The following is a 72,089-nucleotide window of genomic DNA, read 5'->3' on the forward strand; positions in this document are numbered from 1 at the left end:
TGGACTCAATTCCCCATTAAAAAGATTTAGGCTATCAGACTGGATACATAAACAAAACCCAGCATGTTGCTGCATAGAGGAAACTCATCTCAGAGACAAAGACAGACACTATCTCAGAGTAACAGTTGGGAATAAAACTTCCAAGCAAATGGCCCCAAGAAGCAAGCTGGAGTGGCCATTCTAATATCAAATAAAGTAGATTTTCAACCAAAAGTTATCAAAAAAGATAAGGATGGACACTTTTTACTCATTACAAGAGAAATTTGTCAGGAGGGACTCTCAATCCTTAATATATATGCTCCAAATTAAAAAAGCACCCATATTCATAAAAGAAAACCTACTAAAGCTCAAAAAAAATACATAGCACTCACAAAATAATAGTGGGAGATCTCAATACCCCACTCTCACCAATGGACAAACCATGGAAACAGAAACTGAACAAGGACAATAAAAAACTAGCAGAGGTTATGAACCAACTAGAATAAATAGATATCTACAGATCATATCATCCTAAAACAAAAGAATACACCTACTTCTCAGCACCTCATGGCACGTTCTCAAAAATTGACCACATAATTGGTCACAAAACGAGCCTCAATAGATAAAAGAAGATTGAATACTCCTATGCATAGTTTCAGATCACCATGGTCTAAGGCTGTTCTTTAATAACAACAAACACAACAAAAAACCTATATACACATCGAAACTAAATAATGGTCTATTAAACGATAGCAGAGTCAAAGAAGAAATAAAGAAAGAAATTAAGGATTTTCTAGAACTCAATGAAAATGAAAACACAGCATAAACAAACTTATGGGATGCAATGAAAGCAGTACTGATAGGAAAACTCATTGCTCTGAGTGCTTCATAAAAAGAAACTGGAGAGAGCATACACTAGCAACTTGAAGGCACAGTTGGAAGCTCTACAACAAAAGGAAGGAGATACACCCAAGACTAGGAGATGGCAAGAAATAATCAAACTTACGGCAGAAATAGACCAAATAGAAACAAAAAGAACCATTCAAAGAATCAACAAAACCAAGAGCTGGTTCTTTGAGAAAATCAACAAGATTGATAAACCCTTAGCCAGACTAACTAGAGAGCAAAGAGAGAGTATCCACATTACCAAAATCAGGAAGGAAACTGGAGACATAATAACTGAAACTGAGGAAATTCAAGAAATCATCAGATCCTACTATAAAAGCCTACACTCAACAAAGCTGGAAAATCTCGAAGAAATGGATGAGTTCCTAGAGAGATACCATATACTAAACTTAAATCAGGACCAGGTAAACCATCCAAATAATCCCATAACACCTAAAGAAATAGAAGCACAGTCATCAAGAGCCTCCCAACAAAAAAAAAAAAAAAAAAAAAAAAAAAAAAAAAAAAAAAAAAAAGCCTAGGGCCAGATGGGTTCAGTACAGAATTATATCAGACATTTATTGAGGACCTAATACCAATATTCTCCAAACTACTCCACAAAATAGAATCAAATGGAACACTACCTAACTCATTTTTTGAGGCTACAATAACCCTTGTGCCTAAACCACACTAAGACCCTACAAGGAAAGAGAACTTCAGACCAATCTCACTTATGAACATTGATTCAAAGATACTCAACAAAATCCTTGCAAACCGAATCCAAGAGCACATCGGAATGATCATTCACCATGATCAAAGGCTTCATCCCTGGGATGGAGGGATGGTTTAATATAGAGAAATCATTAATTTAATCCACATATAAACAAACTCAAAGAAAAAGAAACACATGGTAATGTCATTAGATGCTGAGAAAACATTTGACAAAATCCAACACCCCTTCTTCATGTTAAAAGTCTTGGAAAGAACAGGAATCCAAGTACCATACTAAAACATAATAAAAGCAATATACAGCAAACCAACAGCCAACATCAAACTTAACGGTGGGAAACTTGAAGTAATCCCACTAAAATCAGGGACTTTTCAAGGCTGTCTACTCTCCCCCTACCTATTCAACATAGTACTAGAATTCCAGGCCAGAGAAATTAGGCAACAAAGGTAAATCAAAGGGATACAAATTGGAAAGGAAGAGTTTAAAACATCACTATTTACAGATGATATAATAGTGTATTTAAATGACCCAAAAATTTTCACCAGAGAACTCCTACAGCTGATAAATATGTTCAACAATGTGGTTGGATATAAAATTAACTCAAACAAATCAGTAGCCTTCCTATATTAAAAGGATAAACAGGTGGAGAAAGAAATTAGGGAAAAGTTACCCTTCACAATAGTCACAAAAATATGAAATACCCTGGTGTGACTCTAACTAAGGAACTGAAGGACCTTTATGAGAGGAACTTCAAACCTCTAATGAAGGAAATTGAGGAAGATCTTAGAAAATGGAAAGATCTCCCATGTTCATGGATTAGAAGGATCAACATCGTAAAAATGACCATCTTACTAAAAGCAATCTACATATTCAGTGCAATCCCCATCAAAATATCCATGCAATTCTTCATAGAATTGGAAAGAACAATGTGCAATTATTTTTGAATAATAAAAGACCTAGAATAGCGTAATCCATTCTCAACAACAAGAAAACATCTGCCCGAATCACTATCCCTGTCCTCAAGCTATATTACAAGGCAACTGTGCTAAAAACTGCATGGTACTGGTACCAAAATAGGCACGTGGATCAATGGAATAAAATACAAGATCCAGAAATGAGCCCTCACATATATGGTCTCCTGATTTTTGAAAAAGAAGCTGTAAACATTCAATGGAAAAAGGACAGCTTATTCAACAAATGGTATTGGTCCAACTGGCACTCAGGATGAAGAAGAATGAAAATAGACCCTTTCTTATCTCCTTCTACAAAGCTCAAGTGCAAGTGGATAAAATATCTTCACATTAAACCAGGTACACTGAAACTATTAGATGAGAAAGAAAGAAAAACCTTAGAACACATAGGCATAGGGTAAATGTCCTAAACAGAACACCAATAGTTTGTGCTCTAATGTCTAAGATTGACAAGTGGGACTTAATGAGATTGCAAAGTTTCTGTAAGGCTAAGGACTCTGTCAAGAAAACAAAATGGCAGTCAACAGAGTGGGAAAAGTACTTTACCAACCACACATCAGAGAGAGGCTTAATATCCAAGGTATACAAAGAACTTAAGAAGCTAGACATCAGAAAACCAAACAACCCTATTGAAAATGGGGTACAAAGCTAAACAAAAAGTTCTCAACTGAGGAATATTGAATGGCTTAGAAGCATCTAAGGAAGTGATCAACATTGTTAGCCATCTGGGAAATGCAAATCAAAACAACCCTGGGATTCCATCTCACATGAGTAAGATTGGTCAAGATCAAAAATTCAGATGACAGCAGATTCTGTCAAGGATATGGAGAAAGAGGAAGTCTTCTCCACTGTTGGTGGGGTTGTAAACTGGTACAACCACTTTGGAAATCAGTCTGGAGATTCCTCAGAAAATTGGTCATACTACTACCTGAATACGCACTCATTCCACTTCTGGGCATATACCCCAGAGAAGCTCCAACATACAACAAAGACACATGCACCACAATGTTCATAGAAGCTCTATTTATAATAGCCAGAAGCTGGAAAGAACCCAGATTTCCTTCAGTAGATTAATGGATACAAACATTGTGGTACATTTACACAATGGAGTACTACTCAGCTATCAGAAATAATGACTTCACGAAATTCTTAAGAAAATGGATGCATCTAGAGAATAACATCCTGAGTTAGATAACCCAGTCACAAAAGCACAGACATAATATGCAGTCACTGATAATTGGATACTAACCCCAGAAAGCTCTGAACACCGCAGAAACGACTTACAGACTATATGAAGTTCAAGAAAAAGAAAAAAGAAAAAGAAAAAAAAAACATTATGCTTAATCCTTACACACCTAGAAAACTTTGACTAATTCTAGGTTACGTTCTGTTTTACATGTATTTTATGCTCATTGTAGCAAGTAAGATCTTAATTCACACTATCAAACCTTAAAAAAAAAAAAAACAAGCACTGACAAAAATGTATTAGTATAATTTTATGCAAAAATGCTTAAAATTTGTACATTTATCTTTGTTTTTTAAAATAAAGTTGTTAAAAAAGAATATTTACATATCTCTTTATAAGTCAAAGTAATATTTTAAAATCAAAACCCCTTATTTTCTTATTCATGAATACTTATGTCATTGATAATGTAGTTCCTGACAATTACCCAATTTTTTATAAACCAAATCTTCTGTCTTGATTTTTATAATATACCAAAATTATTGCTGTTCTATATGACTAAGATATATAATGAGACTTTCCAATGCTTAGACTGTGCTCAGTTACTTATAGTTCTAGTATATGTGCCAGATTTACTTTTCTTACTCGTCTAGTTATAGATACATAATAAATATTGAATCACTTTCAAAGAAATTTGGACCCATAAGAAATTTGATCTGGATGCTCTAGTCTATTTTTTCACAGCTAAAAATGTCCCATTCTCTATTCCTGGACAAGCATTTGTATTAATATGACATACAAATCAATCATGCACAAGATGTATGGCAGTCCTATAATAACTTGATTCTTTCTATTTCTATCTCATCTTTCCAAAGCTCTTTGGGGTTTTTGTTTTTCTAATAATGGATTTCTTTATGTTATCTCTAATCAAGGGAGATTTCATCCTTTATTTTTTATGAATTTTTTCTTGTTTTTTTTTATTAGATACTCTACATTTACATTTGAGAAATTATCCCTTTACCCTCTTCTGCTCCCATCAGCCCTCCTCCTCCATTTGCCTTCACAAAGGTGCCCTCCCTTCTGATTGCCCTCTCCATCCCTTTGCCATGGTATTACCCTACACTGGGAAAATGTGTCCTCTCTGGAACAAAAGTCTCTTCTCACATTGATGCCAAACACTGCTATCTTCAGCTACATATGCAACTGGATCAATATAGGTCTCTCAAAGTGCGTACAAATGTTAGTGTTTTACTCCATTGGAGTTTTGGTGGGTTTGGTTGGGTGATAATATTGTTATCAACCCGTGAGGTTGCAACCCCTTTCAGCTTATTAGGTTCTTTCTTTAGCAACCTCATTCATCCTTTCTTAAACAATATTATGGTCCAAAGCTGCTCTTCTCAGTCTAGAACAGTGGTTCTCAACCTTCCATTGCAAGGGCCCATTAATTCAGTTGATCCGGTTGTGGTAATCCCACATCCACAAAATTGTTATAATTGTAATGTGATAACTGTAACCTTACTACTGTTTCAGATCACAGTGTAATATCTGAGTTTTCTGATGGTATTAGGTGACCTCATGAAAAGTTCATTCAAACTCTAAAACTCTCATCAAGGGGCAAAGGGAAGAGGAGAGAAAGAGAATGGGGTGAGAGTTTGGTGGATGGGAAACTGGGAAGAGGGGTGTTGTTTGAAATGTAAAGGAATAAAATTATTGGATAAATAAATAAAAATAAAAAGAGAAAAAGAGACTCTAAAGCTCCAGAAGCTCCTATCCCAGAAGCTCTGCTCTAGAGAAATAAGCATGTTCTGGGCCTTTGAGGCAGAGACTCTAGATAAAACAGACACCACCAGTACTTGAGAGAGAATTTATACTCACTCAGTGGTTTATTAAAACATAAGTGACAAATACATCTCTGATTGGGGCTAGTTAACAGAAAATATAACTGCATTATTCTCTTCACCTGGTTGATTAAAACAGTTTTGAATATCCCACAATTTTTGTATCCATTCATCTATTGAAGAACATCTGGGTTCTTTCCAGCTTCTGACTATTATAAAGTACTGACAAAAATATATTTATATAGTTTTATGCCAAGATACCTTTACAATCTGTATATGTATCTTTGTTTTTTAAATAACATTGTAAGAAAAAAGGTTTTGAAATAGTGCTTTCTTAGTTGGGCTCAAGTTTTGGATTTATACTAATCAGAAACACACATACATAATTTATTGTGTGTACAAGTACATATATACTCATATATACATATATATATATATACACACACATATACATATAGATAGAGAGACAGACAGACAGACTCATTGCATGCACACACACAAACACACAAGTTGTAGATTGATTGCCTTGGTGCTGTTTGTATTTTGATACTAACCCTGCCCCCCATGAGTAGCGGATTATGTACTCAAATGATTCCCTGTGAACCTGCTTTCCAATTCCACTGAAAATTAAGACTAGAGTCTGTGATTATTTAGTAGAAGTGACAGGCATGGCTGGGAGATTTAGAAGAGGGAGAGAGGAAGGAAAGAGAAGATGAGACGGAGGATGGAGGGAGAAGAAGATGGAGGAAGAAGAGTTGGAAGATGGAACATGGCCTGGAGAAGCTCCAAGTAGCTAGGGATTGCGTAGCTGTGAAATAAAGTAGTGTAGGGTACCTTTGTCTGATCTAGGCATGAAGCCTGTAAATAATATTAACTGAGTTAGGTGTTCTTTGAATGGGCACATTGGGATGTACATTTACCCATACAAATGTAGCCAGTATGAATATAAGTCTGTAGTGATTTCCTTTCATGGGCCTAGAGGGAGCTAGCTGTGGAAATGGGTGAGATCGCTGCTGTTGGCACCCAACTGGAACAAGCATGGACTTTATTTAAAATTACAGGCTACACAGACACATTGATCGATCGATTGAGAGACAGACAGACAGACACATAAATTACAGAGACAGAAAGCCCAGACTCTCTGTCTGTACTGTGCTATTATTTCTCTTTTTTTTCCCTTAAAGTCTTGTCTTACTTTATATTCTCTTGCTGTGAGGAGACATCAACCCAGAGAAGTTTAGAAAACAAAGCATTCAATTGGGGTATGGCTACAGTTTCAGAGGGTTTCTTCCATGGTCATCATGGTGGAAATAAAGGTGGCAAGCATGTAGGTATGCTGGAGTACTTTTAGACCTTATCTACAGGATGGGGGCAGAAAAGGTGTTACTGGACCTAGCACTGGCTTTGGAAACCTCAAACCCAATCAAATGGTTCATTCCCTTAAAGCCATGCCTTATAATTCTCCCGAAACTTTCATAAATGAGAAAAAGACATTTAACTGTGTATGCTATGAGGAGCCTCTCACTCAAACAGCTACAGTAGCATATATTTACAGTGGTGATTGGGTTAATTTTCCTGGATTCTAAGCATATGGTCAGTACCTAGGAAAGAACCATTCATTATCAATTACTTTGAAATTCAGGTCAGTGTTTACGCCTGAACTTTTCTGACATTGCATCTGTGAGCATTAGTGCTATGAATCTATAGCATAACCAATGAACTTTATCCTTACTTCACATAAGTTCAGAGAAATGTGAATATTCTGCCATTGGCAATTTTGTATAACTACAGTGGTGCACGTTCTCTGAAATGGCATATTAAACAGCAGGGCATCTATTGACTTACATAAGTAATCTAAAAATGTGTTTGATCTCACCATAAACAAATTGCTTTGCTCTTAACAGCATTTGGGGAAGCATATCAAAAATACAGTTAACTGTGTAAAACAAAGTGGTATTTTAATTTCGGTACTGAAAGAACAGTTGAAATAGTGTATTTTAAAAGGTGTTGTTTGCCTCACCCTGAGGTTTTATAACTAAATATTATTTGATGGATTTGCATTTAAGATTTGTATTTTATTTTATGCCTACAAGTGCTTCCCTGCATGTTTTTCTGTGCATCACAGACTGGAATCTGTGGAGGCAAGAAGAGGGTATTTTGCCCCTCTAACAAAAATTACAGTGTTTCTGCATTGTTACATGGATGTCAAAAGATGAATCCTGGTCCGATTTAAAGAAAGCAAGTAATAATAACCATTGAGCCATCTCTTCAACCCCAGTAGCTGTGAATATAGATGCATGCGTACAGTAAGCTTTGCTCTTAATATCTATGTAGAAAATGTGTAATTCTAAATTCAGAAACTGGTGACATTGAGCACTTAACTCATTTTTTTAATAAATTGAACAACATTATTTAAAAAAAAACAAAGATAAATGTACAGATTTTAAGCATTTTTGCATAAAAGTATATGAATACATTTTGTCAGTACTTGATTTTTTTAAAGGTTTAATAGTGTACATTAAAATCTTGCTAGTTACAATGAGCATAAATTACATGTAAAGCAAGATGTAACCTGGAAATAGTCAAAGTTTTCTTGGTGTGTAAAGATTAAGTATAATGGTTTTTCATTTTCTCTCTTTTTCTTTTTTGGCCTTTTTTTGGCATTTAACTTTCTTTAAGTTGGATGGCGCCTACAAATAAAATCCAGCATAGCATTAATCAATCAACAGAACTCGTAAATAAACACAGTAAGATATACAAGGAGGTACATCAAACAGTCTTTGTCTTTTCTCCTGTCCTAGACTGGGGGCAGGAGGGGTAGATCCAAAGTTACCCCTAAGTAACTAAGTCTAAGAAGTTGAACATATTTTGTCCAAATAACTAAGCCACCATAATAATTGCTGAATGAGCACACTACTATAGGACCTTGTTGGAATAAAGGCCCTGTGAAATGGAGACAAAGCTAAAACATTGCCTTACTGAGCCAGACAATGTTGACATACATGGGATCTATGCAAGACCTCTAACCACCGCCATGAAGTCACTGCAAAAGAAACACCACCATGACTTGGTAGTAAAAACGAAAGCTCACTTGAGAATCATGTTTGCACATGTAAAAGATGACTAGGAGAGCAAAATCATTTTTTTTAAAGGAAGCTATATTCCACTATTTAAATTTGGGATGCATCTCTGAATCATAGGAAATTAGAGGTGGCAAGGTTGATTGCTCAGCTGGAGAATGCTCTGGATGCACAGCCTGACAACCCTGAGTTTGGTCTGTAGCATCTATGTAGAAATGAGGAAGGAGAACTTCAATCATCTTTCTCTAACCTATACTCCTATGCCACAAGCCACAATGTGTGGGTGTGCACATGCATGTGTACACACAGACATGTACACACTAAATAAAGTTTCAAACTATGTAATTACATTTGCATTGTAGCAAATGCTAATAAAATTATAGCTTTTTCTAGATTGTTAAAGTGATGCCTTCTTAATGCCTTCTTAATATTTAAAAGCCTAGCTACTTTCTGGTAATCTTGATTTTTTTAGAAGCTATGCAACTACAAAAATAATGTCAAATTATTGCTGTTTGCTACTTGTGAAAAACACATTTGAATTACATAGTGGCTGGATGGAAAATAAATCAAAAATTGAAGGTTACTTTGTAAAAAGAGAAAAGAAAAAATTAATTTCACCTACACATTTTTGACATGATGTGGATAATCTTTGAATCTGTTTTAAATATCTCATTTTTGAAAAATACTATTTATGAAATATGTAAAACCATACCCCCCAAAAAACTAAATGGAATGTGGACTAAGTTATATCACTGGTGAGACTGACTGTAGAATTGTCTTTAAGTAATTTTAATTCAGGTGATTCTACACTAAATTTGTATTGTTGATAGGTTTTTCTGGTTTCCTATTCTGCTGCAGTGACACAATACTGCCCAGACATAATTTGTGGGAAGAAGGACTTTATTTGACTTACAAGTTACAGCCCATCAACCAAGAAAGACACATTAGGAACAGAAGCAAGGATAAGGAAGAAATGCAGTTGCTGGATTGCTGACAGGCTCCAGGTCAGATACTGTATCCAACAGCTCAGAATCACCTGCCCACCCAGGGATGGCATCCTCTACATACCTTCCTAGACAAACACTCAGTGAAGAAAATCCCTCCGAGATGGTCACATAACAGTCTGATGTAGGCAAACCTTCAGTTGAGTTTCTTTCTTCTCAGGTGGGTCAAGTTGACAATAGCACTAGTTGTGACATCGGGCAGTTTGGTAACTAGAAAAAAGACAACAAAGCCAAAAACAAAAAGCACAAACTAATCATCACCTCAGAATAGGGAAGCTATACCTTGATGTCTCAAAACTAGTTACATACTTAAAGCTGAAAATCTATGTTGAACTACCTTTCATTTGCACTGAAATATAGGATGGCAAATGGCTCAAAAACTGCAATAGAAAAAGATATATATGCTGCTGAAAGCTTCCAAGTCATTAGAGGCCACAACTTGTCACTGATTTTAGGTAGTATTGTTTAATTGATGTAGGATATATATATATATATATATATATATATATATATATATATATATATATATATATATATATATGGTTTTACATAACATATGTTCATTGAATGTGAGATTGTTTCTTAAACTTACCCAAAGCTTTAGGTACTTTTGACACTCTTCTTAGCATTTAAACTATCACCTCATCCATTTTAATGGGCAACGGTGGATATTCTTACCTGTCCACACATGTATTGGAACTTCAAAATCAATTTTTCTCCCACTAGGAAGCCACTTGATAGGTCTTCCAAGTAAGAAAGTAAAGTAAACTCTCCTTTCATTTTGCCCCTTCTTTGTGAATCTAAATATCATTGTAGAACAGGAAGAAATTGCTTCAAGAAATACTTTGTTGAGAAGGATGATCACTATATATGTGGCTCAGTTTCATGCTCAGTTCAGATCTCACACTCTACACAAAATCTCATCATAATGTGGACTCTGCATTATCTTTATGCTTCATTTTCATCAAGAAAGGCATTCTTCTCCATCTTTTCATGATAGCCCCCCATTTATCCTAGCCATTCCATCTGTCCTTTGAAGTACTCTTGGATTCCATTCTGCTGAACTATCTTTTTGTACATAGCTGCAAAGGTAATGCTGAAGAATCATATCACCAGGGTATATTTTAATATTCTAAAATCTATGATAAATACCTATAAACCCCTGTCTTGAGCCCATAACTAAATAAAGATGTATCATCTTTACATCCAAATAACAGCTCTCCTTTCTGCTATGAAATAAATTGTGTTATTTTCCCAATGTTAATGAAGCAAGAAGAAAGGATCGTTGCTATGTTTAAAAGCAGCTCTCATGTAATGTCTAGAGAGAGACTAATTAGACTAGTTCTTCTTGGTAAGAGAATGTTGATAATAAATTGGATAAAAATATTCCAGTTCGAATAGGAGGAAGGAAATGTAACTGAAAGTGCTACTAGATCAAATAACACTGTAATAATTGCTAGATGAGTGTGGGGGACCTTAAGGTGTCATAGACATATAACATCAACTCCGATTCTTAAGATGGGTGACAGCATTGGTAATTCTACTGATTATTAAAGCAGAAATCATGAGTAGAAAACTGTATTTTGGGAATAAGTATTATTTCTATTTTTGAACTGCCAGATTTGCAACACAAAAAACATAGATATTTATTTGAGGAGACAGTTACAGACACAGAAGCATTACTGATGAGTGTGACATACATGAGAGACAAGAACATAGGTAGAAACCCTTACGGTGTCTGGAAATACTGCCTGTGTTGAACTACTCAGTCATGGGTACTGGATGGAAGAGGCAGAACTGGAAAGGCATAATTATGGAGATGAGGATCAAAAATAGAATGCTTCTTTGTCTCTATACTTAAAAGTATCCCCAAGACGTATTGATGATTTCATGAAAACTCTTGTTGGACTAAGGGGATAAAAATCATATCAAAGATAACCATGTAATAGAAAATTTAAAGTATATATGCAAATTTTTCAGTATTTTATATTGTGAAGGCAAAGAACTACACAGTCCCATTTGTGAAAACACTTAGGTTCCTGCTAGAAGGCACCCCAAGAAAAAAATAAAGTGTACCAAGTTCTACACTCATAGTTTAAAAACATTACCAACATATCCAAAGACTTATGAGCAAACAAATGTAAATAGATATAATCATCCCCAAATCACAAAACATAATCATAAGAATATTACATTTATTAAATATCTACCTTTTGGTAGTAGCTGAGAGGGGACATCCTGCCTCCACCTGGTATGGCCAGCAGACACCAGTGCAAGGAGCAATCTAAGATGGAGACATGGGGAAGATTGGGAAGGCAGACTAGTGAATGAGCAGTAGTGAAAGATGGAACTGGAGACATGATGGCGGTGACGTGTGTTAGAGAGAGCTGAGATCCACAGTGGAACAAATCATTGTCCAGTGGGTTTGGTGTGGTGCTGTGCAACAACCTGGGGCTGAAGCTGGTGGAGATTCAGCCCTGGGATAGCCAACTTGGGTGCTCAGTAGCCCTGTGCTCTGATCAATGATGGAGTTCTGAAATGAGGAATGGTTTACTTTCTAGAATGGACATCCTTGAAGGTTGCTGAAAGATGTATGGATCAGTGGTACTGATACAGGTAGAGGCCTGATTGATGTTTGAGAATGAGGTAAGTTCGTTTTACCTGAGTACAGTAACTTTAAAGCAAAGAACATGTAGAATTCCCTGGAGCTGAAGTTAACAAACCACAGTGAGCCAATTGTCCTGTGTGAACCAAACTGAGAAAGTAAGGTTAGCCTTAGCACGATGCACTAACTAAATGTGTGTGCTATATTATCTTTCCAAAAAAAAAAAAAAAAAAAATGGTACAATTACTGAAGCAAACAAGAAATGTTTGAATATTTATTTCTCAAAGGGTTGGCCTCAAATATTTTATTATCAAAAGCACAAGGAAAAAAATTTATTTTTTTGTGCAAGAGCATAAATATATTAAAGATCTTATTAGCAGATCTCTGTCTGTATTCACCAAACTCTTTCCTTATCTGCTACTACATTCTGTTTATACAGAGAGGACACTTGAACTAAAGCTTGCTATTTTGGTCTAATTCCATGTTACACCCCCTAATTTCTATCACCATATATCCACATTGGTCTTACAGATCCCTCTTGTAATCTTGGTAAATACAGATATACATTGGTTCTTAAAATATAAAATGAGTTCTGATCCATAATAGATTTTGAGTTTTGAACAGTCATAGAGTAGATTTCAGAATCTGAAAAAATACTGAAGCCTGACCCTTAAGGAACTCCAATCGTAGGAAAAATGAACAAACATACAGTAAAACAGGAAGTGGTATGTATCCTTATGCAGCTTCTTCCTTTGTTTGTAGTTGATAAGCCATTCTTTATGCATTGTTATAAACACTTTGTAGGATGATACTATTTAGTTTTCACGGGCCCAGCAAACTGCTGTAGACATATTGGCCCCTAAAAATAAAATAAAATAAAATAAAATAAAAAACATAAGTGTTCATATAATTGCATTGATTTGATTTGCACATAAGCAGTGCATTCTCTGCTATGCAGCAGAGTTGTGCTTGAGATGCAAAGTCTGTCCACTTATTTGATTCTCATAAGCTGAAAATTAAAACCCTCAGGGCCAAAGGTATGATTGTAAATATGACATGTCCTTTCAAGAGCTTAAGATTCAACTAATATATATTAACTAAAAATAGAAAAGTTCTATACTGTAGTTGAATGCTCCAGCAAAATTAGCATTCATGGGAAACACGGATGCTACGTACCCTCGAAGAACAGATTGCCCATAACATGCTCTGCTTGTGATGGGATATTAAAGACCAACTCTCATAATTTTTCACTCCACATTTATAGTTTCATTTCTGCTGATGGAGTAGTTGAAATGTAATTAAATGTTTAGTTTAATTAAAATGAAAAATAAAAGCTTGTTCTTGGAAATTCACTACAGCCACCCAAATAGAAAACATAAGAGATTATGTGTCCCAAAGTCATATACCACTGGTTCTCAGTGTGTGTTCATTTTTATAACACTCAGATATAATTACACACATATATTACACAATTCATAAAAACTACATTGTCACTACATTCTTATCAATGATCTATGTTCATACTTTATATGAGGCATAGACATGCATTATATAAATTGCTGTATAGCTGTGAGGAGTTGGGAAACTCCTGAAGGTTAGGAATGTAATACTGGTCAGCCACTTATGCTTTTAAATAGAGTGATGTTCCTAAGCACGTGAGCCTGTGGTCCTGTCAAAAAGTATTCAACCCTTCTCTCATAGTATTGAAGCACTAAGGTTTTATAAAAATGGCCAGGGGTGTGCTGGGTATTTATTTATAGAGTAAAACTTAAATATTATAACAACTTCATAATACTGTAAAATCTTATTTTAAGTGCTTAAATAATTGTTTATGTGTATATACGTGTATGCGTGTTGTGTGTATACACATGTGTGTATGTTATACATATTTTTGGTTAGCCGAATATCTACTAAAATGTTCAGATATAGCTATGGCCCTACGCTATATATAAATGCACAAACGCACACACATACACACACACACACACACACACACACACACACACACACACACTTCCCAATAATTGGCAGAATAAAAAGTATCCATCTAAAAAACGTGACTGAGATGTGAGCTTGTGGTGCTCTTTCTCCTGCTCTGGGGTCCACTCTACCCTCAGCTGCGGTTTTCCTCTTTCATAAGCATTTTATCTTTTCACTCTTTACAGAGATGCTCCAGTGTCTCTGCCACATCTGGCGTCATTCACATTTCAGCTCTGTGTTCTCTAGCACACTACTGTATTCACTTTCTCTATATCATTTCAAGGGTGTGTTGGACACACAAGCTCTTACTCCTTGTCTCTCATGTAATCTTTTTTTTTTAAACCAAGACCTGTGCTTTAAGCATTTATTCCATTGGTATCTGAGTTCATGTCATATCAGAATCTAGCCTGCCCTGCCCACATTGTTAGACAAATGACTTTCCATAGTTAATTAAATCAGACAGTGCTCTGTTTTAAGATTTGAAATGGAATTTTGCCACATATTAAATGTTTCTCTCTAATGGTACCTTTAACTATTTTCTCAACATTGGGTCCAAATATATACCCTCCATTTAAAAAAAATTAATTAAATCTTTGTAATTTTCTTGCTACCTATAAGGTCTTTCAGGAAAAAATGATATAGACTGAATTGGCCAATATAAATGATTCCATTAATTTTTGTTGTTGTTGTTGTTGAAGTTCATAATGTAAATACCTGGATGTTTTCAACATTTTAAATGATCATATGGCTCTTAAATATTCTTTTTATAGTTATTTTATAGCTTTTTATTGAATTATTTTATTTATTTACATTTCAAAAGTTCCCCTCCCTAACTAGTCTCCCTTCCCCATGTTTTTCACTGCAACCCCTTCTCTTGTCTCTGAGAAGATGCTCTGCCACCTGTCAACTCACTCCATCTCACCCCACCTTCATCCTCTCTTCTGGAGTATCAAGTTTCCATAGGATTAAACTTATACTCTCCCAATGAGGCCAGGAAGGTTAGCCCACTGCTTCTCTTGTGCCAAGACTGAGGACCAACCCCTGTATGCTATTTGGTTTGCTGCTTATTCTCAGGGAGCTCTGAGGGATTTGAGTTAGTTGATTTTTGTTCTTCCTTTGGGGTTGCCATCTCTTCCATTTCCTTCATTCTTTTCCTCAGTCCAGTTGTTGGCTGTGAGAAAATGCATCTTTCTCAGTGAGTGGCTGGTAGAGGCTCTCAGGAGAAAGTCAAGCCAGACTCCTGTCTGCAAACATAGTGTGACCTCAGTAATAATGTCAGGGTTTGGTGTCTACGCATGGAATGGATCCCAAGTTGGGCAAGTCACTGAGTGGCTTTTCTTTCAGTCTCAGTTCCATTTTTGTCTCATCATAAGTGGCGAATAATTGTTAAATACTGGGGATAGAATAACCTCATCTGAGTGGTGCTGATTTTAGAAACCTTTAAGGAAGTGCAGTCTGGATAAGGAAGCTATGGAAATTCTAAGTTTAACACACATAGGTAGGTATTTTATAATCCTCCTATAAATAATTTTTATAAGTTCATACAAGAACCTCTGGAACTTCACTCCAGTCTCTGTCCTTTACTAAAAAATTCAATTCACATTGAATTTGAGTATATATGCTTACATATAAATTTGCATGCTGACAGAATTGGTTTTATAATTAGTTGATGTGAATAAAAAATCAAGACAGAGCATGGTAAAAATAAATACTAGTAATTGAAGGAGTTTAATAAAACATTAATTAGGTCAATTGTTTCTGATTGTGAACTTTAACCCAATTTATTAAATCCAGCATCTCTGGAAAGCCAAACTCTTATTTTTCTTTGTAAATAAGAAGGAATCTGAATATCTAATAACCACTTTTAGATTATCATGGTTTTATTCCAGTTCTGTTTAAAGTATAGAAAATGATACCAACAAGGGTAAAGGAAACAGAGACTGAGGAAACAGCCAATCAATGACTGTCCCAGATTGAATTCCAATTAATAAGACAGAGCCAGTCCTAAGACTATTCATGGTATTCTGCTATGCTTGCAGATGAGAACTTAACAAACTGTCTACTGAGAGGTTGCCTTGGGTATCACCCCACCCTGGTGTGTCTAGTACAGCAGGACTAAGCACCTCCTCTTCCACCAAGGCCCAACCAGGCAGTCCAGGTAGGGGAAGGCTATTCAAAGGCAGGCAATATAATAAGGGGCATTCCCTGCTCCAATTGTCCATGAGCCCATATGAAGACCAAACTGTACATCTGCTCTGAAGTTGAGGGATATGCGTAGGTATATTCCTCCATACTCTTTAGCTGGTGATTCAATCTCTGTGATCTCCCATGAGTCAGGTTTAGTGTATTCTGTAAGTCTTCCTTTTAACCTGTTCAGCTTGCTCAATTTCATCTCCCACTTTTCCACAAGGCTCTGGAGATTTGCCCAAATGTGTGGCTGTGGGTCTCTGCACCTGTTTCTATCTACTGTTGGAGGAAGCCTCACAGGAGACAGTTATGATAAGGTCTTATGTGCAAACATAGTAGAGGATCATTAATAGTTTTCAGGTTGAATCTGCCCTGTGTGATGGGACTCAAGGTAGGCCAGTCATTTATCGCCTGTTCCCTCAATCTCTGTTCCATTTATCCTTGTAAATTTGGTTATCCTTGTATCTCTGTTATCTTTGTCCCTGCACATCTTGTAGACATGGCAACATTTTTTATTGATTTGCAGCAACAATGCATTTGATAGTATTTCTCTTCTATTATTCAGCCCATCTACCAAGGTTTGTTTGTTTTATTTTTTCCTTACTACGTATTATAAAATCACAATGAAGACTTTCACCAACCTATATTCATTTTTCTTATTTTTCTATTTTGGTGACAAAAGAGCATGTGAAAGCAGCTTATGGAGAACATGGATTACATTACTTTGTCGTCTCAGAGGAATACATGTTCATAATGACAGAAAAGAGCAATGGTATCCTACATGAGGCATGATGGCCCGAAAGAAACCTGAGGGCTCACATTGTGAACTGCAAGCACCAAAGCAGAAAGAGCAAAGCAAAAGTAGCTGGAGGCTTTTCTCTCTGAAATCCTGCCTCCATTGATAAGGGACCGTCAGCAATGTCATCTCCTAAGCTTCCCAAATAGCACCACCAAGTAGAGATCAGGCATGCACAGATGAGAGTATGTAGGGGACTTTCTTGTTATTATCAATTCAATTTCTCAACATAGTTATTATTTTAGAGTAAAAGTTTTACTTTTGGCTAGCAATCCATGCCTATACAAATATACTTATTTCATGAGTTCATAAAATATTAGGCAGTCAAACATTTGGATAAGGTTCTCTTCCTTGTCTGGTTGTCCCTTTAGTGGGATGAAGGGCCACTTATAGGAATAATATGAGGGGAGGTTAAATATTAGAATGCCTTTTGATTTTCATGTAGGGAAAACAAGGGAGGCTATTGCTATGCACAGTTGCTAGGATACGGGAATTTAATATGTTATATAATTATCTTATGTTATGGGAAAGAGAAGATAAACTTAGTGGCTAAGTGAATGAAGTGGAAATGTCTATGAATCAGCTATTGATTAAGAGATGGAACGTTAAATTTCAAGGTCAGTGCAGGCTAAGGTCATATTGAACAAGCTGACACACAAGAGTGAAGAGTTTGGACTCTGAGAAGTGCACAGTTATCATAATACCCTGAGCAGCACATATGATATGATTTCCTAATGATGGCATACCAACACACAACTTTCCACTATAAAATATTATGCAAACAATACATGCTTAAGGGAAACTCTGATTTTTGATGTTTTTGAAGTAATATCTACAAAGAGAAACAAGTTCAAGTACTTAAGCCACAAGAACATAGAAAACAGAGGATCTAGAATGTGCTTTACTGCTCAGACATGATGATTTGGTATAAATATTATGATTCCACAATTTTTCCACCCATGATGAGCCTATTTAAGAAGTAACTGTCATTTGTTAAGGTCAGATGCATTAAACCGGAGATATATTTTTGCTTGACTCTATTTCTTGTTAAATTATCTCAATCTTATAAAATAAATACACAATTATGTGCAATTACAAAAGAGAAAATAGAAGATTTTGTCATCTTACAAAATACATATACTACACACACTGCAATGCACAGTTCAATGTCTAGAAAGAGCTGTTTGTCAACTTGAGATCCCTTTAAATGAAGGCAGAGGGAATAGTGTGTCCCCAAATAACTTAAATTGTGAAAGAATTAAATTAGTCTTCAACCTACAACTTTCCAAAACTCATACTAACACGTACTCACTCTTCATGCAGAGTGCAAAAACAAAAAGGGAAAAGAACCCTCAGATTTGCATAAACGTGATCTGTGGTGTGTCTCTTCGACATTTTTAGTGCGGGAGTCATCACATCACACGCCTCCTGTCATCATGGAACCTCACGTATGTAGTCTAAAATATATTAACACAATCAATTGAATTTAGGACGGGCTACACAGAAAATAGTTCAAAATGACTAAATGAGCTCATAACTAATTTGCCTGTAAGGATAGCTTCTTACCAGAAACATATCCTAAATGACAATTGCTTCTTTCTTGTTGGTTTTAATTTTTTCTTTTCTGTTTCTTACACTTGCTGTTGTGGTTGGAAGATTCTGTGCTGACAAGACATCATTTTTTATCTCTTGTCCCTTAAGCTTTTCCTCAAGAACTCTGAAATAGAGACAAATCTATGTTTTCTGAGAAGGTTGTGAGTGGAAGCTGATCCCTCCTTTATTCTTTACTTTCAGTTTTAAGAAAAGCAGGTGATCTCAATAGAGCACCATCTGAGCAAACATTCCACATTGCTAATAACACAAATCACACAATATGTTGAATTTTCAATAGCTACTCTAACACTTATACTGAGCTTTGTCTCACAAGATGATTTTTTATTAGATGCACTCTGTATTTATATTTGAAATGTTATCCCCTTCACCCACCCCAGTACTATCCTCCCTCCCCATCCACTTTTTATGTGTAAATATAATAACTGATAAATGTATATGTACATAGATATTTAAAATGGAAATCAATTGTTGTATTAATCACATTGTATTTGTTATTCCCCTGTGTGTATTATGTTCAATCTCTTACCACACATATTTGCACCAATGATCTCCTTCCATAAATTCACTATGAGTTCCTGTCTAGAAATGTAGTATTATATCACTCAATACATGTGAATTGTGAGCATAAACTTAAGAAAGGTAAACTGTAAATTATATAGCTGTGTATAAATTTGACCAAATACTTAATCCTTGACTGCAATTTTATAGAGGTTTTGGCAGCTAATATTTTGTAGTTAAAAATGAGAATGGAGATTAATTAAACATGAAATAGCCCACATTTCTATATACAAGCCATATGATCAAAAGAAAAGTTCACAAGGCATTAATTGAATTGAAACAATACAAAAATGTATTGCACTGGGAAAGCTGTAGTGGGTAGAGAAAAATGTAAAGCATGGTACACATGTTCCTGCTAGATTTAGAAGTTTTGAAAGGAGGTCTTCTGGTTGAAAGAGTGTGATGAAGAAATAATCCATGCCTGTAATGACTAGTTAGTAGTAATGGGCGGAACATATGGTTGGGGACAATATGTTTGAAGCTGCCAGCTCAAACAAATGAATATTGGTGGCTTGAGAAAACTTTGGATCCGTGCTGAATTGCAATGACAGTTTCACTTAGGCAGTGACTGAGAGCCCAAATAAACAAAGGCGTGAGTGTGACAATAGCACTAAGGGAATAGCATTATCCCACTCTTACCTGGGTTTGGACACTTTGAAGGCCAAATTCAGATAAAGTTATTTAATTCCCGGGTGTTCAGTGTTCCCCTGATCCTTAAGTGGAAATTCTTATTGATTTAATGATTCCGAAGGATAGAAATAAGTTGATTTAGCAATTACTGGATTTGGTTAATTTATTATTTCTGCATAGTAAAGAGACTCAAAGGAGAAAAGGTAAGGAATAAGTAATGTTGTTAATTCTAAAAGAGAGGTAAACCTAGTCCCTCTTTTCCCTAATAATAATAATAATAATAATAACCTTAGAATCTCAAGTTTGCATTAGAAATTTTCTTTATTTCTATTAGAATTTCTGATTAATATTTCAAACACTTTTCTCTCTTCTACTTAATCCATTCTTTATGGGTTTAATAAATTCTTTGTCTTTTCCATGAGTTAACAACAATCAGACTGAATGACATGTACCAATTTTTTTTAAAGATATGTATACATTTCTTCTTATTTTTCTCTCTAGTGATAAAGTTAACTTTTATCATATAGCAACTATGTCTTTACTATAACTCGGAGGCAGTGTTTATCATTTATATTAAAGTAAGGCACTGTGGTACTGTTCACATTTCAACTTCATGCCTGCCATACAACTTTAATTTCCTCCATGAATAATTAGACATCCTTACTCCTTGGCAATTCTTTGGTAAAGCCACATTGAATGAGGAAGGAAATGGTAATGTACAGCTAATCACACGCTCCTGAATGCAGTTCGAGCTCCTCATGCATTAAAATAAAAGGAAATTATGAGACTTCATTTGACAATTTTGCATGCTGTAGAATATGCAAATTCATCTTATACTCAGAGCTAATTTGATCTATTTTTAGCCGTTATATTCCCTCCCCTAGCTGCACACTGACCAACCCTTTAAAAGTAGTTTGTATATTTCTGCTTTACACTGCTTCTGAAGCATGAGAAATTTGCTTACTAATCAGTAATATACATGGTTCCAAATAAGTAAAATGACCTGTAAAATCATATCCGTTTAAGGGAAATCTTTTCCAGTCACAGAATAAGGTTCATTCGTAGGTACTGCCTTACTCTTTCTTTCTCTCTGCTTTTGATCCTGTTCTCTCCACTTCTTCCCTCTTCTTTCTCTCCCTTTATCTCCCCTATTCTGCTACTATTTTTTTTTTTCATCAGAAACTTCTCTCTGACTCCTTATCATCAACAAAAGCATCAGTTAATTTACGTTGTTATCATTAGAGTATGTGCCAGCACTTCTTAATACAATGTAAAACTTTGCCATCTGTTTTGAGTTCTTCTGAAACATCAGCCTTTACTTTTACTTGATCATTAGACACCTCTGGAACGGGCAGCTATCCAGCATGTTCCAAACTGACACTGTCCTCTCATTCAGGCAACTACAGGTTTCTTCAACTTTGAAGATTATATCTCCTGTTCTTATTTCCTTCTAGTGACAACCAGGCTTTGGAAGCGCTGCTGAATTCATGTTTAAAAATATTAAAACAATAATATGATTAAGTCATTTGTTCCTTCAGATGTTTTGTCCTGATTCCTTCATCTATACCTGAACTTTATAAAATCCACAGCTTCTTTTTTATTAAATATGGATCCATCCCTAAATATTCCTAAATACCTGAAACTAATCTCTTTAGATTGTGTAATGTTAATGTTATGCATATGAACTCAGTGTTGACCACTGTGTATTAAATAACTACTTATAGACCCTTCTCTTCAGACACAGTTTTCAGTATTTTGCCTAATGTCTTCACTAATTAAAGCTAGAATGTTTTTACTTTTTCTGTTCCTCTTTATATATGATTTAGAATATATGCATTATCTTCTTCTACATTGTATCTCTAATTCACCTGTTTTTTAATTTCATGATATAGAAAAATAATTGGAAACCTTAATAGAGAGCAATCATCTACCATTCTGCATTCATTCAAAATATATGCAAGGCATTGTCCTCTTAAGTTATGGAGATAGTTCTCTTGCTGTTATGTCCATCTTTCCTCTCCCACTGTAGGCTGGGTTTTGTTAGCACATAGAAGAATGATAATCTTCTTAAAAGTTAGTTTCCTTACTATATATTTCGATTCAATCCTTTCCCTCAACTTTTCTCACATTCATATCTTCCTACTTCATGATCTCTCATCTCTCTCCATCTCTTTGTCTCTCCCCCTCTTCCTCTAAACAAATAAACAAAAGTTAAATTTAAGATTTAATAGACAAAATATACAAAAAAAAAAAAAAGAAACAAAAAAACCATGAAGTATTTTTTTCCAAACTTTTCTGGTGTGTGGTTGATCAAAATAGCAATGTTCAATTGAAGAAAACTGAGTTTCCTTTCAGAGCAGGTATCAGCTAAGTTTATACCATGGTAATTACTTTGTTTAGCATATTGTAATATTACCATATATACATAGATAGATATAGATAATGTTTTTGAGTGGATCATCTCACTAATGTCTCCCTTCCAATTATTTCCAATTATTTCTATACCACTCCACTATGACTTTTATTATCTGATATTATGTGCTCTCTTATTTTTATCTAATGATGTAACTTAGAGTAGCCAGATTGTTCGTTCATACAGGTAAGACAATTCAGGGGAGCAGGGGGATTGAATGAATTGCCAAAAGCTACTCAACTTGAATAAGATTTCATGAGCCTCCCTCTAGGCTCCATATGTGTTGAGATTTTGGCTTGCTTGATCTCCAGCAAGTTTTGTTTATATATTCTCAACTCCTGTAAATCTCTGTGTTCAACGGTTGTCATGGCCGCCAGTGATATTTTGCTGTAGCTCTCCTCCACATCTGGCCCTTTCAATCTATCTGCATTTCTTCCCTGCTTTTCCATGAGCGTTGGGTTAAAGGGGAATTCATCTAAGTGTCCCATTTAGAGTCAAGCTTTCCATAGTCTCAAGTCCTTGCAAACCTTCCAGTTGTCAAAGTCTTTATTAAGCATCAACAACAGCAAAAGTAATTCCTTTACATTGGTAGCAGGATCTTATTATATCTGCTTTGCACTACAATAATACATTCTCTCCTCAGGATTCTGAACTTACCGGTGATACATATTAGGCCCAGTTAACAGTATTAGGAATGAGTTCCATGATAAGCTCAATTAGCAAGTTTATGGGCACTGCCATGTTGTACCAGTGAGACTATCTACGAGATAGGCATGGTTGTATTTCATCAGTGTAAGATTACTGATTACTTTCTCTCACAGCAGTGAACATAGAACCTTCCAGCAGTACATAGAGGGGGTCAGATCCTTCATTTCTGTACCACTTTGATTTATCTACGCCTTGTGTCACACAAATTTGGTATTTTTAGAAATAGAGTTATTCTATCAAGTTCTGGACGATATTCAAGAACAATGACAAGCCCTATAATGTGTGAGGGGTCTCTGAGATGCCACTGACAACTCAAAGAAAGAGGAAACCAATACCCTACATTAGGCTTATTCATTGACAGTAGGTGTCTAGGGAAAGGACTGATTGCTTGATACTGAGTAACCCATTTGAATTCTTTCTTGTGTACATATTTATGTATTGTAGGTAATGACTCTAGTAGTAACTATTCATAGACCTTTTTCAATTGTCTTTACTTCCTTCTTCTTTCCTATATATTCTCTCCTCTACTTTTAATATCACTTGTTTATTCTTTTTTTAGCATTATTAACCTTTTTTCTTCCTTTCTTTGTGTTCTAATACTGTTCTCTAGAAACATTCCCTATGATATTAAACCATTTTTCTGACCTTTATGAAACTCCAGTTCAACACAATTATTTCAAGATTCAAAAGGAATCAACCACGGGTGAGATAAAACGTATTTGCATGAAATTACCACCAAAATTCCAAAGCATTTCTTTGCTGAGATAAAAAAAAAATGGATCTAAAAACTCAAAAAAAAATGATAGAGAAAAATAACTATAGTTCAGCAGTGAATCCTTTTGAAATAGCTGTGATGGTAATTGCTAGTTCTCAACTGGACATGACTTGGAAGCAAGGACCAAAACTATGAAGCAGGCTACTTCAAATTAGCTTACCTACATGACTGTTGGGTATTTTCCAGATTGTTAGTTCATAGAGGAGGGACTAGCCTTCTTCAGCCAGTGCCATCTGAGGCAGCTGACTATTTACATTGTCTAAGGAAGCTTGAGTGAAGGAACAGGAACCAATCATGTAGGCATCAGTCTGCTACATTCTCTGCTTCACTTCCTGCCTTTGGCTGGCTGTCTTGAGTTTCCTCAGTAATGAACTGTATTTGGATAGTTTTGTATCGCAATAAAAAAATAAAACAAAGAAAGAAAAACCAACAAAAAACTGTACAGATAAAGACAGGATTCATCTTCAAAAGAAAGAGTTAAACACAGCTGACAGGACAAGAAGAAAGAAGGAATTGAACTTCTCTGTCATGCTGCTCAAAACTCTACTCCATGTGAATAAAAGAATTCAACCTAAGACCCAAGAACTTGAATCTCTTGTAGAAGAAAATGGAAAATGTATTTCCACTTAGAGATATTTGAATATTTTCTGTGCAGGACAACTATAAACCAGACATTAAGACCAATAATTGGCAACTTGGATATAATGAAACTCAAGAGCTTATTATAGCACTGACTAAAGTAAGAGCTATCTTATAGAAAGAGAAATGATAATTCCCACCTATATGTCTGACAAAAGCTTAGTGTGTAGAAATACATTAAATAACTAATCATACCTAAGGACCAATAAAAAAACTCTAACTTAAAATAAGGCATGAATTTATGAGAGTGACATCAGTGGAAAAATACAAACGATAGATAATACTATTATATGTATGTGTATGTGTGTGTATGTGTGTGTGTGTGTGTATGTGTGTGTGTGTGTGTATGTGTGTGTGTATAATTTCTTTGATGTTGTTTGTCTGTTGGAAGAAAAGTTTATTTTGCTCACATTTCCAGGTCACAGTTCCTGATAGCACAAAAGTAAGGCAGAAGTAATTTAAAGCTGAGAATCACATTTACAGTCAAGAAATGAGAGAGATAGAGACAGTGGGAGACTTAGAGGGAGAAGGGGAGTTAAATGCATCCATGCTTGTGCTAAGCTTCCCTTCTCTACTCTTCAAAAATCTGGAATCTTCTGCAGGGAGTTTTGCTACCCACAGTGGGTGGGGAATTTTCTGCTCTCTTAACTGGGACTGGCCTACAGTTTCAGAGGTTTAAGCAATTGTAACCATACTTGGCACAGACTATACAATACACTTCCAAACACAGAGGGAAGGGAGCACATTGAGGAAATACTAGAACAAAACAAGACCAAGTCCAGCAAAACCCTTTAGTATAGACTGTACTGTGGTAAAGATGAACAAGAAAAAAGACAAAATGTGGAGAAAAAGAGCTACCAAAAAAAAAATCAATGGAGTTAAAGCCTATGTTCAAGGAGATGACAGAGCAAGAGATAGAATCAAGGAGTGGTGACCTCTGGAGAAAACCCCACCCAGCTCAGCTTCCTTCCAGTGAACAGGAATTAAAGGACAACTCAGGTTGGGACACTTATGGAAATAAGATGCTAACAGAGAGTGGAACTAGCCAATGAGAAAGAAGTGTGTTGCAGTCAACAAAGATGGAAGGAGTTTGTTACCTAAAGAGGCTTTTCTCGTCAGACATGGAGATGCAGAGTTTGGAATTTTTCAATATTTTGTATTGTAAAGGATAAAACACTTGCATCGTTTCTACAGCCCATTTTCACCCACCAACTCTTTCCATGTTCCTTCTTGCTCTCTCTAAAGTTCAAAATATTATGATTTTTAGTGTGCATGTGTGTGTGTGTGTGTGTGTTTACAACCCAGGGAAAGATGATTTCTTCTAGTCTTAGTATTCCTAAGTTAGCTCTAGTTTTCTCTTATTTGACTTATTTTCCCTAAGGTTGAGAAATCATGAGCTTCTTCCCTCCTTAGCATTTCAATTGGTACTGCCTTTGTTCAGGCGATGTTTCCATAGCCAGAGAAACATTTGGTTTTAATGTTCAGAACTTTTTGAAATCAGGGATTGCAAATTAGCTAGACTTTGAAGTTCCAACTTGTAATCAGAATGGATACAAGTTTTTATAAAATGACAACAAAGGCTAGCAGGGATGTGAGGAAAGGAATACTCACTCACTGCCTGTGGGAGGGTAATGAGTACAGTCATGAGAGAAAGCACTGTGGAGATTCCTCAGAAAATAGAAAGAGTTCTCCCATATGATACAGCTTGTACACAGCTGGGCACAGTCCCCTAGGTTTTTATATCTTACTGTAGATATACTTGATTATCTATGTTCATTGCTGTTCTGTTCACATGAGCTAGGAAATAAGCAGTTGATATGTCTACTAATTTATGAAAAGGTGAATGAATTATTTACCTAGTATGAGAAAAGAAGAGCACATCAATTGGATATCTAACTCAAAATGTCCAGCATATATATACATGTGTGTGTGTGTGTGTGTGTGTGTGTAGATAGTATAGATAATATATATATATATATACATATATATGTGTGTGTAGAAAATATATATATATATACATGTGTGTGTTTGTGTTTGTATGCGTATGGTATGTATGGAAAGTAAGGTATATTATATGTCATTATATTAATATATTGTGCTTATCATTTGATGTAACAAACATTGATGAAAAAAGAGTTTTAAGGGTAGTGAGGAACGCTATATGGGAGGGTTTCGAGGGAGAAATGAAATGAGTAAAATGACACAATTATACTCTAATTTCCAAACAGAGAAAATGTAACGATGAAATTCACAGGCACATAGATGAAGGTAGAAGCTGGAAATAACCATCCTGAGGGAGGCAAAACATGGTAATGCTCACTCATGGCTATGCTGAGAGAGCCTAGAACTTAGAACTGTTAATGGTCATCATATACAGATGTGCTTTGTTCTTACATTGGGTTTCTTTTCTGAGTAACCTTCCTACATATCCTTCCTTCATGTACATTTAAAAATATCACTTTCCCCATACACTCACAAATTCGCCACACAGATTGCCAGTATCACCATACAATGAAAAACATGCACCCATGTATCATGTCAAACCCTTCCTGGCCTATCTGAAAATTCATAACAGACACTTAGGTAACACTTAAACACACAGTATGGATTTGAGAATAGTGTTCAAGGTGAAGGTGACTAATCAAGAATGAGTATAAGTGGCACCACTGCTTTGTAATGGTGCTTTCCAAAAAGGCCTTGTCTCAAGATTAGACCTTTACTTTTTGCTATCTAGAAATTACTAATGTCAGAGACAGAGTGCCTCTATTCCACGCTACAATATAATCACATTGCTAGAGCTGACTCTGCTTTTAAGGAGAAGAAAATACCAAAGCCAATGTACAGACATTTGTACTTCCAGTTTCAAAGTGATGGTGTGTGTGTGTATAGGTGAGTATGTTTGCATGTGTGTTTGTGTTTGTGTGTGTGTGTGTGTGTGTGTATATATATGTGTATGTTTGTGCATATTTGTGCTTTTGGATGAGAGTTCTTTCACAGACATCAGAACCCCTACAAGGATTTAAAGAAATTGGTTTAGAATATTCTTGAGTGTCTTTTTATATTTCTGGGAAACATGAATTGTAGGTTTCCACTTCTGTTCATGTTTTCTATCATTTTACCTTTTAGTTATCAGTGTCTACTGACCAGAATAAATATTACAACCTTACACCTTTGATTACCCATTATATATATATATATATATATATATATATATATATATATATATATATATATATATATATATCCTACCTAATGCTGTCCCTCTTTTATTTCTAGTTTAAAAATAACTTGGGTATCAATTTTCATTCTCCTTCTGAAGGTGAAACTTTTCAAGTCATTCAAGTCTTATTTCCCCATGTGAGTACACTCACAATGACCAGACCATGTTGTTACTCAATGATAAGCTCCACTGTGAGAACAAGTGATGTCATTTCACCATCTGACAAGCCTTCCTTCTAATCCCAGCCAACACCGTAGTGAGAGCATCACTTCAGTGTAGTAAATCCACATTCCCTTTCTGTCCTTTTTCCCCTTCTTCTGCCTGAATTTCTTTTCTTTACTGGATTTTATAAACATTTTGGCCTTCTCTGATTCCTCTTCTTCTTGTCATTTCTGGGTAATCTAATTTGATCATTCAACTCAGACTTTGCAAAAATCTTTCCCACTTGGTCAGGATGAATGAGAGCATCCATATGGCTTCATTAACACTCTGCATGGGCCTGACCTATGGGAACACACTATGATGAAATGTTGATTTTAGTATTCCTCCAGTCTATCATAAGACTGAATTATAAATCATACTTCATGTTTATATTTGACAAAGATTGCAATTGGTCTGACCTATGCAAAACAGAACCAGTAAACTTAAATACATTATTTTGGATGAGTGCCAAACATTTGATTTGCTACTTGGATAATGACATGATATCTAATATATTACACTGTGAAGTACTGAGCATGTCACTGCAGGTTTATGATATAGTGACATCAGAAATAAAATAAATGATATTTGAGATTGTCTTCAGATAGCCAAAAATGTGATATATCTTGAAAATGTGATACATTATATGGCAGTGTCTAAAATATATTATGTGGAAGCATTTTAAAATTTACATAACAGGATTAGAATAATTTTTTATATAATAGATCACTTAAAATATTTACATGGAAAATATATATTTTGCTTATGTTTTATCTATTAATATATACCTTGTTGCTACTGTCTCTGACCAGCAAGCGATGGCACAGTGTTCTTCTCAAAGCCGTTTATTCAGGACCCTTACAGCATGCCAGTGAAAATCTTTCTGTCTCTCCCTCTACCTCCAAGCATAGTCCCTTTTATCCTCTCTCAACTCCACCTCCTCAGTCCACATTGCGTGGCTGCAGTTCATAGGACCATGTCATCTGGCCTGATCTTGCTTAATGGGTGCGCCTGCGCAGCTCACACGGTGGGAGTGGCTAATCACGGGAGCAGGAGGAATTCAGGTGTTAGTCACAAGACTTGGCCTGAGTCCCAAGCACCATCTTGGGACTGCCGCCACACCCGCTCTCCACATCATACCTGGAGCAGGGGTTTAGACTAACACTATTGCCTGCCTGTGGATCTGTTATTTTTATTTTATTGGGTATTTTTATTTACATTTCAAATGTTATACCTTTTCCCAGTTTCCCCTCCAGAAACCCCTATTTTCCATCTCCACTTCCCCTGTTTCTATGAGGATGCCACCTACACCCAGCCACTTCTATCTCACTGCACGGGCATTCTCCTACACTGCTGCATTGACCCACAGGACCTCCTCCAGTTGATACAAGAAAAGGCCATCCTCTGCTACATATGTGGTTGGAGACATGGGCCCCACCATGTGTACTTTTCAGTTGGTGGTTTATTGCCTGGGAGCTCGGGGGAAATCTGCTTAGTTGATATTGTTGTTAATCTTAATGGGGTTGAAAACCCCTTCATCTCCTTCAGTCCTATCTATAACTTTGCAACTAGGGACCACATTCTCAGTCCAAAGGTTGGCTGCCAGCATCTGCCTCTGTATTTGTCAGGTTCTGGCAGAGCCTCTCAGAAGACAGTTTTATTAGGCTACTGCCATCAAGCACTTCTTGGCATCCGCAATATTGTCTGAGTTTGGTGGCTGTATATGGCTGTATCCCCAGGCGGGGCAGTCTCTGGATGGCCCTTGCTTCTGTCTCTGCTTGAAACATTGTCTTTGTATTTCCTCCTGTGAGTATTTTGTTTCCCTTTCTAAGGGGAACTGAAGCATCCCCACTTTGGTCTTCTTTCCTCTTGTGCTTCATGTGGTTTGTGAATTGTATCTTGGTTATTCCAAGGTTTTGGGTGAATATCCACATACCAGCAAGTGCCTACCACATCTGTTATCTCCTAACTGGGCTGCTTTGTCTGGCCCGAGTAAGAAAAGATGTGCCTAATCTTGCAGTGATTTGAGCAGCTTGGGTTAGTTGGTACTTAGAGGGAACCTCACAATTCTCAGAGATGAAAATTGTAGGGCACAGGAGAAGGGCTGTATGAGAGTTGGGGGTGTGTGAGGAGAGAATGGTTGGCAATCAGGATGTAAAGTGAGTAAATAAATAAACTAATGGAAGATATATTTTATGAGTACCTTCATATTTTGCCTTTTTAATGTACCTTATTAGTTCTTTGGAAGTCATTTATATGTATTTTATATTGTAAAGGTTTTGACCATAGGTGGCTTATGGAATTGATGCCATCTTCTTACACTTTTTATTAATTTTGAATTTTTTCCTTGAAAGGAAGACATTTTCTTGCATCCGTTGATCTTCCCTGAACTTCCTTTACCACAGTCAATGGACATTACATGCTTTTAAAGGAAATCTGTGTTCATGTACTGCTTGCAAGTTTGCATGATCTTTCACCAACAGAGAAGTGCATTTTTGCTAAGTATGAGCAGGAAAAGCTGCAGAAATTCTGATGAGGTTCTAATGTTCCTACTTGACCGACTATTAAGATAATTTACATCCATTATAGTTCTCAATTAACAATAACATGATAGGGAAATGGATGTAAAAGACATTTTGTGAAAAAAGCAAGGAGTGGTCAATAATTATTATCATAATCACATTGATAAAATGGAAATATTGAAACATTAACTTTCAGCTACTGTGTAATCATGTTGAAAAGAAAGTTATTGCTCAGGCTTAGCAAAGAAATAATTAGTATTTTCTTATTCTTCCCTAATGGTTTTGGGGAGCAACAGAGTATTCATGGTTTTAAGAACTGTTCAGAAATGTAAATACATAGAATATCCAATAAAAAACAGGTCATAGAGTTTTAACTGTAGTTAAATTATTATTCAAAATCTATACAATATAGTAAGCAAATATCTAGGTATGGAATCATGAACTGGGTGTTCATTAAAGCACATATTTCAAAACCTTGTCAGGAACATTAGGATTCAGTGATTTGGAAAGAATTAGATTAACTGTACTGCACTTAATCTACAGAAACAGTGCTGTGGAGTGACTGAAAGTGTTCACCACAGTTTCTTATTTACACAGAAACTCTGACACCAATCTGCAAAGGCAAGGGATACATATAGTATTGAAGTTCTTATAGAAAACAATATGCTAAGGTATGCTACTGACTTTTTTTTTTATCACTCAAAGCCTCACAATAACTACTTTAATATGTTTCCTGATAGGTCAGTGATTTACTCACCTAGAAGTCCTAATCAATTAAATATTAATAAAAGGGAAATACAACCTATGTAAAACAAGTCTATCAAAACTGATGTTAAGTATTCCCATTGTTCTGTAAATATTTAATTCTGAGCTCAAGATACATCCTGAATGGTTAACCATTTACATGCATTCATCCACCCATTATATTCTGCTATTGTCTATCTCTCCAGATAACCTTGACTAATACAATAGATACTACAGTTTTGTTTCTAAAGACATGTAATATATAAAGCTGTGTAATTTGATATGTTGGTTGAACTCAGTGTGCTCTCACTACAAAGCTTCCGCTAATTATAAATTCTTAAGTAATATATCCACATGCATTGAGAACTATATTTTTTACTCCAAAAGTATGAACTAGCAAAATAAATTCAAGTATTCTCTTAGTAACCAGGAGGACATTTATCCTTAATCATTTAAGGATGGAGAATCTAGATATAGATACAAAAACAAACAAACAAACACAAAACAAACCAAAAATCAGTGAGTAGCTGTCATTGCAAAATAAAGGTGGGATTTATTTGCCTGCATTTAAATTCCTTACATATGACTGTGCTTTCATCAAATTCTCCATTTATTTACTGAACTTTAAAAGTATGCCATATCAATCATTCCTTTCTCTCTCTCTCTCTCTCTCTCTCTCTCTCTCTCTCTCTATATATATATATATATATATATATATATATATATATATATATATATATATATATACATGTAATTTCATGTATATGTATATAGATAAATAGATTCAATTACTATAACACAGGCTCAAATTTTGATTTTTTAAAAATTTTCAGGGAACAATATATTCATTCTTTATTTTATAGTGAAATAATTACTAAATTTGATAGATTAAATGCTATATAAGTATGATAGATAGCTGATATATAAAAGAAATAATCAATAGATGATAAATAGAAATCAATAAGTGTTGAATCTGGAATTTTGATTTATAAATTAACAATACTATGCCATTCTATTAAAAAAAATCATTGTGGGTGTTTTAGTGTTTTACATATATGGAATACATTTAAACTTTGTGCATTAATTGCTCTTGCTGTGAGGGGAAAAAAATCCTCCGTGTTTTAGACATAATTGGTATCATCATTCTTGGATGGCTCTTTATAGATATCTTCTTTTTCTTGCACTATTATTAACCTATTTTAATCAGAGGTGGTAGAATTAGTATATATTACCTTTATTAGGTAAATTGTAATGATAAAACCGAAGGTCATAGTTTTTGATAATTTCACACAGTATATAATATATGTTAGTAATGGTCACATCACTCTTCTGGCTTCTCCTTTCAGACTCCTCCTATCTCCTGCCTCCCATCATAGCTCCTTCTTAACAAATAATGGTCCCGCTGCTTCCATTATTCCTATGATTATAGAGCCCTCTTACCCATGGCCACAGCCCAGCAGCTCTAAAACACCAATGCTCCTCAGTTAGGAGTGGGGTCAGTCTCCAATCCATGTTGAAAGGTTGACTGGATTGAGAATGTGCAGGACTTCTGCACTCAACTACAGCTATTCTGAGATCATGAGTATCACAAACCCTGTCATATCCAAAGAAGACCATATTACAGAGGCTCATTCACTGACCTGTCCATCTCCTGTGATGTTTCCAAAGCCTTAGGAGGAGGTAATGTGATACTTTTATTAGTAAAGAATTTTTATCATATTCTTTCAACTAAGACATATACAGTATAACTTTAGCTAAAATATAAACTGTATTTTTTAGATTTCTCTAACATAAAAAATAAATCCTATATTATATATTATTTGTAAACAAACCGGAACTATTTGAGATGATTGATGTACCACATAGCTGGATAAGATGTTTTTTCCACAACACATGTCAACACAAAAAGATACATCCTTCAAGCATGTGCATTGGTTTATGTGATAACTCAATAAAGACACTCAAGGATAAACTAGCTTGTCATTCTTGTATTCTTGCCTCCTCTCCATATTGAGTGACAAGAAATAAGATCATATATATATATATATATATATATATATATATATATATATATATATGTGTGTGTGTGTGTGTGTGTGTGTGTGTATTATTTAATATAATATATTGCTTTATTTGTGTTTGAAAATATGATACCTAAATTTTAACAATATAACTGAGCATGTATTGGCATCTAAAGTGACAATTTTCTGGGTTTCTCTTTCAAAATGTTCATCATTTATCAATACATTTTAGTCTCTCTTGTTTCTATCTAGTGTTAGATGCCTGTCTTTCACCAGCTAACAGATTTCTTATAACTCTCCCAAGGTAACAAAAAAGGGGCCTAGTAGCTGAAATTCCCAGGCTTTCAGTTTCTGACTTTAACTCCATAGTAAATTCAGTTGACTGATATGCACAGTCCAGTCTTTTAAGCTAATCTTAGACATAAAAAGAAAACAATCACCTCCTTACTACCTGCCCTTCCCAAGCATGATATTCTTTATTAGTCCATTTGCTGTCTTCTCTGTTCCCTGAAAACACACATCATGTGACAGGGAGCCAATAGACTCACCTTCAGATTGCTGGGTAAGTTGGCATAGGTTATGAACATCAAACATTGAACGTCACTTAGGTTCACTGAACACTGTACTGTAGAGTTTAGAGAACATCTACAGCCCTTAATCTGGGAGCAGAATCATTTACATACATTCTCTTTTGAGAAGCAGATTATATTTTAGTGATTAATTGCACATTTTTCAGTTTTCAGCACGTTCCTGTTGACCAGCACGATGTTTCTCAGCTCCATTTGGTTATCGTGTACTTAACAATGGAAAACCCCAAATGGAGGGCAATAAAACCTCATTTACTTTTCCGCTACATCTCTCCCATCCTCATTGCTGATGTGGTTGTAGCCAGCTAGCAAGCAAACCTTCTATTCCAATCAACTGGAAATGACACACTAAGCAGAGTCGGTCTTCCCCCAAGGATGCTATGGGATACCAAGCTACAGGTAAACTACACATACATATTCTGAGACCAAATGCTCATTGTCATAGCCTCTTTACTAATCAGAACTACCTCTCCCTCATCCATCAGTGCCTCCTTACAGAGCAAGATATGAAATGCATTCTCCTTTCAATATTTCGTTAAATAAGAAAAGTGAATTGACATAAACTTTGACTTTTATGTATATTTGTAGATTAGTCAGACATTAAAGTAACATTGTACAGTCTGTTAGGATTCTATTTATATACTTTAGTACATATGATACATCTATATACTGTGTGTGTATGTGTATGATTGTGTGTGTGTGTGTGTGTGTGTGTGTGTGTGTGTGCATTAACAATTAGTGGGGAAATTGGGCATGTATTTGAAAGAGAGCATGAAGGGATACACATATATGTACATATATATAATATGAATATATTAAGGGAGAAAATGTAAGGGTAAAATAGCATAATTAAATGATAATCTCAAAATCTTATGAAATATTATTTTAAAGTAAATTAGGACACCATGTAAAGAAATCCTTCATTCGTGTTGGGAGCCACAAGGGAGAGAACAAATAAAGCCTGAGTGAACATTGGCTCATTATTCTGACACTGTTGTTCCTGGTCTACTTTTCCCCAAGTGTTTAAATGTTGGTGGTTTCCAAATTCTAATTGACTTCTTACATGTTTTGTAGTACAACTCAGCACTTCAATGTGTAATTCTCTCACAAGAGGTAATTCAATTCCAGCACCGCTTCTGTTTGTTTCTTTCAAGATATCAACCCCCGAAACCAACTGAAATAGCTAGACTCTTTAATTCTCCTATGAAATAAAGATGGCCAAATATAAATAGTTGATTCTAAATATTCCCGCTGCTGCATTTTAAAAGAAAAACCACTTACCTTATCTTCTAAAATGACCTTTTTCAAGGTAGAAAAAGACCAAATAAGAAGATAATGTTACAAGTTAGGTAACCTTTGTCAAACTTTTACCATGATTTATGAAAAATTGCTTATTGGGTATTGTACTGACTTTTACACACACACACACACACACACACACACACACACACACTGGGGGAGGGTATGAGGAAAGGACTATAGTCTCCTGGGGGTGAGTTAAACTATATTCATGCACATCACCATCATGAGGAAAATCACAACCTTGAAGCTAATGCTCACATTTTTTATGCTCATCAGCAAATCTCCATTCTGTTAAGGTTGTTTTTCAGCCTGAGTGACCTTCCTCTGGTAAAATATTCAAAGGGAGCTTTGGTAGTTTTAGACACTATGTATCCATAGGAATGCTATTTTCTTGGTGTTGGTAAAGACTGAGAATCCCCTTTGAGTGCCGATAGTCCTACCATGAGCCCCTTGGAATATCGTTCCATTTAGAAAGACACCCACACTTGTTTACTATGAGGCTTCAAGTGAGATGGAGGATGATGTTGGTGGGCGAGTGTGCGTGACTTCCTGCTGAGAGAAAGTACTGAAGCTGCCTCAGCTGCTCACATCAATTCTGAAAACAGCCAGTCAGGCCTGAAATCCCTGTTATCATGAGCTGTGTACATTACAAAACGTTGTAATTTATTCAGGAGTCAGAAGAGGTGAGAAGTTCATGCTTGGCTTACTTCTTCTGGCACTAGCAAGAGGCAGGGAAGGCACTGCAGTACTATTCATCTTCAGAAATATAATGCTGACCTCCAAGAGGAAGCTCCATCTAATATAAACCCTATGCGCCTTGAGTGCTAAGGGTTCGGTATGAAAGGGCATCTCTCAAGCGAAATCGCTGGAGTTCTTCTGTACTAGGATCGCTGATGAATGAACCAGCCGTTGCATGTTTAGCAGGCTGTGACGACTTTGCACGGAAATATGAAAATTTATTATCAGCTTGCCACATCAGCGCTTGCCCTGCCTGCCTTTGCTCTTTTCCTTCTGATGTATACTCCCACTCCTTCTGACAGTCATCCCTTGCTCTGGCCCCTACTTTCCCATCCCCCGCAGAGTACTGGCTTGTCTAAATTGTCACCGCGGAGTCCTGGCTGTCATTTTTGAAGAACACAAGGTTTTTGTTTTGTTTATGTGTGTGTATATATGATTCCTATTAACCTTAGTGCTTTCTCTGTGACCTTGTCTATGGGACGAAAAGGATATTTGTCCAGCCCAAAAAGTATGTACGCTGGTGTGGGGGAGAAGGAAGCAAAAGGGGAAGGAAATAGAGGGAGAGTCCGGGAGAAAGGAGGAGAGACTGCGAGAGCCTAGCATCAGGCAGACACGAGCTGCCAGCCAATCAGAGACGCGCTCTGGAGCTGCAGAGACCCAGCCTGGGAGCCTAAGGCTGGAGGTACGCGGAGCCGGAGCCTGGGCTCTCCGAGGACCGGGAGCAGCAGTGCCCAGAGCTCTGAGAAAGTCCCCCCTCTGCTTCTCATAAATTAAGTTCCTTTCCACCAGTTAGGGCAAGTCAGCCAAGGTAAGGTTTCAATACATCACACTTTACTCGGTCGTGACATTAATATTTTTATACAATGGGGCTGCTTACCCAGTTCGGAGGGAAAGAGCATTGATGAAATTCTTGCTCCTGGATGCTTTTCACCCGGTGCTGTGCTAATGGGAAAGTTGCAGCCGGCAGCCTTGCCGCTAGTATAAATTTGTATTTCTCGTGCGGGAATGCCGCTCTATAGCCTATGGAATGTGAAGCTTCCAGTCTAACTGGTTTTGTGTGTTCTGTGGATGTGCGGTTCTGTGGATGTGCGGTTAACTGCTCTGCCCCTGAAGAAGTTGGAAGGGGACTCTGTCAGGCACATTTGAATACAGAGGGCATCTGATTAAGAGGCATTTCTGTCAGCCTGTAAAAGTGAGATCAGCATGGTCAGACTCAAACAGGGATGTTGCAACTGGATTTTCCATAGTGCTTTTTAATTACGGTCTTTTCAGCATCCTGTAAAATTACGAGGTATCTGCGCACTGAAACCGTTGCAAGATGAACAATTTTGTCTTGTCTTGCTTTTGTTCTATTGGATTTTGAGACATTTGTTATCTTCCCTCCCCTTTTAAAAAATCTTTTTTTCTTTTCCTTCAGAGATGTTTGTGAAAACCTAAGGTGAAACTTTTATGCTTTACCAAAGGCACAGTAATGATGCAGGCAGAGTAGCCAGCCTGCTGGCTACAGGAGCACTAGCTAGTTTATTTAGTGTCTCTGTGTGTTTGTTAACTCTCAGTCAGTGCCTTAACTTCCCAACCCTCGTCTGTTCTGAGTGTACATTCATCTCATTTTGTCTTTGTTTCTACATCCGAAAATCAAGGCAAATCGCTCCCATCCTTGTATGTGAGCATGCTATGCATGTAGATGGGTAGCCAAGCAAAGCTTTCATATGTAACAGGTGAAAACAGAATTTTATTAGTTAAGGTTATTAAAAATACCCTTACCTCCTTGTCCATTGCATTGTCAAGATAAGTGATCCTTGTGGTTTCTCAATTGGAATGTGAAAAGAATAAAAATCTTAGGGAAAAAATAAATGATTGTGCTTTTCCTGGTTTGCTCAGGTGATAGCATGCCTGCTATGAGTCCGGAGGCAGACCAGAGAGGAAAAAATGTTATGCAGCCAAAAACCTAACTACATGCACTCCTTGCATTTTTCAACCCTTTTCTTCCTCTCTGTGATCACCCACAGATGTTAAAAGCAGGAGGCTGTCCTTCTGCAATAACTGTTCTCTTGGTCTGAGGGTCTAATCTCTACAGAGGACACATCCAGTCCTGAATTAAGAGTTTGAAATGCAGAGTCGATCTTGCACATACCTTGTAATGTACAAGAGGGAGAAGGAGAATGGAATTCTAGAAGAGAGTCCATTCTGCAGCCTTTTGGTTCAGCACCAACTATTATTACAGTTTTCTTCTCAAGCGTCCTCCTGTGCATTTGATTCTATATTTACAGCCAGTGAATTAAGCTAGTGTCTGTCACAAAATTCATTCATTCTACAAGGCACTCGCTTAACGGGCTTTGGTCAATAATTACTTTATGCCTTATAGTTCCAGTGTTTTTCAACACAGATAGCTAACTCAAGAAAGCAATAGAAAAATGATACTAATAGCGAATATTGATTGCTGGCCTGAAAACAGGGATTCATACAAAACGAGAGTGAGCTGTTTCAAATGCAGCAAAAAGGTCCAGCAGAAGAGAAACCAATAGCAAAGCAGAAAAAGGCAGTAGACAGAACGTGATAGGGAACTCTACTTAAAACTGTGACTGGTGCACCCCGAATATAATTAGATATAGAAATTCCCAGCAAAGGCAACAGCTTCTGACAGCCGGATAGGCTTCATCTTGTAGAATCTGGTAATGATTATTCTTCCTATGACTTTTGTTAACATGGATATGGGAGAATGAGATTTAGTTTCAAACAACGTGTATTCTATGTACTAATTACAGTGTGTTTGTTTTCATAAACAAACTGTTGTTTGGATCACAGAAATAGCATCATTAGGCTTTGCTGGCACATTGAATGTAAATGTCACCTTTTAAAATATTTGTATCCTTCCTGAATTGACTTACGGCTAGTTAGGAGTTTAAACTATCCCTTACATGGTTCTAAACTCAGGGTTATGTCCTGTAAACCTGTATGCACACAGTAGCACATGGAAAGCAGTGAAGATAAACATTCACTTATGCCCAATCATTTGACTGATGTTGTATATAGTTCTTGGAAAACTACCAACATTTAGATATAAAATGGTGTGTATGGCATTTTTCTTTTTCTTACTAAAGACAATATCAGAGTACCACAGCAAACTTTTCAATGTGTTTAAGTCTGCATCTTCATTCAGGAGCTCTTGCCTACCTAAAAGACTGTATTCTGGGTTAGGACTTACGGATGTTGGTTCTATTGATATTTGGATGTTATTTCTTGCTAGTTCATAGAGATGCCCTGGGCTTTTTAGTCAGTGTAGCAATCTCTTTGATCTCTAACCATTAAAAGCAAGGATCATTTTGCTAAAGGTTAGGCAACCAAACGTAGCAGCTCCTTATATTGTTAACTTTACTCTGGGGTATGGAGGAAAATATCACTCTCACATAGTAAGCTACTTTACTTACAGATACTGAAGGACACATTTACAAAATGGTCATAAGTATGCCACTGAAGTAGAGACCTGCCCACGTGTATAAGTTTGTGTGCTCTGCCCATGAATTCTCTTTTCGTTTTGAAACTGAATGAATTTCAAGTTGTACATTTTCAGTAAGTCTTACCACATTATTCTAAAAACACTGTAATGACACCATCCTTAGTTTTTCTACAAATTGAAAATCTGACACTATAATAAATATGCCAAAATACAAATGGGGTAGAGAAGAACACCAACACAAAGTTTCACATGTTGGGCTCACACTAATTATTACTATTAACTGTATTCTAACAACGACCAATTAATAAAATAATGTATACATGGAAGTATGAATTTTTCTGTTTTGCATTTTCATTGTTTGTGGGTAATATTCAGTATGTGTGCATTTAGAAGATACTCATTCTAGTAGATCTGAATGTGTGGTACACTTTAGGCATTCTAATCACTGGAGGTAATAGGATAGCACTTTTATTTAAAATGATGGTTTTTTATTGGTTGTTTTGAGTAGCATGGTAGGGTAGTACTGGGTCACATGATTTGAAGATGGGGCAGAGCTTGGGTACAGCCAAGAAGCACTGTGGTGCACACAACCTATTTATCAACATGTTGTTCTTCTTCCATTTTCAACAGCAGCAGTGCTAGGTTACAAATCAAACATACCAAATGATAGGGTTAGTTGTATTTGCATTTTATTGCTAAATTATCATAAAATTTGTGGCTTTGGTGATTTATTTGTTGATATTGACTCAGAATGCTGTTGTCAAGCTTGGTAGTTGGTAACTTCATCCACAAGCAAGGTCAGTAGTTCATCTTCCAATGTATTCCACACTAAAGCACAACTTTGCTATGAAACATGTAATTTAGAGTCACACATGCATTTCCACTATTTCATAGCTGTGCTCTCTTATAAACCACATTCAAACTGGGCTATGAAGAATTACAAAACATCCTTATGTGACATGGCATTTACTCCTCAAAGAAAACTGTTTAAAGCTTGGGAGAAAGATCACTGTACAAGAATGAATGTTGGTATTGGAATGTCAAAAAGCTTTATGCAAATGTATAGCCAGAGGGGTGGCTCTGTGTAATGCTAGCTCCTAGATTTAAAGATGGAGGATATAGTTAATCTAACCAAAATTTGCAATAAGCAGTTTTAATGGAAAACCCTTTCACAATATGTAAATTGAGAGGAAGTGAGGAGAACACTGGGTATCCAGCTCCAGGCCTGCACATCCATGAGTATGCACCTGCTTGCACACCTGCATACATATATGTTTCCATATACAGAATCTTCCAAAAACACATTCAACTACACTAAAGACACACAGGAAAATATGCTTTCCTTGATAAATTAGATATTTGTTTGATTATTCTTGAAAGGATAGATTAATAGTGCTATACATGAATAATTATAAATGTAAATGTAAATAAAATATAGACATATCGATCACTGAAAACCCTGTGTTTCTTTACTACTGGGAATTATAAATGACCATTTTATTGAACTTTTTAAAACTTTTGATTTATAAAATAATTACATTTCACCCTGCCCTTTCTTGATCTAAGCAATCACCACACATATATTTCACCACCACTCCCTTACAAACACAAGGCATTTTTCTCAATGTTATTGCATGCATATTGATTATATGTATTTAGAATATATGCACATAGCCCATATAATGTTAATCACATGAATACCTTCAGGGCTAACCATTTGGTACTGGACAAACAGTTATGGTTCTTTTCACAGGGGAAGACTGAGGTTTATGGAATTTCCTCATCCAATTTTTCATGACTGTAGGGGTCATCTTTGTTTAGTGCATGTTTGGGCATCATGCTAGGACTTTATGGCTATAACTTAGACTATTACTAGAGGACACTATATCACAGGAAATTCATGATCCTCTGTCTCTTACAATCTTTCTGCTTCCTCTCTGTAGTGCCTCCTGATAGAGCAATGTTTTGTAGATGGATCCTTGGCTCAGAGCTCCACAATTCCATATATTGATTTGTGTAATTTTCTGTATTTGTTTTCACCTGTTGCAAAATGAAGTTTCCTAGATTAGAGGTCAGGGCTACACTTACTTGTGGATATACACACAAATATTTATTTGTACTTGTTACGGTACACGCTGGTTTTATAGATGGGGGTTGTGAATTCTTTGCCAATTACCATGAGTTCACAAGACCTGACACAGTTCTGTTTCCAGTACCAGGAATGCTTTCCCTCTTGTTGACACGCTCTTAGGACCAATTAAAAAGCTCTTGGTTACTGCCAGCATATACATGCCACTGCAGGACCCTGAAGGGTTATCCTGCCGGACTCAGGCTTGATGCCATTCAAAGGCATTAGAAGTTGGTAGAACTTTTTGCCAGGCTCCTTTGGAAGATTTCATGGTGCTTTCTTATTTCATAAAACTAATCCTCAGGCAGGGGCATTTATATGAGTTCTATCTCAGGGGTCTGTTAGCTAGATATTTCTGATGTACATGGTACCTTCAGCAATAAAAATTTAACTTTCATCTCTGATTGGTAACCAAGTGCAACAGCAGTAGAATGTACATTTGGAGTATATTTGGTCATCCCTGGCCAACAACTCAAAAGAAGGCTAATACTCCAATATATACAATTTTGGTTGAAATTGGAGATATAAAACAGCTAACAGTTTTGTTTTCTCATTGTTAGCATAGCTTTAGATTGGTGGATGTCTCTAATACCTTTATTATCTGGTATTTTTTATCCATTCATATTATTGAATAGTTACACTATCAATATTTACTGAATTACCTATTAAAATCTTTAACTAGACATTAAATGAAATGACATTAAAGATAAATAATGTAACACGTCAATCAGTGCTGGAAATGTTGGGATTTAGTCTGCGTATGAGCTAGATATATATTTACATAAAATGAGCAGGGGAATGTCCAGGTAAACTGGCTGTAGAAGTGATAGTTGTTCTGTTCTCTCCCAGCATACACAGATATCACTTTCGTGTGAAAAAAGTTGTGAGGCATAGACTTTTGCATTTCTAGGCTTCAATAATTCAGGAAAGCTCTTGTTAAAAATGGCAAATTAAATAATATGTGATGTCAAAAATATTCATTCAAACTGTTTACTAAAATATATATAAGATCATTATCAATACTGATATAGTTGAGGATCCTTGCAGCTAACCATTGGCTGAACAGGAGGACCCCAATGAAGAAGTTAGAGAAAGGACTGAAGAAGCTGTAAGGGTCTGCAACCCCATAGGAAAAACAACATTATCAACAACCAAACCCTCCAGAACTCACAAGGATTAAAACACTAACCAATGACCACACATGGACATACCCATGGCTCCAGTTGTATATGTAGCAGAGGATGGCATTGTCTGGTATCAATGGAACAAGAGACCTTTGTTCCAGTGAAGGAGAACTTTTCCAGTGTAGGGGAATGCCAAGGTACTGAGGTAGGAGAGGGCAACTGGGAGAAGGAGCACCTTCATGGAAGCATTGGACGGAGAGGGCTGATGGGAGTTGGGGCGAAGGGAATACCATTTGAGATGTAAATACAGAGAATATTTAATAAAAAATAGTAAGATTGGTAATTCAGGATTACACATCTGCTTTGCAAAGTATGTAATCAATGCAACTATATGTTTAAAAAATAAAAACATTTTCAGTTTTCCTGATTTGACCAGTAGAGGGGAATTAAAGTCATTTCCATTGTAAATGGAAGTATTTCCAAATCACTTTTGAAAGTTTGAACTAATATATGATATATATATATATATATATATATATATATATATATATATATATATATATATTATGAATTTCAATTTGAAGATGTTAAAAGTTTACCCAATACCATTATTCTCAATATACCTGATATCAACATTATTTTAAATTAATCTGTCTATCAAAGTTTGAACACAAAGTCACCAATTTCTTTTAAGTATTTCAGGTGCTACTAAACCATTTGATCTACTATTGATGATCACTGAAAGCAAAATAGTATGGCTATGATGAGATTATTATTAACTTTTGTTATTAATAGAAATGGAATTATTTTCCCAGTTTATTTTAAACATAATGTACTATGTCTTCCACAAAAGGAAAACTACCTTCCCTTACATGCAGGTTCAGGAGCCAGTCGCAGTGCCTCATCTCTGTCATCACAGCATCCTGGAGCCCTACACAGGCGATTGATGTGAAATCAAGGTGAACCTGGACTACAGAGTGAGGCTTTATAAAACACTAAACCAAACCTATAAACCCTAATAGAACATCATACCTAAGAAACAACCAAACACCTGTCCCAAAAAGTTAAAACTTAGCAAGCCAGAATATGAGAGAGGAGAAAATATGAAAAAAAAAATTAGTAGTTTGAGTAAATATCATTAATGATGAATATATAAAATTTAAAATATAATTTACATTTAATACATATTTTATGTATTGAAATTTTTAAATTTGATTTTTATTGGATATTCTCTGTATTTATATTTCAAATGTTATACCCTTTCTGCCTCTTCCTTTACCCTACCCACTCCACTTGCTTCTATGAACGTGTATCCTCTCTCAATTACCCTGTCCACCTCAGTACCTTGGCATCACCTACATTAAGTAAAACAAGCCTTCACTAGACCAAAGGCCTCTTGTGCCATTGATGCCAGATAATGCTATCCTCTACTAATTATACAGCTGGAGCCATGGGTCTCTCCATATGTGCTCATTGGTTGGTGTTTTAGTCCCTGGGAGTTCTGGATAGTTTGGTTGGTTAATAATTTTGTTTTTTCCATGAGGTTGCAAACCCTTTCTGCTCCTTCACTCCTGCCTCTAGCACTTTCATTGGGTTCTCCCTGTTCAGTCTGAAAGTTAGCTTCAAGCATCCTCAACTGTATCTGTATGACTCTGTCAGAGCCTCTGAGGGGGTATCCATATCTGGTTCCTGAGAGTAAGCACTACTTGGCATCAGCAATAGTGCTTGGTTTTGGTTTCTGCATATGGCATGGATTCCCAGGACACATAGGCACAGGGGAAATTTTCCTGAACAGAAAACCAATGACTTATGCTCTAAAGTAAAGAATCAACAAACAGAACCTCATGAAATTGCAAAGTTTCATTAAGGCTAAGGACACTGTCAAGAAGACAAATCGGTAGTCAACAGATTGGGAAAGAATCTTTACCAATCTCACATCTGATATAGGGCTAATATCCAATATCTAAAAAGAGCTCAAGAAGTTAAACTCCAGAGAATCAAATAATCCTATTAAAAATGGGGTAGAGAGCTAAACAAAGAATTCTCAACTGAGGAATACAGAATGACAGAGAAGCACCTAAAGGAATGTTCAACATCACTAGTCATCAGGAAAATGGAAATCAAAACAACCCTGAGATTCCATCTCATACCAGTCAGAATGGCTAAAATTAGATTACAACAGATGCTGGCAAGCATGTGGAGAATGAGGAATGCTGCTTTATTGTTGGTGAGATTGCAAGCTGGTACAACCACTCTAGTAATCAGTCTGGCCTTTTCTCAGAACATTGGACATAGTACTACCTAAAGATCCAGCTATTCAACTCTTGAGCTTATACCCAACATATAACAAGGACACATGCTCCACTATGTTTATAGCACCCTTATTTATAATATCCAGAAGCTAGAAAGAAGCTAGAAGTCCTTCAACAGAGGATTGGATACAGAAAGTGTGGTATATTTACACAATGGAATATTCCTCAGCTATTAGAAACAGTGACTTTATGAAATTCCCAAGCAAATGGATAGAACTAGAAGCAATCATCCTTAGTGAGGTAACCCAGTTACAAAAGAACACACATGGTAGTCACTCACTGATAAGCGGATACTGGCCACCAAAATCTTGGAATAACCAAGAAACAATTTACAGATCTTATGAAGCTCAAAAAGGAAGGCCAGAATATGGATGCCTCAGTCCTTCTTAGTAGGGAGAACAAAACACTCATGGAAGGAAATACAAGGACAAATAGAAAAGCAGGTATTGAAGAAAAGATATTTATGTATTGAGATTTAAAAAACATTTCAACAAAATCATGTTGGACTAATAAATGAACTTAAACAATTATGTTTTTATCAACACAACTTTATTATTATTATTATTTTGCCTTTTAAGCATATGCAATTAACATGTTTGCCTATAGTAAATAAGAAACAATTTTAACACATAATGACAATATACACAATGACAATGTAACCATTTGGATTTTTGTTTTTATTGAGTACTTTGAGGGATTGCTTTGTTTAAACTCTGCACAGTTAATGTTAAAGAAACTTATGTGATTAAGATTGGCACAAAAGGGTTGTGAGGATTTTGGACTCTTCTTCAGGAAATCAGGATAGCAGTGAAAGAAAGGTTTTGAATAGAAAAGTGCCATTATCTGTCAAATATTTCAACAAAAAGTCTGAAGGTTAGCCTATAGAGAGACAAGGACAAAAACAAGGAGCAAGTGACAGGAACACCATGATTTCTGAGATGAAATGATGGTCCCTAACATCCCAGTGACAGTGTAGAAACAGAGAAAGGTTGGATTCTATATTTATACAGATAATAAAGCTAGCTCAACTTGATGTATAAAAGGGGATAAACAAGTGGTGCTGGATAAGAAACTAACAAGAAAAATATGTCCTGAGCAAGAAAATTGTAACCAATATAATGTAACTAATATTGAGGACATGCAAGTTTTACAATAAAAAGAGAAAGAAGAGAGGAAGCCAAAACTGGCTACTTTCTGGTTTAAAGTATGAAATGTCCAAGATGGCGTCCTGAAGGCAAAAACACAGGGAGAGCTGTGCATGCAAGTACTGGATGGGAGATCATGGGGAGTAGAATGCAGTTTGAATAAAATATGGGATCGCTGAAAGAAAAAGTATAAAGCTCAACGGCAAGCATGGAGAAAAAGAAACCTGGGGAAATGAGCACTCAGACTTTAGGAAGACAGCCAGGAACTAAGTCAAGTTGGATGCTGTGTCCCTGAGGTATAGAATCTTGTGGAAAGTTCATACCATGAACCTTGAGCACTCTCACTTCCAAGTCCTTTCAGGTCTTCCCAGGCCCTTGTAATCTGGCCTTTTTGCCTTCCTCACAATAAAACATAGAAGGAGGAGAAAGAGGAGGAGGAGGAGAAGCAGGAGGAGCAGAAGGAACATAAATAAGAAGAGCAAGGGAAGAAAAGAGAGAGGTAAGGTGGGATGGAAGAAGGGGGGAAGGAAGAAATGAAAGAAGGAAGAAGGAAGGAAAGAAAGAAAGAAAGAAGGAAAGAAAGAAAGAAAGAAGGAAGGAAAGAAAGAAAGAAAGAAAGAAGGAAGGAAGGATGGAAGGAAATGAAGGAAGGAAGAAACAAACAAAGAAAGAAGGAAATAAAGAAATGAAAGTACAGTTTGTGTTGGCAATATACTCACGGGACCAAGGTCAAACCCCAGCCCTTTAAAAAAATAGTGAGTCCTATCACACTTGCAACCCTGACAGAAGCCATCAGCTGTGGAGAGCTGCACTTCAGCATCGGTAACACAGTTTTTAAGAGATCTCTTCCATAGACCTTTGTTTAGGCTGTTACCTTTTTTTGTGGGTTTGTCACAAAAGCCTCTTATGTCTCTATTGACAACTCTGAGTCTAGAGTCATCAATACCATGGCTAACATAGCTTCCTTGCCCTTTACAATCAGGAGGAGCACAGGTCATAGATTTACACATGTTTTCTGAAGACAGCACAGGCCAGAGAAAGCTACAGTCTCTACCATCAGCATGTGCTGTGGAGCTCTGCATCGTCTCCAGCAGCCACTCAGACCACAGACATCAAAATGACTCTCTGCTGCTCTGAGGGGACATGGACACCATCACAGGTCTCACAGGACCTCACAGACCAAGGACATTATTACCATGGCCTCTGGTGGCAGGGCAGGCCAGTCAGACCATGTGCTCCTTGCAGCAGCAAAGCCAGTGGATATCAATGTCCGTTTACTTGGCAGCACCAACTGTGTACTTAAGTATGGTACTTGTTGGTAACCTGGGCCACAGACATCGACTCTGAACACAGCTGCAGTTGAATCACAGACCCAGACAACACCATGGCCTCAGGTGGCAGGACAAGTAACTCATAGTTTTAAGATTATTTAAAGATTATTTGAGATTATTTAAGATTATTATTTTGGTTTTTCTTTTTCAAAAATTTTATATATATGCATATTTCACAAACAGCAAATTTTAATTTTCAGTTTAGCTGCTGTACCTTTATAGGTTAGCAAACAAGTAAAAGTCTACTCCCCTAGGGGGAAACAAATGTAACATGAATTCAATAGATCTCACTCATCTTGACAAAATGACAAAATGATTATTTATGGAAGTTAAGCAAAGGAGATAGTAGAGAAGTCATGGCATATGGCCTCTGTTATTCCTGGCTTTCAGAACAACTATAGGGCAAACTGTGTAGCTACAAACCAATCAGTTATATTCTAAGTAGAGAAGATGATTTTCAGGATGACTTTTTTTTTAAGAGATCAAGATTGACTTTCTTTTTTTTTTTTTTTTGATGTTTAAATTTTTTTATTAGTCAAACTTACAAATACTTAAAAAGAAAATTCTTAAATTTTTGAAAAGGAATGTTCATATAAATGAAAACATATATTCATCAGTGACATTTATCAGTCATTTATCAGTTTTCTTTCTCTCTCTTTTTTGCTTGTTTCAAATTTTTCAATGTTCTATGCTAGAGCTTAATCACCGGTGGACATTGTTGGATGGTGGAGTTTACAGTCAGGAAAATACTTGATTTGGATTGTTAGAACCAGAGTTGAATTTGCATAATCCATCCTCCCCATCCCACCCTCTCTCTCTCTCTCTCTCTCTCTCTCTCTGTCTCTCTCTCTCTCTCTCTTCTTCTTCTTCTTCTTCTTCTTCTCTCTCTCTCTCTCTCTCTCTCTCTCTCTCTCTTTCACACACACACACACACACACACACACACACACACACACACACACATGAAAGAGAAAGACAGAGAGAGAAAGAGATTCAGGTGTAATTTACATAGCTAGAAGCATCTGTAATAGAGCAGAGATATTGGAGCTACATAAACCTGAGGCTTGATGGTCAGCCAGCCTTACCTACTTACTGGATTTCATACGAGTTAGAGACCTCCAGATAAACACAAGAACTATATTAGAGTGATGTCTAAGAAATGACAGTAAAGTTCTTCTCAGATCGGCATAAATACATTCACCCGCATAATTCAGATATATCCACACACAGAGACAGAAGTTGAGTTTATAGAGAAATTGTTCAATCAGCTAGGGAGGGTTACTGTTCTCATGAATAAATAAAGTATTCTCCAAAATGAGCTTGCAAGAGTAAATTCAGTTTTCTGCTCTTCTGCTTGATGGCCCAGATCCAGAAAGCCCTTATCGAATCGAGCACCTGGATCTTGGATTTGCCAGTATCCAGAACAATGAGATCATAAATCCTCGCTCACTGCAGATTTCCCATTCTTATGGACCATGTCAGAGCAGCACACAGTAAGTGAATAAAACGGATGTTAAGAACATTTTACTTTATATGAAAAACTCATTGCTTTACTTTAAAAATAAAACACTCAAATAACTTAGTACAGTTTTTATTTAATTAGCTATATTGGTGATATTTTAAATTAAATATATATTTTCATTATACAGAATTGGATATATGTATCTCAGAGCATCTTGAAAATTACAGAACTCTGACTGCCTCTGCCTCCTCAACGCAGGTGTTAAAAGCCTTTGCCATCATCCCGACACAAAGCGATAACTTTGCGACACACTTGCACTTTCCAGAATTGATAATTTTATATGCTCAGCCCCCAAGTGACAGGATGAAAACCACGTGACATCATGCACATAGCTCTGGAAAGTTTCTTGATGTCAAATAAAACACAGAAGTAAAAAAAAAAAACATGTAATTACATGTGTATGTGGGTACATGTGTATGTGTTTACATAATATAGGCTTTGTCTTCTAATGTACATTCTAATGGTATTTCTTAATTTTTGCTGTTTTCTATAATGACTAGAATAGGCCATGACATTTATCACACTTAGGGTTAACTATTTGAAATTTTAATTCAACAATAAACATAATGAAAACATTTGCGTCATTTATGAAAACTTTCCTCCCTTAATAGTCTGATTAAGATGGTGAACAGTTCCCAATTCTATATTTGATTTATGCCTAGACATTGAAATGCCGGAGAAACCATTAAGAGCTGAAATATAAATCTGCAGTTTCAGCAGCAAGGGGGAAAAATGACTGTAGTTGTAAAAGTGATATTTATGCAAATGTGCAAGGTTACTAGATTACAAGAATATTCAATGAAATTCAAAGCAAATTAAAAGATTCTTTTATAAAGTATTACATGCACATAAACGCCAACCCTACCATCAAAGAACATAGAAAGTTATGATCTAACCTTTTTTTTTCTTTTATCTATTTTCATGTTTTATGATGGTGTGTGTGTGTGTGTGTGTGTGTATCTGTGTGCCATATGCACGTGCACTGGCACGTGTGTGCACATGGAAGCAAGGTCAACAGTGTCTACCTTCCTTACTCTATACCTTACATTTTGAGAAAGGACCTCTCAATGACCTTGAAACTGGATGACCTTGAAACCTAGGCTTTTACAGCTTTTTGTGTCAAAATTACAGACAAACAGCCATTTAAGTGATTCCATTTCTGAAATTGAGTATTATTAAATGAACCACAGCAATATGTTTAAGAATCAACACTATAGAGTGTTATGTGTGACTATATGAAAGTTCAATGTGGTAGGAGATTATTGGACCTTATAATCATAATCTGTTATAGAAAAGGAGAAACACCCTCATTAATTAGAGAGCATAAAGCAGTGGGTGAAGCAGAAGCGTGAGTGAAGACAGAAGTGTGATGTCATCACAAGTGTCTTCAAAGGTAAACCATGAAGTCAGAAAAAGGTTCTAGTGTGGCCATGAGAAAATAGGCGAATCGGTTTTTGCTAGTTTGGAGAATGGAAAAAAGAGGGCCAATCACAAGGCACCTGGGCTACACCCTTTTAAATAAAATTAAGGAAAAAGAAAGAGAATTGCAGCCCAGATCTGTGCAGTGGCACAAATACACTAAGTTACACTTCACATCAAGTTTAAAACTTAACCATGTATTCATCTGAACCTGTAAGTATCCTTTTTTCATGTAGAAACAGAATTTTTAGTGTGATACACAGTACCTTCCAGCTATAGCAAAGAAAACACCCCATAACTATAATGAGAAAAACAGAATCTGTGATGAATTTTCCAGTGACCTACCACTGTATTATTGTGGCAGAGGAACTTGATGAAAAAGCACAATACCAACATACAGAATATGGGCACCTTGAAAGATAGCAGGCCTCTCAAATAAAATAAAACTTAATTTTCATCAAGGAAAGGAAATAATTCATTCTATCCAATGTAAATGTACTTGTTGAATATTTATATTGTGAAAGCAGCAGTGTGAATGATGACGCTGTACAGTAGCAAATTCCAGCAATGCTAGAAAAAGAAAATAAAGAGGAAAATGTCAGTCTTCTCTTAGCTGATTTTAGGTAACATTGCAAGGAATGGGAAGAAATATGCAGCTGAGTCGGTATGCTCATATCAAAGTGCTCCACAAAAGCTGAACCACAAATCACAGAAGCTGTACAAATGGTGTAAGATATTGGGTTGTAACTTTTGCCATATGCAGGACGTGTGGAAACAACAGGAGGAAGGCTTCACATGCCCTTTACACAATGTTTCCATCTCTCCATACCAGAATCAACCATTAAACTTTTGTATAACTTACATTTCTGATCTAGTGTTTCATTGTATTAGTTCCTTGTGTGACAACTGTTCATTGTACCTGTGGATTGATGCTAAGGTGATACTTGATTGGACAGTGGAGAAGTAGGCAGAGAACAGGTAAGAAAACTGAAGAGGGGCAGGGATTGAGGAAGAGAATCAAGATGAAGCTGGAGAAACTGAACCTAGATTTATGTAGACTTAATTGGCAATAGGTAGATATGGATACTTTTAAGGGATTCTATGGTCATCTTATTCCATATATAAGGGAAGTTTATATCTTTCGTATAATCTTATTTTGTAGAGGGTTTGTGGGTTGAGAATTTAATATAGAAACCTATATGAAAAGCTACCGGGATTTAGAGTCATGTTTGTGTTGAGGAATGGAGAGATGGAGCACACTGAAGTGGTCATATCCACCTGGGACAGAAGTGACAGGGCGGCAGAGTGAACTGCCTGGAAAGGGAATCATGAGGAGAGGGCGGCTTAAGGACATGGTGATGGAGTCAAGTGTGCTCTGTTCCATACCATGGAATTTGTTGGTTTCAACTCTGTATAATGTGCCTTTGGATAACATCAATTAAATAATTGACAGCACCCGAACAATGTATCAGTCTGGTGCTTGAGTTATCCCTCAGTTCATTTTCTGTTTACTTTATGTTTCTGTGCCAGCATCTTCTCCAACTTGTGCCTCTGGATTTATGCATATTTATTTCTATGACTTTGTTGCTTACTGTGCATTACTGTAGTTTCTTAGCAGTATGTTTCTTCTCTCTGGCATTCTTCATTGTCTCAAGCTTCCCAATCTTACTAATCTTTGAACATCATAAACTTTCTTTTTTCTAACCCATACTATTCTATGGTACTTTGGAATAATATACCCGAATACCATAGGCATCTGATCTTTTGAAATTGCTCAATAGAACATGATGTATCCACTTCCTAAACCTTGCAAATAACAATAATAATCATGATTATCACTTTTCTGAGCTTGATTACTTGGATATTTATCATGTGAAATATCACAACCTAACATGTCCATTTCTTCAGTGACAGAGGCAAAAGCTGAAAAGGAGAATACAAATGTCATAAGATAATATGTCTTCTTATTTTTTTACTATGGTCAAATAGATGATGAAAATCTTGCAGAATTTTATGTTTTCCATGCTATCTAAAGATATTTTTCAGTATGTGGTCATTTAAATTTCTAAAACAAAATCATCTGCTTCAATATTCTTAGAAGGGTTTATGAAAGTTTCATAAGAGAAATTAACTTTGAGCCACTGAGTGCTCACACAAGAAACCTAAAGGAGGCAGTTTTGAAACTAGAAGACTCAGATATCTATGGCTATCCATGGTGTGCCAAGACTGAGACATCACCAGCTTTTAGATCATCGAAGCTCACTGGCTTCAAAGGGAGCCCTTGAGTTACTGACTAGAAATGTGCATCAGGAATAGCTTGTTTCTCAAAGGAGTCATTGCAAGCAGATGTCATGTGCATGCAGAAAGGTATTTTTAACACTTACATTTAGTATTACCATCGTAGAAGTGCTGACTCTTACGAGTGTGAAATTGTGGCTTTCAGACAGAAGTAAACTAGGACACACTGTCAGCATCCTGGAAATGATGCCCATTCTTTCACTATAGGAAATGTGAAACATTTATAGTAAAAAGAAACACATTAGCTCAATGAATAGGCTGGATCGTCCCAATCAATAAACTTTGTAAGAATGGGTAATTCTTAGATAATAGACTTTATGTATTAACTTATTATCAGTCTTGAGAAAATATTCATTGTAAAAATTGGCTTTCTAAAATACTTAAATAAGAATTGCTTCAAATAATGCTGTCTTTAATTGGTATTGATCCTTCTGCCCTGCTGAGAGTTCAACCCAGAACATACACTTTGGAAAATACAAAGAGATGTTGTCCTGAAGCACGGCCATCTCACATACTCCACAAACCGATTTTCAACAGTAAATGGTTATCTCTCCTCAGTGAAATTCATTCTTACAAAATTCATGAAAAGTGAAAATCTGAGAAAATGGTACTGTTTGAAATATTAAAATAATACTTTTAGACAAGAGAATAATGTCCTACAGGGTTTGTCTGTTCTATTATGGTGATGCAATATACTGACAAAAAGAGAGATAAATTATTGTTTGTAATTGTACAGTTGATATATAGAACTCTCAGATATAAATGTATGAACCTATCTAATTTTATGCACACATATTATAGCTGCTTCTTAATTATGTACTTAAAGAGACAGTCAGCCTTGTTAACTCCCAGTGCTTTTTGAAACAGGAGCCATGAGTTGGAAAGAGAGCAAGGAGGTGTGTATGGGAGAGTTTGTAAGGATTAGGTAGAAGGTAGAAATATTATAATCTCAAAATAATTAAAAAATTTAAGAAATAATTTTAAAACTGTCAGATGGCAGACCAAGATGGGGATAAGGACTAGACAGTAATAATAATAATGATAATGATAATAATAATATTTTTTTTTAAAAAAGAGAACCTCTTGTTACAGGAAGTTGTGCTCCTAGGATGACTGCTCTTTAAGTTTCCAATGTTTTAGTCTCCTTCCAATTCTTATGTCTCTCCTTCTCCCCACAACAACTATTACTATCAACGTTTTCTCAGCTCGAGGGAAGTGCTGTGTGGCCCTCTATCACCACTGCTTTATTTACGGTTAGCTGGACCTTGTACTGATCTTCTGATTGCAGTCATAACCACTGTGAGCTTTTGATTACCACAACCCTGCCATGTCTGGAAAACACTGCATTGTGGCAGTACTCACAGTCATAAAGAACAGAAATAATATGCAGTAACTGATAATTGGATACTAGCCACAGAAAGCTCTGCATACCCAAGAAACAACTCACAGACCATATGAAGCTCAAAAAGAAGGAAGACCAAAAAGTGATAGCCTCAGTCCTTCTTAGAAAAGAATTGTATAGCACCCTCTCAGGATGTGGTACACCTAGACCTTTAATCACTAATAATCCAAGAGCTAATAATGCAACATTGTGACAATCCTTGATATTTAAAAATCATTATGTTTAGTCTTTGCACACCAAGAAAACTTTTGACTATTTCAACATTACGTTTTGCTTTATATGTACATCATGTTCATTGTAACTAGTAAGTTTTCAATGCTTTGAGTTACCAAACCTTTAAAAAAAAATCAAGTACTGACAAAAATATATTCATATAGTTTTATAAAAAAATTCTTTTAAAATATGTACATGTATCTCTGTTTTTTAAAAAGAAAAATTTTAATTAAAAAAGCAAAAAACAAACAAACAAACAAACAAAAAAGCCTTTCTCCTCCCTCTTGAAGAATCATCCCTAAGCCTTGTGGCAGGGCAGCGATGACATGACACTAAATGTTCTGTTTATTCTTGAATGTTCCACAGACACTGGTTCTCTTTGAAATGTTTGGTCTATATTAGTCTTCATCTACTTCAAAGGCAGGCTACATGATGAGGGCTGCAAACTGAGTTAATCAATAGGTATAAGGGTAAGTATTTACAGAGATGCTTATGCCTAAATCAATGAAGAAAATAAGATCCAATAAGGAAAAGAAGATTCTTTGCTGAGGCCTACTGTATATCCAGGACATGGATCCCCCTCCCCCTACCCATTAACAGTAACAATCAGGAACCAAGCTAGTGTTCTATGCCTTGATTCAAGCTATAAAGCAGACAGTTGCCCCCACAGCATGCATTCCAGTGTAGCACCAATGGACCCTTGCCAGTCTGCCATTGTTTTTCATGGAGTTCAAAACTTCCAATTCCATATTTTCCCAAGCACTGCGAGCCTCTCAGAAATAAGAAACTAGTCAATAGGTATAGATCTTGCAAGTCAGATCCAGTTGAAATACGTGAATCTAAGATTCAAATATGTGCTGTCTGTAAAAACTGTATCTTACTGTCACATTCTGGATGCTAACCAAGAGCAATGACAACAAGCCTTGTAGATTTGGAGAACTAAGGAAGTTAATCCCCACTTTATACAATGTTTTTTTTATTCCAGTCTGAAATAAGCATTACTTCATTGTATAGAGTAACTCTATTAATAAAAGGCTTATAAATTAGTAAATTACCTCATGGCTATTTCTAAATTATTTTTAAATTTTTTGGCATTGTTTATTAGATATTCTCTGTATTTACATTTGAAATGTTATCCCCTTCCCCCACCCCATTCCTATCCCCCTCCCCCTCCACTTTTGTCCACAATGGTACACTTGCTGCTAATCACCCTCTCCACCCCATTGTTTTGGTACTCCCCAACATTGCGGAAAAACATGCCCTCCCTGGACCAAAGGCCTTTTCTCACGTTGATGCCCGCAATCTTAAGCTACATATGTACCTAGAGCTCAATGGTTGGTGTTGTAGTCCTTGGGAGTTGTGGAGGATTTGCTTGGTTGATAATGGTTTTTATTCCCATGAGGTTGCAACCCCTTCAAGCTCCATTCAGTCCTTTCGCATCTTCATTGGAGTCCCTGTGTTTAGTTTGGTGGTTAGCTGCAAACATACTCAGCTGTATCTGGATGACTCTGGCAGAGCCCCTCAGGAGGCAACTCAATTTGGTTCCTGCCAGTAAATACTTCCTGGCATCAAAAATAGTGCTTGGGTTTGGTGGCTGCATATGGGGTGGATCCCCTGGTGAGGCAGCTTCTGAATGAGCCTAGGAGATCATTCCATCTTCTGAGATCTTCCTCAATTTCCTTCTTCAGAGATTTGAAATTCTTGTCATACAGATCTTTCACTTGCTTAGTTAGGATCACACCAAGGTATTTTATATCATTTGTGACTACTGTAAAGGGGGTCTTTTCCCTAATTTCTTTTTCAGCATGTTTATCCTTTGAGTAGAAGAAGGCAAATGATTTGTTTCAGTTAATTTTATATCCAACCACTTTGCTGATGTTAACAGCTGTAAAAGTTCTCTGGTGGAATTTCTGAGTTCATTTAAGTATACTATATTATCTGGAAAAAAGTGATATTTTGACTTTTTCATTCCAATTTGTATCCCTTTGACTTCTTTTTGTTGTCTAATTGTTCTGGCCAGGACTTCCAGTTCTATATTGAATAGGTAGGGGGAGAGTGGGTAAGGATAAATATACATCCTTATATTTTCTCTTTTATGCATTGAAAAATATTTCTTAAACCAAGATGATCATTTGTAGAAGTATGAAATTTAGAATAACTACCAAATGGCTTTGATAGCTACCAATATTAACATATTCATAGACATTATTTCAATTTGATATTCTTACATATTTCAAATCATTAGCAACATACATATATATATGGAAGTCATAGAAACCTTTTATATTCAAGTAAAAATATCAATTTAAAATAAAGAAAAAGAAAACACAGAGAAAAACCAAATCATTCTGAACTTGTCTACTCTAGACAGTGGATTTAACTGTATTGAGAGTTTTAATGCTTACTCTCAAGAGCAGCATGATTCCATGTATGATAGTATAATGACAATATTTAATAATTGTCTTCTAAACATTTTCTACATCTATGACTTATCATCACAATATTTTGTAGATAGAAATCCTATGTATGTTAATAACATCTAATTTAATAAATATAATATTTTCTAGTTGTTTTGCAACACTTTGTACTATTTATTCTCATATTTGCCTATTATTATTTCTTAAACATATTTTAACACTCATTTTTACTATATTATGTTCTAGAAGATTATAAATTTTTGAAACGTTTGTGACCAATAGGTATTGTTGTTTTAATGAATATATAATTAAGACAGTATATTTTAAGTAATACTTTGCAATCAGAACACCTTTTTACCATGGTTTGAAATTTGGTGTGAGTCCTAATCAAATGCTTTTAATTTTGGGCAATGCATGTTTCATTTACTATGTTTCATTCTAAAATAAAATACTCTGTATCAACTTAAAAAGGCTCAGTGAAAGTAATAATTAAATGAATTATATCATTTAGTTATTATTTGTTATATGTTAGTTTGTAAATAACTCTTGGTTTTAATAACTTTCAGTTTACTAATAAAAAGAGTTGATTTGAAATATGTAAGAATATCAAGTGATTTCCAATGGTCAGTTTTTCAATTAGAATCATTTTTGCTGAAACCTCTGTATTTCATTATTCAGTAGCGCAGATATATTATTACTTCTGATTGATATGAAAAATTTTCCAATACATAATTACTTGGGCTTCAGCTATAATATGAAGGAATTTCTAGACTATAAATTTATATAGATAATAACATTAAGATATAATTAACATTTAAAATTTTTATCTAGCTTCACACTTCTCTAATCTCTGTCAGATTTTCATAATTTTAGTTATTACAGATAAAAAACTCTAGTATCTTTGAAATTATGATATATTCATTTTGGAGCAAAGGTATTATTGGATCTATTATTAACAGAATTGAATAAATAACCTCCACTAAACCACTGTACAGAAATATGCATATAGTACATTTAGGGATTGGTAAACCCCACTAACATACCAAATTTCTAAAATGTATCTTTCTACTGTGGTTTTGCATTATCTGAAATACATATTCCTTCTGATACATAAGTGAATGTAGAATCCCAGACCAAGAGCTTAAAGTCATACCAAAGGCAGAAAGGGCTCAGTTTTTAAGAACACTTGCTGCTCTTAAGAAGCTGAGTTTGCAGCTTAGCTCTCCTTTCAATCAGCTCAAAGCTCTTCTGTATTCCCATCTTCAGAAAGAATCCAACACCTCTCACCTCCTCAGGCATTGACTCTCACATACACAAAACTGCACACATGCATGCATAAAATTAAATATATATTTATAGATATGATTCCATGAAAGACCTAGAATCCAAAAGGATTCTGCAGGTGCACATATCCTTTTTAATCAATCATGGCTGCATTTATTGAATATAGACAGTTGTCTACTGACAAGAGGAGACAATTCCTGCAGGGTATTTTTACCTCTCTCCAATAACATTCTCTTTCACATTGTAACACCCTAAGACTCCTCTCTGTCAGCCTTTTACACATATACCTCCCGAATGTTATTGAAATATGCTGACAAAACAATTGAATTGGTGAAGGCTTCTGTTCACCAATTAGCAGAGACAATACTATCAAAGAAGATGAGGGATTATTCTGCATGGCTGATTCATCCCAGGCTACCACACCTGACCTGTGGACTGTGGCTTTAAGTTTATGTGACACACCATTTTTTGACTGGAGTAAAAGGTGATGAACCAAAAATGCATTTAAATCACGAGAAAGAAGATCAGGTGTCCAAATTCCTTCAGGTTCACAACCCAGAAAGTCAAGCATCCTTGAAGACAGGCACTCTCTGACATGACTGAAATTTTAACACATTTAGCTTTTAAGTTATCTCAGCTAGAACCTACAAAATACTGTTCAGATCATGGGTCAGACCCAGTATTTGCCTGGGCAGTCTGAATTCTGTCAAAATCCATTATCTTGGTTCTTTTATGAACTAACATGTTTTCCATTCAACTTATATTTTTTTATCATTTGTGTGAGAGTCCCAGGAGATTAGTAAAGCTTGCGTTTTCATAATGTAGTAAGAAATAGCATATAGCATCACCAGGTAAGTTTTTGTTTGGTTTGCATATGATAATATGGATCTAGTATGTGGGTTTAGAAAGTACATAAAGCATAAAATGAAACTAGAAAACCCTCTCAGTTACAAGACAATGTCTATAAACACTGGGGAAAATATTGTACATAGATATAGCAAATGTATTGACATCCTTTTGCATTTAGAAAAATGCCTGTTTTAATTTCATTTGTTCGATACATAACGTGCACCAATGAATGTTCTAAGCCTGTTGGATATATTAAACAGAACACAATTTGATATCTTTGAGTTTACAGTTTTGTTTTTCCTTATAGCATATATTTGTAAGATATATGTATTGAGTGAAAAGATTCTTTTCTGTCTTGCTCTGTGTCTGTCTGTGTTTGTTGAACCTCACATGTTTCATTCATACTAATGCATGTGCATTCATATATACATTAATCATTGAAATTTATTGAATGATCCAATTCCTCTATTTCTTCTTGCTTTGATGCTTTAACTTTCTTTATTTTTGTCTCATACAATGAATCACAGTTTAGCCACTCTTCTTACCCCTCCTTCCAGTCTCCAGACCCCAGCCTTCTCTTTCCCTGAGAACCACATGTCGAATTCCAGTGAAGAAGGTTCTTTTTCTTTACTGAATTTCTAATTTAAATAATGAGCCTATCATTCCCAGTATCGGTTCAGTTTGGATTATCTTTATTAAATCAGATTCTGTCTTCTTTATTTTAAATTTAGACAACAGAAATTCTATTGAGACAATAGAAATTATAGTACTGATTCCATCATGAAGTAATCTTCTTGCCTTTACTGTAGCGATCTCAGCTTATTGGGTTACAAATTTTGGGAAGAAGATTTTATAACAGACAAATGTTTTTATTCACATTCCAACTGAAAATATTACATAAAAATTCCTAGTTATGTAAAGTAAATGTTTCAATTGGCTACAATTATAAAACCTGAACACTTTCTTGCTTTGGTGACAATGAGGAGTAAGATTCCACATTGTTCAATCAGTTGTGATACATAAAATATCAGCATCACAGATCAAAGAATAAATTTTCTAAGAATACTTGAAATACTGGGTCATTAAGTAGTAACATTTAAACTCAGTTGGATCAAATTTATATGTACAATATGTTTTTAAAGTAGTGCTATTTTATTCCTATATTTAAAAATTGTCATCAATAAAAGAATAACATTGCATGTTGTAAAAAGCTTAACATGGAGTTCTCAAAAAAGGAATCTCTAATGTCCAAGAAACACTTAAAACAATGTCCACGGTTTTTGACTTAGTCTCTGGGAGTTCTGAGTGGTCCAGGGTAGTTGATACTGTTATTCTTCTTATGGGATTGAAATTCCCTTTAGCTCCTTCAGTCCTTCTGCTAACTCTTCCTTATTGGTTCCAATCGTCAATCCAGTGGTTGGCTGAACCTGCATTTTCCTCAGTCCATTGCTGGTAGAGCTTCTCAGTGGACAGCCATACCATGCTTCTATCTTCACGCACAATGTTGCCTCAGTAATAATTTCAGGATTTGGTGTGTATTAGTGGGATAGATGACAAGTTGGGTCAGTAACTAGGTAGCCTTTCTTTCTGTCTCTGCTCTATTTTTGTGCCAGCATTTTCTTTAGACAGGAACAATTATGGGTTAAAAGTTTTGTAGATGTGTGGGGTGGCCCCCTGTCTTAACTGGGGACCATGACTATCTGCTGGAGGTGGTCTCCTCTGCTTCCATCTCCCCACTGTTGGACATTTTGATTAATGTCATCTGCATTGAATCCTAACAGCCCTTCACATCCCAGGTCTCTGGGGCTTTCTAGAGGTTCTCTCTGGCCCCTAACCCCTACTACTGCATATTTCAGTTCATTCTCCCAGCCCTTTGGAGGTCTCTTTCCCCATCCTAGATTTCTTCCCTTCCTTTCATCATCTCTCCTCTTTTCTGCCATCCAGTTTGCTTCCCTTTTTTTTTCTGACTCCCATGATTATTTTGTTTCTCTTCTAAGAGGTTATAGATATTCTCACATAGGCCTTCCTACTTGGTAAACTTCCCATGATCTATGATTTATATCATGGGTATTCTGGAATATGTGGCTAATATCCAATGACTGCATACCACACATGTTCTTTTGGGTCTGGGTGACCTCTCTCAGGATGATATTTTCTAGTTTCATCCATTTGTTTGCAAAATTTATGATGCCCTCATTTTTAATAGCTGAGTAATATTCTACTGTGCAAATGAACCTTTCCTGGATCCATTCTTTGATTGAGGAACATCTGGGCTGTTTCCATGTTCTGGCTATTATGAACAAGGCTGCTATGACACATAGTGGAGCACTTGTCATTGTGGTATGGTGGAGCATCTTTTGTGGAAATTCGCAGGAGTGGTATACCTGGATCTTCAGGTAGAGCAATTTCCAATTTTCTGTGGAACTTCAAGATTGATTTCCAAAGTTGTTCTACAAATTTGGAATCTGGCTCTGGGCACATGTGTAGTAGAGGATGGTCTTGCATGGCCTCAGTGGGAAAGGATGTGCTTAATCCTGTGGAAAATTGATGCCCCAGAGAAAAGACATGCTTGTGCAGGTAAGGTGGTATGGATGGGCTGGTGAGGGAACATCATCTAAGAGGTGCCAGAGTGGATGGAGTAAAGAACATGGGGAGGGAGGATGGAAAAGAGGGGCAAGGCTCGAAATATTAATAAATTGCGCAATTTAATAATAAAAAAAATTAAGGACTTTAGTCATCAGGAAGATCCAAATCAAAATGGTTATGATAGTCCACCTTATATCCATCAGAATGGCTAAGATAAACAAAAAAAGAAACCTCAAGTGACAACTCATGCCAGTGAGGATGTGGAACATGTGACATACTTTCCATCACTGATGGGAGTGGAAAACTTTCAACCACTCTCGAAATCTCTTTGGTAGATTTTCAGAAAATTAAGTATAGTTCTACTTTTAAATCTAGTTATACTACTCCTGGGCATCTATTCAAAAGGTGCTCCACCATACCAAGAGGACATTTGCTTGATTATGTTCATAGGAACTTCATTTATTATAGCACTCATATGGAAACAACCCAGATCTCCCCCAATCAAAGAATACATAAAGAAAAGGTGGTTCATTCATACAATGTCATACTATTCAGCTGCTTAAAACAAAAACATCACTAATTTTGCCGACAAATGGATGGAAGTAGAGACTACCATCTTCAGAGAGGTAACCCAGACACAAAAGACTACTCATGGTATGTACACGCTGATAAATGAATAATAGCCATAAAGTACAGGAAAGCCACACTAAAATTCACAGATCCAAAGAAGCCAAATAATAAGGAAGGCCCAGGAGAGGATGCTTGAATCCTACTCAGAAGGGAAAACAAAATACACACTGGAGGCAGGTGGAGGGAGGGAACTGGGTGGGAAAGGGGATGGGGATGGGAATGGGAATGGAGAACCTAGCTATATAGATGAGTGTAGAGAGAGATGTGAAAAAAAAAATGAAATTATCATGGGGTGGAGTCCATTGTTAGGGCATGGCAGAGGATTCAAGCTAAGAGTATGCACGGACTGGAAATAAGCCCACCACACATATGTAGCAGAAGTGCAGCTTGGTCTTCATGTGGGTCCCTAAATATCTGGAGTTGGAGCTTACTCTGACTCTGGGGTTCCCTTATGGATCCTTTCCCCTTAACTGGGCTGCCTTGTCTGGTCTCAGTGGCAAAGGATGTGTCTAGTCCTGTAATAACTTGTAGTGTGAGGAGAAAGGGTGGAAGACTGTGTGAGGGTTTATCAGAAGGAGGTGGGATGCAATTGAATTTAAAGTCAGTAAATGAATTAGTTTATGAAAAATAATCTTAATATTTATGGAAAAAAATCTTAAAAAAATAAAATGCAATATAATAAAATTTTCACACATCTACTTACTACATGCAAATACTTATTTGTCTAAAACCATGTGTCTTGCATTGCCTATACAGAATCACTACAATTTTAAACTATTAAAATTTAATAATATAAAAATTAAACAATGTTCATAGGGAAATACTGTTTTTTTTTATGTTGTTTATTTTTCCTTATTTATTTTGTTAATTTTTGGTAGTTTTTTAACCTTTAGTCTCTCCATTTTTTTTAACCTTTGAATCTTTTATTTTCATTTTATTAATACTTATACTTGCTCCTTCCATACATTAAAAAAATGTCAAAATATTAAAAAAACCTAAAACAAAACCAAAGACAGGCATTATTGGTGAAAGAAGAATCAAATTATTGGTATTTTAGAAGAAAGTTTGATGCTGAGGAGACATAGCAGAATTTTACAATTTTTTAAAAATTTTAATTATTTTATTTATTTACATTCCAGTCATTGCCTGACACTTGCCTGACAGGAACAGTTCTGGGTCAGAAATTTTTACTATGGGCTACTAGCATCCCACAGTTCTTTGTCCCATTTTTCCTCTCCCTTGCCTCTGAGAGGGTGTACCACCCTCAGCTGGCCTCCCCTTTCTTGAGCTTTCAAGTCTTTCTCCTCCCACTGAAGTCAGACCAAGCAGTGCTTTGCTATATACGTGCCAGGGGCCAAGGACTGGCCCATGTATGCTCCTGGTTGGTGGCTCAGTCTCTAGGATCTGTCTGGGTTCTGGTTTAGTTAAGATTGCTGGTCTTCCTACAGGGTCTTCCCTTGAGCTTCTCCATCCTTCCCATAATTCAATCATAGGGGTCGCTGACTTCAGTTCAATGGTTGGGTGTAAGTATCTGCTTCTATCTCATTTAGCTGCTGATAGTGCTTCTCAGAGGACAGCCCTGCTAGGCTTCTGTCAGTAATGGTGTCAGGCCTCAGTGGCCTCCATCCACCAGCATGATATGAATCCCAAGTAGGGCCAGTCATTAGACCACCTTTATTTCAGTCTCTTCTCCATTTTTTTTCTTGCAGTTCTTTAGATAGGAAGAGTTCTGGGTCAGAAAGTTTGATTGTTGGGTTACTAGCCCAGTCTTCCACATGAGCATCTTTCCATCTACTGGAGGTGGACACTTCAAGTTCCCTCTTTCCAGTGTTTAGAATTTTGGCCAAGGTCTTTCCATTTGTAAAATCTCTCACCTCATTGGTCTGATAATTTCTAGAGGCTTCCCCACCCCCTACCTCCCACCAACTGAGGCTGTTTATTTCCAAATTATTTCTGGTTCTCCGAGCTTCATCATGACTCCAGGGAATGTGACTGAATACTGGTCTCAGAGGGGTAAATATGCATCTAAAAATGTCATCAAATACTATGGCAACATGTATAACATTATGCGTAGTAATGTCTCACTTGTTGCTTATAACTATCCAAAATTGCAGATGCTCATTTAGCATACACCAGAATTTGGTGTTTTAAATACAACATTCAAGAATTTGGTGTTTATAGTTCCGAATTGGGAGGTTTGTTTTTTGTTTTGTTTTGTTTGGTATTTGTTGTTGTTTTTGTTTTGTTTTGTTTTTAGTTAGAATGGTATGTGGACTGCCTTGAAAGATCTACATTGACATTCTCATTTTATATCTATTCCTCTAGGTAGAGAATCTTGTGCAACAAGGTCTAGGTGTATACTTGGCACTGAGACCTTGTAGCCTGACTCCTGCACTGGGACATTTGTGAAAGGGACATGAACCTTGTAAGAGGAATGGTATATGTCCCTAGTAGGTCATTTTACTGCAATGGCAATCAGGTGTGAAATGCTGTCTAGGCATTTCTCTATATACCTGGTATATTTTCAAATGAAGCACATTTGTCATTAAATATGACAGAGTTTTATAACCTCAACAAAAAGGATAAACATTGATGGAGAGCCCAGGATCTGAGGCAACTTTATCCCTAAACTATTCATGGGTGTTAATCCTTCTCAGAGATTTTCACACTTCAATTCTTCTCCTTTTCAGTTGTCATACATAATTCATGTAAGAGTTGCAAGAGCAGAAATCTGTGAAGTAAGTACCTCAGTAAAACCTCAAACAAGAAAGAAATAAAAGAAAAACAATATGACTTATTTATAAATTTATATCTTCACTACAGTTATATATTTTTAGATTCATCACATATTTAGAATATTATATATATATATATGTATATATGTATGAATATATATATATATATATTCATGCTGGAGATATTTTGGGAGAAAAATAAAAGTCTCTTTCACAATTTGGTATTAACATGAAGTTTCTATTTAAGATTCCCTATTATGCAACTGACTGTCTTTGAGCCACTTCACTGGCCATTTAAAAATAATATCAGCATGAGGCATTGAAAATACATAGTTAATTTAAGAAACCATAAACAAAAAGATGCTGAGAAATATTTCCTATTAGTATGGGGGATTCAAGCCACTTAGATTTCATGCATAATTTCATTTTACATACAAGAATAAGTAGTAGCTATACTGGGAAATTTGTTAATTATCTCAATATGCAGAACTAGATTTTATATTTTACTAATTTATGTCTTGCATGTACATGTATGAGCATTTAAAAAAATTAAATTATGAAAAATGGACAAAACAATCTTAGTTATTAAGTTTGGTTTGTTTTTTTTTTAACAACTTTATTTTACAAAAGAAAGATAAATGTACAGATTTTAAGCATTTTCTGCATAAAATTATACAATACATTTTTGTCAGTACTTTTCTTTCAGATTTTAAAATAATTTTTACATAAAACTGTATGAATATATTTTTTAGTCAGTACTTGATTTTTTTAAAGGTTTGATAGTATGCATTGAAAACTTAATAGTTACAATGAGGATAAAGTACATGTAAAACAAAATGTAACATGGAAATAGTCAAAGTTTTCTTGTTGTTTAAAGATTTTTTTGTTTTGTTTTGTTTTGTTTTCTTTATTTCTTGAACTTCATACAGTCTGTGAGTTATTTCTGGGGCAGTGCGAGCCACTGGGTTAAGTTTGGTTTGTATTGACAAGTCGGGAAGGCAGACGGGAAAGTGCTGAGGAAAAGGATATTGTACAGTTCTGCATCTCAAATCATCACTGAGAGTGATCACGGGAGTGACACCGCCCATAGTGGCCTGGGCTTCTTCACAGTAACCATTATTTATGAAAATTGCCAACAGGATTGGCTAAAAGGGGAATAGGGTGGCAAATGTTCTCATTTGAGATTGATTCAACTCAAACTCTAAAACTTGTGCCTAGTTGACACAAAGGACCAGAGCAACAGCTAACATATACGTTTGGCCTGGACTATTGATCATTAAAAACCTTGGAAATCTTCTCCTCTTTCTCAAGAATTACCATATATATTTTTATTGTAGTTTTTGTTTTGTTGGTCGGTTGTTTTGTCTTGATTTTCAGGTAGGGTCTTACTTTGCAAGTCCTGGAACTTACTCTGTACTTTTGCCTGGTTTTGAATCCAAAGAGAATTCTGCCTCTGCCTCCTGAGTGCTGAGATTAAAGACCTGTGCCATATAGTCTGGCTTGTGGTTAGCTTTGAATAGTTTAAGTAATGCTAAAAAGTGCTATGACCAGAACAAATTAGCATAACAAGTACATAATCACCAATTTTCCTAGCTTTCATAGTGAGCTACAGTAGCAACTGGCCTAGAAATTTGGATGCAATTATTATTGTGTTTTTATTTGAATGACTCTTTCCTTACATCCAGTAATAACTATCAGAAAAGAATTAAAATATACCATCATAATCAACATACTAAGGATCTTCTAAAGATTATTCATTGTTATTACCTACTATGTTCTGCCAAAATACTATGATCCAATAGAAAAAAGCAGAACTTCAATTTCGTAATTGAACAATGCATCCCTCTTTCTCTGACTACTAATCCAATTTTGTCTATGTCTCTACCATATTCAGTAGTGTGCACAGACTTCATCTCCTTGTCATATATTTTACTATGTTTTCATTCTAAGTAATTGAGAGCAATCCAGAAGTTGGTTGTTAACATGGGTGTTCTGAAAGTCTAGGATACAGCTGATATTTATATGATTTAAGAGAGGCTTTTGAGGCAGGTATGTTTCTTTTTGCTTTGGAACTCAATAATAAATCTCAGCCTTCAAATTCTCTCATGTTTACTTACAAGATAGAAGGAGGAGAGGGGACCTTGGCACATGTAATGTATGAATGGAGAAAAAGAGTTGGTATAATTTTTATCAAGAATCTTAAGTAATAATGTTTAAAATACACATAAGTAATGCAGTCAACTCAGGCACACTTGGGTTTTTCAATAACTAGTGTTTTTTTTTTTTTTTTTTTTTTTTTTTTTTGTCAAAAAGTTGAAATGGGCCAAATGGATAAGTTAACAAACACACTGAGACACTAGACATTTTTTAGACTTGCTTATTTTATGTTTTAGGACTTACCTGAATCATTGGAAGAGCCATATAATTATACACTTCAATAATATAAATTCTTTACTTCTCTGCCTCAGATACCCCCCCCCCCAAATTGCTTCTATGTTGGCATGTATGCATGGAGTCTGACTATCCACAGAATCTCGTGAGTTAACACTTTGGACTTTGTTGTGATATAGTAGCCAAATATTCTGATACTTTAATAAACATTGACGAATAGCTTAAGGAGATGTGTTTATGAAATGATTCCAGCCTAAGCTATGCAGATGTCTGTGTTTGTGGGTCTGTTTGCTTTGGGTTTGATTTGGGTTTTTGTTGTTGTTGTCTTATTTTGTTCATTACTAATACAGGTTATGTGTAATGCTGATAAATGAAGAGTGCTATTCAGAAAGCCAAGTTTTGTAGAAAAATAACTGTCTTTCGTGCATCTCGAGGGTTTTAGGTTCACATACACACATGTCCATTAATCAAGAATGCTGAGACATGGGCCCTTAGAAAGGAAAGTTGCTTGATTATATCTCCACCTCTCTTGTAATGTGTGATTGTCCTGTGATAATCAAAGCAGCTGTAAAGGAAAGGAAGGGATTCTTCAGATTTACTTTCTTTTCATGCCTCTTCGCTTCTGGATTCTCAAATTAGGGAGTTGAAAATTAGTATGTTGCTTTCTTATTTGCAGTGCAACAGATTTGATAATGTTCAAATGTCTTCAGATTACTAAATATTTATAACCATCTGGCTACCTCTGAATGGTGAGAAGGCCAAGCAAAATAAAGCAATGATAATAGACAGCTGGACATCCCCCACCATCCACACAGATGAAAAACTTCAATCATAATAAACAGCTGGAAATCCCCCCACTATCCACACAGACGAAAAACCGAGTCTCCTAAAATGAGAATCTGCAGTGCTTTGCGAAGTGTCTACATTTTAAAAAATGAAATGCTATTTTCTTTTCCAAGATAGATAAAACTATTGCTTCTAGGATAGCATTCACTGTAAAATAGGACATTGTTTTTACTCCAGCTAAATTATAAAAGCCTACTTAAGCAAACACAAAGTGACAGCCATTTCCCAACATTCTCTAAATTTGGAGAATATTGTTGAATATGCTCAATAAGAGTTACTAGGGTTAATGATTAATATATACCTCTAAAAATAAAATATACATTAGAGAGTATATGACAATGTAAATGCATGGATTAATAAACCCTTAAAGGATATTGCATACTTTCTGTTCCTTGCATCCTAAATGTGATGTATAAATAAACTAAAATTACTCAGACATGCGAGATATCATTTTAATTTATCTTCGCAGGATTTAGGAAAAGGGAAATGAGGTTTCAGTGCATCATGACATACTGGGTTCACACAGTTGCAAAGCTCTCTCGTGTGTCCCACTGAGCTATGACTTTCTCCTTTCTCACATCTGCTCAAGGGTACTGCAGAAAACTGATGAGAGCAGATGCTGCAAAGGAAGCAACTACATCTGATTTTTTACCAAACACTTTTGCCAAGCGTTATTAGAACTTATACACTTGAAACAACATACTGTCACACCCACCCATTCACACTCAGGGAGAATATTATAGAAATTTTAGAAATTTTACATTTAGATGAGGATTTTCATAATCTATCACTCTTGATAAACTATTATTATAATATAGTACAACTCATGAATTAAATTACACAAAGGAAAATGTATTGGCTAAAATATATTCAGAGTTTACTTGCTTGTCTAAAACAAAGTTGTAAAATGATGAATTATCAGGCTTACATTCCTGTTTTATGAATCAGGGATACAGTATTCAAAGCTGAACTTTGAATGCAACATAATGAAAAAACTTTAGGATTACAAGTCTAACAGATACATTATTGAGAGCTTTAAAACTGAAACCCCAAGGGAAGAACAAAATGATCAACTAATCAAACCCAACACAGCTCCGAGGGACTAAATCACTAACCAATGAGTTAACATGGGGGATACCCATGACCCCAGGTACACATGCAGCAGAGGATAACATTCTCTGGCATCAATGGGAAAGGAGGCCTTTGGTCTAGGGAAGGTTCATTTTCCAAGTATAGGGAAATGCCAAGTTGCTGAGGTGGGGGAGGGTGGTTGGGAGAGTGTAGTTGGGAGAGGGAGCATCTTCTTGGAGGCAATGGGAGGGGGAGGGAGATGGGATTGGGGAAAGGGGATAACATCTAAAACGTACATACAGAGAATAACCAATAAAATTTTATTGAAGTCTAACAGATACATTATTGAGATCCTTAAAGCTGAAGGGTGAAAAAGCTAAGATTTTAAACATAGTTAACATAATTAGCTGTCCTGGTTTTGCATGAATTCATTGTTACTTGACAGTTGAATACAATTATTTTATAAATCATGAGACCTCATTTTGAAATATACCATTCATCCTTATGTTTCTGATAGTTATTGCTCGAAAGTGTCATTTGGGTTTTTACTATGATAGAGTGAAGCTAAGATATAATTGTTTGTTTCTGTTCCTAAATGTATACATTCATCCTGTTCAGTCTGTATCTAGTACTTTACTATATTGTTATTTGTATTGAGGGCTGATTCTGTCTACCTTTGCTCTTACTAAGAGCATTGCATCAGACAGTTCTATCATTTTGATTCTGCAAGAGAAGGATGAGTATTACATACGTTTTTAATGTCAACCTCTTGTGTTGAATTTCTTTTACTCCTCTATTATTGGGATACATTTCTTTAGTGGTCTTCCTGCTCCTGTAATTCAGTGGTAGGTCAGCTGACAAGCCTCCTTGTGTATTGCCTGTGGGAGGCTGTGGTCTTCTCTTTTTCTTTATAGAAATAATTTTTCTGCCATCCTGAATTCGCAGTTGACAGTGCTTTTATATTATCACTTGTAAAGAATTGTGTGATTTTCTTCATGTGTCTTTGGTTCCAGACAAAACATGGTTTTTGTTGTTGTTGTTTGATTCTTGTTCTGTTGTTTATTTTACATTTTTATTGTTTCATTCAAATGATGCTTTGCCTTTGACTGTGGATTTACCCTTGTGTGGGTTACGTTCATTTACTTCAAGGATTGCAGAAGTGTAACATTAAAAGCCACTGTTCTACTGATTTGGAGTTTTTGATAGAGTAATGATAGATGTGTATGTTAAATTACCCAATAATCCCCAGGCCCAGGAATGACTTACAGAGTATCTATATTTATTTATTGCAGGTAAAATTGTTTTGACTCAATATAAGCCTATAGATTGATCTTCTGTTTTTTTTTTTTACTTTTTAACAGAGAATATACATCAAGTTCAGCTATTTTTCTTGTCTTGTTTTACTATGTCATGTCTAATGTAGTTTTAAAAAATATTTTTTCCTGAACTTACATTTATCTTTTTAGCTTTGAGAGAACATGTAACTGATTGTTGAAATTTTTGAGAGCTACTTAGATGACTGTCAAATCCTACTAAAATCTAATTCATTATCTACATTAATTTTCTTTCTTCTATTATGAAGAGCTAAATACTTAGTGTGACAATGCCTTTTTTGTTCTGGACTTTTGAATATTATGTTAAGAGACAATGACAATACTTTCTTTCCTGTAAGCAACTGGCTGTCTTTTTAAAAGCCTGAATGTATAATTGGTTGCCTTCATTTTCAACTTAGCTTGAGTGGCTTCTCAGATGGTTTTCTGGTCTGCTCCAGTTTTCTGTCACTCTTGTGAATCCATCTACAATTCCAAGTTGCACTGACTGATAGCTGTAGGTTATTCACTGAATGAAATATACCTGATATCTCACTCAGTGAATTATTACATAGTTCACTGATGATCACCCATATTAGAATGTACATAGAAAAGCCCCTAGGCTTCTCTTTCAATTCGCAGTTAAAGATTTAAAGAACATTAGCTTTAATTTCAAATTTCTTTCCAATGGTAGCTTGTAGATACCAAGCTTTTCCTGATTCTATGGAAACTGCCTCTCTAGATGTGGAGCTGATGTCAGAGCCCTGTCTTACTATCCAAAAGCTTCTAATTCCTTATGTATTTGTTTAGACAAATTCCCTATTCTTATACTGATATTCGTCATTCCAGGGTATAGTTCTTTTTGTTGTACAGAATTTCATTATTTTTAAATGATCCTCAAGTAATAATTTTAAGAGATACCCTTGAGTCCTGAAATCTCCAGCCACATAATCGAGATATACTGTTTGTTATCATCTTTGACACCTGTCCATGGAGAAAATTTCTTTAACATCTCACCTCAGAATATATGACTCCTATAGAGAAATGTACACAATATATGTGTACCAATATTTAAAAACAGACCAGGTCAATTTAGAGATCTCCTTAAGACAGAGTGCTCATTTCCAACAATGGTACTTAAGGAGAAGCCCAAAGAGAAACCCCACAGTAATTACTGGAATCATACAGGAATTGTTGCTAGAAAGTACATTTCCTATTTCCTAACCCAGGTACACTGAGTATTCAATAATAAAGAAAACCTTGGTAACAGCAATGTTTAAACTAGAACCTTCAGTAAACTATGGAAGCTCTTTAAGTATAATTATTTGAAATGATAAAGTAGAGTTGGATGTTTAGGCAAAAACCAAACAGAAACTTGATAAAAACAAAACAAAACAAAATATGTTGGTGAAAATTTTACTCTTTATTGGGAGTAGGATGGCATTATAAAACTGGAACAATTATTTGCATAATTATAGTATGTATATTATATAATTAAAAGTAAAAATAAAATGTAAATCAGGTGCCCTCTTTAATTCTCTCTGGACTTTAAAAGTGAATAGCATTTTTGCTGTATTTTATTGGTTGAATTAGTTACCCAGCTTTTAACATCCTGGTAGTTGGAGTGTTTGTTTTTTAGAATGAATTCAAACAACTGCTACTTGTTAACAATACAGAGTGACAAACCCTACTTTGGTTAAAACTATGTA

The sequence above is a fragment of the Micromys minutus genome (assembly GCF_963924665.1).
Source record: "Micromys minutus genome assembly, chromosome: 20".
Classification (NCBI taxonomy): Eukaryota; Metazoa; Chordata; class Mammalia; order Rodentia; family Muridae; genus Micromys; species Micromys minutus.